The sequence below is a fragment of the Staurois parvus genome, unplaced genomic scaffold, assembly GCF_062004578.1.
Source record: "Staurois parvus isolate SC_StPar_1 unplaced genomic scaffold, SC_StPar_1.0 ptg001418l, whole genome shotgun sequence".
Classification (NCBI taxonomy): Eukaryota; Metazoa; Chordata; class Amphibia; order Anura; family Ranidae; genus Staurois; species Staurois parvus.
This window is the reverse complement of record NW_028319214.1, coordinates 136,415-208,503: the sequence shown is the minus strand read 5'-3', so window position 1 is coordinate 208,503 and position 72,089 is coordinate 136,415. Positions and strand designations below refer to the sequence as shown.

General features: G+C 43.2%; 2 protein-coding genes across 2 annotated transcripts in view; one reads left to right on the top strand and one right to left on the bottom strand.

Moving 5' to 3' along the window:
* The first annotated feature begins 31,225 nt into the window (after positions 1–31,225).
* On the top strand, positions 31,226–46,253 carry LOC149436097 (uncharacterized). The gene is made up of 6 exons (XM_089661970.1): positions 31,226–31,382; positions 40,407–40,528; positions 43,267–43,404; positions 43,484–43,588; positions 43,897–43,969; positions 46,062–46,253. Exons 1-6 carry the CDS (start codon positions 31,334–31,336, stop codon positions 46,151–46,153), a joined length of 579 nt encoding a protein of 192 aa, XP_089518096.1. The 5' UTR covers positions 31,226–31,333; the 3' UTR covers positions 46,154–46,253.
* A 9,687-nt stretch (positions 46,254–55,940) lies between these two features.
* Positions 55,941–72,089, bottom strand: part of LOC149436096 (ceramide transfer protein) — a 139,755-nt gene continuing 123,606 nt past the window's right edge. Inside the window, exons 12-19 of the mRNA XM_089661967.1 lie at positions 71,355–71,420; positions 69,162–69,257; positions 65,962–66,094; positions 65,812–65,882; positions 65,602–65,730; positions 63,538–63,667; positions 62,479–62,616; positions 55,941–61,733 (exon numbers count right to left, since the gene is read on the bottom strand). Coding sequence (XP_089518093.1) covers positions 62,489–62,616; positions 63,538–63,667; positions 65,602–65,730; positions 65,812–65,882; positions 65,962–66,094; positions 69,162–69,257; positions 71,355–71,420 — 753 coding nt within the window. The 3' untranslated portion in view covers positions 55,941–61,733; positions 62,479–62,488. The remainder of the gene's footprint in view (positions 61,734–62,478; positions 62,617–63,537; positions 63,668–65,601; positions 65,731–65,811; positions 65,883–65,961; positions 66,095–69,161; positions 69,258–71,354; positions 71,421–72,089) is intronic.

Below are 72,089 nucleotides of genomic sequence, written 5' to 3'. Positions count from 1 at the left end.
TCTCTCAGGAAGGTATACTCAACCATCTACGCTTCCTTGATTCCTCCCTGCTGTAGGAGTCCCCCTGGATAAGCTCTGATGAACATACCCGACATCAATGCCCCCATCTTTTTCTATGTTGCAGTGTTCAACCCAGGCAATTGGCAGCTCAAACCAAAGCACTGTCATATGGAGTAGGTCAGCAACCAAACAAGGGCTCCAACAGGATAAGCCAAGGAGCATGAATATTATAAAGGAATAATTAATTATTGTGCTGTAAACACCATCATTGCCACCAGTTACCAGCCCATAGGCAGATGTCAGCCCAAGGATCTAACATTCATGTTCAATGTTATGTGTCCTGGAACATTAAGTATCTGCAGCTGCTGGCAAAGGTGGCAGGTTTCTCCCATGCCAGGGGCCAATGGAGATGTGCCAACTGGAAGAATTAGTTTAGAAAGAAAGCTTCAGGGAGTTCTTATTGACTGAAATATTTAATAATTTCTGTTAAAGTGGAGGTGTACCAAGCAGTGAAAACAAGTGTAGTTTTCTAAAAATGTTACTAAATTGCTAAAACTGTGATTACTATTCAAAATAATTGTAGTAATTAAAGAACACCCAACTAGCATTTACAAGAATGCATGTACAGTATTTGTGTAGGATTAAATTTAATTTTGCCATTATAACAGATTAGCCATAGTTCAAAGTTTTAAATTTTACATAACGAGGAACAGAACATGTTGTAAGTAAGAGTCTTAAGGTAGAATGGTAGAGTAACCTGAATGAACTGCACTCTTGTGATCCACAGGAGAAGTGCAGCCAAATAAGATTTGGCTGTACTTCTCCTTTAATGCTACAGCATTCATAGATGTTTTATACATTTGTGTGATTCCAAACTTGTAGCAATAGTTTGATGAAATCCCTTTTTTATATTCCATCCTGACTGTAGTCCTCTGCACAGAAAGCCAGCCCCATAGGGTCTGGGATTATAATTACCATTTCGGTCTTTGTAGATGACACCAAGCTGTGAACTGGAATAACGCCCTTACAGGATGTCTCTAACTTACAAGCCGACCTCAATGCACTGTTTAATTGGACAACTATGTGCAAATGAGGTTTAATATTAATAAATGTAAGGTTATGCACTTGGGGGCTAAGAATATGCATGCATCATACATACTGGGGGGGGGGGGTACAACTGGGGGAATCAATGGTGGAGAAGGATCTGGGGGTTCAGGTAGATCACAAGCTTAATAATGGCATGCAATGCCAAGCTGCGGGTTCTAAAGTGAGCAAAATCCTTTCTTTTATTAAAAGAGGTATAGATTATAGAGAGAGAGAGAGAGATTAACCCTGTACAAATCATTAGTAAGACCTCATCTGGAATATGCAGTTCAGTTTTGGGCACCAATTCACCTAAAGAACATTGGGGAGCTGGAGAAAGTACAGAGAAGGGCGACTAAACTGATAAGAGGCATGGAGGAGATCAGCTATGAGGAAAGATTAGAGGAACTGAATTTATTGTCTCTTGAGAAGAGGAGATTAAGGGGGGATATGATCAACATGTATAAATACATCAGTGGTTCATATAGTGAACTCGGTGTAGAGCTATTCACCCTGAGGTCATCACAGAGGACAAGGGGAACACTTTACATCTGAAGGAAAATAAATTTAATCTCCAAACACGGAAATGTTTCTTCACAGTGAGGGCTGTGAAAATGTGGAATAGACTCCCTCAAGAGTTGGTTCTGACCAGCTCAGTGGATTGCTTTAAAAAAGTAACTGATTGTTCCTCTGTGTCCATGTGCAGAGTGAATTCGTATGCGAGTGGTTTCATAATTATCAAGCAGTTGATGTACTTGGGGGCTCTAATGAGGAAAATTGCAGGGTCTACATCCCTTTAGATGTGATTTCCCTTTGAGAGTATCTCACCAAAAAGGATATGTTTGTTGCAGGGATGCCAAAAATCTGACTTGCATCTTAGTGTAGACTTCTGGGAAAATCAGTGAGCCAATCACACAAGGAGGAAATGACATTTCTGGGGGGGGTGTTCTGTACACCATCTGTGTACGGAACGCCTCCCGGTAGCCATAATGAGCTGTATTTTACAGAAAATGACAGAGTTGCAGATTGAAAAGGAAAGATCATTTTTAATAACATTAAATTACCATATGACATCTCGCAATTGTATATACTATATTATTTGCTATTTTTTTCACACGAAAGTGGAGTTATCCTTCAAATTGATAGTGTGATAGGCATCCACCTTTGCATGTATCTCTACATTGCAGGAACCTAGCACCCTATCACCACGTCTCAGGTATTGTCAGGGCAGGAACGATGGAATGGGCAGGCAGGCCTATGGTACGGTCACGCTGCGACTGACGACAGCCACTACCCACAGACCAGAGTCCCTCAGGGCGCGGAGTCTAAGCCCCAGGCTACCCTTCACCAGGGCCCCTGATGGTGGGGATGGACTTGACGCAGCCTGAGACCAGGTCGCAGCCCCCGAGTGACCCCAGCTGCGATAACGACTGCCGCCAATGGCGTACAGCTGGTGGGAGCTAGATGGGATCACGAGTAGAGTAGTCAGACAAGCCGGGTCAATACAATGGAGCAGACAGTACTAGACGGTAGGCAAAGAAGACTCAGGTCACGGGCCGGGTTCAACAACGGGAGGTCAGATAAAGGGTTAACGCAGAGAGTAGTCTTGTCCAAGCCGAGTCGGTTACCAGGAGAGCAATGGGAACAACACAAGAGCTTGCAACAGGGCAACATACAGGACACAAGTGCAGAGCACACTTGCAGACAGCAGGTTTAAATGTGCTCAACCACACCCTTCTGAGGAGGAGCCGCAGAAGCCTGAAGGCATAAAGGTTCCCACCATGCTTTGCAGAAAACCAAGATGGAGGCCAGCTCATGGAGATGCACAAGCTCTGAAGAAAGGTAGGACCTTGACAGTACCTCCTCCTCAAGGGCCCCTCCCCCTCCGTGGCTCCACAAAAGGTTTCTGAGGAAATCGGGCGTGAAAAGCGCGGAGGAGGGCAGGAGCATGAACATCCGCGGAAGGAACCCAGGAACGTTCCTCGGGACCATAACCACGCAAATGGACCAAAAACTGTACCCGACCGCGGACCAACCGAGAATCCAAGATGCGGCTCACCTCATACTCCTCATGACCGTCGACCCTGATAGGACGAGGACGAGGCAGAGAGGCAGTAAAGCGATTACAGATCAGAGGTTTCAACAGGGATACGTGGAAGACATTGGAGATGTGCATCCCAGGAGGAAGAGCAAGGGCATAGGCAACCGGGTTCACCCTGCGAAGAATGCGGAAAGGACCAACAAAATGGGGGGCCAGCTTTGGTGTGGGCACCCGAAGCTTGAGGTTGCGAGTGGACAACCACACCCGATCTCCGACCTGGTATGAGGGAGCGGGCAACCGTCTACGATCAGCCTGGAGCTTCTGGCGCTGTGCTGAGTCCTTCAAGGACCTCTGAATCTGCCCCCATGAGGAGCGCAGAGCAGCCAGGTGGTTATCCACAGCCGGAATGTCCTGTGGAGAGAACAACTCAGGCAATACAGCGGGTTGGAACCCATAGTTGGCCATGAAGGGGGACATCCCAGAGGAGGAGTTGACAGCCGAGTTCCTCGCAAACTCTGCCCATGGCAGGAGATCGGCCCAGTTGTCCTGATGATCCGATATATAGCAACGAAGGAATTGTTCCAGGGCCTGGTTGGAACGCTCCGCAGCCCCATTGGACTGAGGGTGGTAGGCCGAAGAGAAGGAAAGCTCGATACCCAACTGGGAGCAGAAGGCGCGCCAGAACCTGGACACAAACTGGCTCCCACGGTCCGAGACAATCACCTTGGGCAACCCGTGCAAGCGAAAGATCTCCTTGGCGAAAACCGTAGCCAGTTCCTGTGCAGTCGGCAATTTCTTGAATGGAACGCAATGGCACATCTTAGAAAAACGATCGATCACCATAAGAATGACCGTATGACCTTGAGACGCAGGAAGATCCACAATAAAATCCATTCCCAGGTGTGACCAGGGACGCTCCCCATTGGGAATGGGTTGCAGAAGGCCCAATGGAAGGTGCCGAGGAGATTTATTCTGGGCACAGACCGAACAAGCTGCTACATATGAGGCGATGTCAGAACGGAGAGATGGCCACCAGAATAACCGAGAAACGACCCAGGACAATTGGTTCCTACCAGGATGACCGGCAGTCTTGGCATTATGGTAGGTACGTAGCAAGCGGGTACGCAATCCCTCAGGTACAAAACATCTTCCAGCAGGTCTCTCAGGGGGAGCGTTAGTTTGAGCCGCCAAAATCTGCTCCCCAAGGGGAGAAGTCAGGTTGGTACGAATGGCAGCCAGGATCTGGTTTGGAGGAATGACCGAGGTCGGCTCAGTGTCCTCCCTGGACAGCTCAGAGTATTGCCGCGACAAGGCATCAGCCCTGACATTCTTGGAACCAGGCAAGTAAGAGACCACATAGTTAAAACGTGACAAAAACAGAGCCCACCTGGCCTGACGGGGTGTCAACCTCTTAGCCTCCGAGAGATATGTGAGGTTCTTGTGGTCAGTGAGAACTAGGACCGGGACCACAGAACCCTCAAGCAGGTGCCTCCATTCCTTGAGAGCCAGAATAATGGCCAACAACTCCCTGTCTCCAATCTGGTAGTTGCACTCTGCAGAGGAAAGCTTCTTGGAGTAGAACCCACAAGGAAGTAGGGGTCCCTCGGGTGACCGACGCTGGGACAAGAGGGCGCCTACTCCTGTCTCAGATGCATCAACCTCGAGAACAAAAGGCAACCCAGGATTGGGATGAGACAGAATTGGGGCCGAAGTGAAGGCGGCTTTCAGAGCCTTGAAAGCTGAGATGGCCTCGGGTGACCACTCGTGAGGGTTACTGCCCTTCTTGGTCAGATCTGAGAGAGGCTTTGCCAATGTGGAAAAGTTCCTGATAAACTTCCGATAATAGTTGGCAAATCCCAAAAAGCGCTGAATGGACCGAAGACCACTGGGACGAGGCCACTGCAGAAACGCTGAAACCTTCTCAGGGTCCATAGAAAAACCCATCGGGGAAATGATGTAGCCTAAAAAGGCAACCTGGGATTGGTGAAATTCACACTTCTCGAGCTTACAGAAAAGCTCGTTTTCACGTAACCGTTGCAGCACCCGCTTAACATCCTGGATATGAGTCTCCATAGACGCAGAGTAAACCAGGATGTCGTCCAAGTAAACCACCACGCACTGCTGCAACAAGTCACGTAAGACATCGTTAATAAACTCCTGAAAGACCGCGGGTGCGTTACACAACCCAAAGGGCATATCCAGGTATTCATAGTGGCCGGTTCTGGTGTTGAACGCGGTCTTCCACTCATCGCCCTCCTTGATCCGTACAAGGTTGTAGGCAGCCCTAAGGTCGAGCTTAGTAAAGACCGTTGCTCCCTTGAGGCGGTCAAACAACTCGGTGATCAACGGAATAGGATAAGCATTTTTAATCGTGATCCGATTGAGACCCCTAAAATCAATGCAGGGAGGTGCCCTTCTTTTTCACAAAAAAAAACCCAGCTCCTGCTGGAGACGTAGACTTGCGAATGTGCCCCCGGGAAAGCGCATCCGCAACGTATTCCTCCATGGCCTGATTCTCTGCCACCGAAAGAGGATACACCCTGCCACGCGGAGGAGTAGCACCAGTTTGTAAGGTTATGGCACAATCGTATGGACGATGAGGAGGCAGGGCACCGGCGCGCACCTTGTCAAACACGTCCAGGTACTCCCCATATTCAGTGGGCAGCACAGAGTCCGAGGAGGTGCACAGCACCTTAACCGGACCACGGATGCAACCAGTCCCACACCGTGGTGACCATGAGAGAATCTCGGCCGATCGCCAATCAAAGGTCGGATTGTGCCTCTGAAGCCAGGGATAGCCCAAAACCATGGAGTAGTGCGGGGAAGAAATTACCTGGAAACAGGCCAATTCCCTGTGAACAGCCCCAATAGCTACCTCCACCGGCAGGGTCTCGTGGGTAACCTGCGATGGCTGCAAGGGCCTGCCATCTATCGCCTCGAGAACCAATGGAGTCTCTCGAGCCTGCAGAGGAATGGAGTACTGGGCCACAAACGAACTGTCCATAAACAAACCGCCAGCCCCAGAGTCTACCAGCGCCTGGGCCGTCACCGAGCCTCCTGCCCAAGAGAGGACAACGGTGATAAGCGGTTTATCTTTACGGGAAACCGGGGACGAGGAAACTCCACCCAAGATCTGCCCCCGACAGGATCTCAGGTGCGGGCGTTTCCCGGACGGACCGGACAGGACTGCCGAAAATGCCCCCCGAGTCCACAGTACAGGCAGCGACCCTCCCAACGCCGAGAGGCCCGCTCCCCCTCGGAAAGGCGAGCAAACCCCAGCTGCATGGGCTCACTACCAGACAAACCATCCCCAGGAGGCGTGGGAGGAGAGGGAGGCACGGGTGGGACATAAAACGTAGGCGCCAAACGGTTAGGAGGCCTCCGCAGCCGCTCCTTAAATGAAGGCCTCTCTCTGAGCCTGGTGTCAATCAAGATTAGGAAGGAGATGAGTGCCTCTAACTCCACAGGCAGTTCTTTGGCTGCGATCTCGTCCTTCAACGTATCAGAGAGACCATGAGAGAAAGCAGCCACTAGAGCCTCATTGTTCCAACCCACCTCTGCCGCCAAAGTACGAAATTCGATGGCGTACTCGGCAACGGTTCGTGAACCCTGATGCATGGACATGAGCAATTTGGCAGCAGAAGCAGAGCGAGCGGGTACGTCGAATACCGTACGGAAGGAGGCAACGAAACGGGTAAACACGTGAATCACCGGGTCATTCCTCTCCCATAAGGGACTAGCCCAGGCCAAGGCCCTATCAGAGAGCAGCGAGATTAGGAAGCCCACTTTTGCCCTCTCAGTAGGGAAAGCGTGAGGTATTAATTCAAAGTAAATCCCCACTTGGTTAAGAAAACCACGACACTGACTCGGTTCCCCCCCAAAGCGCTGAGGAAGAGGGGCAGAACCAGTCATACCTCTGGGTACCGCGGGTTCCGCAACAGATGCAGAGGTAGGTGCAACAACCGGAGCAACAGTGGGAGAGTCCACCGGAGTAACAACTGACCTAATAGCCCCAGGGGTAAGGTGCGCTGTGCGTGCAAGCAGAGCCTGCAACGCCTGAGCGAACTGATCCAACAAGCGATCCTGTTGGTCGAGTCTGGCGAGTAACATAGGGATCGAAGGCGTACCCGCACCGTCAGGATTCATGGCACTTGTGTAATGTCAGGGCAGGAACGATGGAATGGGCAGGCAGGCCTATGGTACGGTCACGCTGCGACTGACGACAGCCACTACCCACAGACCAGAGTCCCTCAGGGCGCGGAGTCTAAGCCCCAGGCTACCCTTCACCAGGGCCCCTGATGGTGGGGATGGACTTGACGCAGCCTGAGACCAGGTCGCGGCCCCCGAGTGACCCCAGCTGCGATAACGACTGCCGCCAATGGCGTACAGCTGGTGGGAGCTAGATGGGATCACGAGTAGAGTAGTCAGACAAGCCGGGTCAATACAATGGAGCAGACAGTACTAGACGGTAGGCAAAGAAGACTCAGGTCACGGGCCGGGTTCAACAACGGGAGGTCAGATAAAGGGTTAACGCAGAGAGTAGTCTTGTCCAAGCCGAGTCGGTTACCAGGAGAGCAACAGGAACAACACAAGAGCTTGCAACAGGGCAACATACAGGACACAAGTGCAGAGCACACTTGCAGACAGCAGGTTTAAATGTGCTCAACCACACCCTTCTGAGGAGGAGCCGCAGAAGCCTGAAGGCATAAAGGTTCCCACCATGCTTTGCAGAAAACCAAGATGGAGGCCAGCTCATGGAGATGCACAAGCTCTGAAGAAAGGTAGGACCTTGACAGGTATATAGGGGTTTTGGGTGGCTGTACCACTCAGTGTGTCATTGTCAACATATTGGGAATCAATAGTGAGTGTTATTGTTAATAGTGAGTGTTAATTGTTATTAATTGTGAGAGACCGTACACAGGAGATGAGGATGTGAGTAGTGGTAACTACAAGTACTGTAGGGTAATGTAGGTATTTATGGGGCATACTGTATGGGTGGTTTGAGAATGAATTGTTATGGCCATTTTAATTAAAGCTGCATAAATCTTTGGATCTGCTGAAACTATTCCTTATGTATTTGTTGGGCATTTGAATCACACAGACTTTAAATAGGACATTTGTCAAGCACCCTGCCAACTACCATGTCCTTAAAACAATGTTTCTCAACCTTTTTTCAATCAAAGCACCCTTTACAATTATACACTATTTGAAGATGTAGAAAAGTAAACTGATAGTTTACAATAACCCAGCAGCATCCACACATGTAGGAAACCCAACATTAAAGGTGATTAATTTTTACAAAGTGTTATACCTTTGCACACTGGTACTGATAGTATTCCAGCATTTCTCTTCACCCCAGTGCTGACATTGAGGGGCAGGGAAGGGGCAAACAATGATGTCTTCATGCCTGCAGCAGGCCTACATTATACCCAGGGTTGTAATGCTGCACAATAAAAACCTGAGGCTTTTGTGTACAAACAAAATGTAGGCTTGATCCGCTCGTCGACTTGCGGACAATTCTTGGGCAATTTGGGGCAATTTTTAGGCATTTTGCCAAGGCAATCCTAGAGAATGAAGAAGGAGCCATGGTTGAAAAAGTATGTCTTAAAGTGAGTACTGAGGATCAGCTTCACCCTTCCATGGCTTTCTGGCTTTGAATTTGGATTGTGTAATGTTGATCCAAACATTTTACTGCCAGGGGCCGATAGTGTGGGCTGATTGGGGCCTATAAGGCAGTGACACTAGATTCGCCTATACATGCAGCACCCATGTAGCCTTAGTTCACACCAGATGCAACTACGATGCATGCAACACCACATGTGATTTAAAATGTGTTTTCAGATAAGTTGCAATATCATTTTAGACATCTCCATTCAGTTAACTGCAGGTCAATATGTGCGAAAAGCAGCATATTTTCAAACTACACCACAACTCCAAAGTATGCGAAGGTATATCAATATTGCTCCAAGCCCTTACTGACTTACCCTCACCGCTGAGGGTGCTGGATCCAACTGGTAAGCCCGGCTCTGCTTCTCCATAGCACAGTTCACAATCAAAGTTCACTGTACACTAATGTCAGTATATCCACTTTACTAAAAGATGATCAAGTAACACTCTTGATCTTATATTGTCTTGGTCCATATTGCTGACATGCGTCACCACAGAAGAAGGGGTTTAAAGTACAAGTAAATGCTTAACTTTTAAATTAGAAAAACATCCATCTTGACCTGTTATTCACTGGACAATTAACGATTGTTAAAAACAATGCAACTGAACACTTACATTTAATTCATTTTAATTCATTTTACTGGGGCAGCATCCAACTTCCTATGCGCAGCTCCCCTGAACCTCCAGTTAGGAAGCGCATACTCTGCATGTAAACAAAAGTCTCCTGCTCAGGACTACATGTCCCACCTTTCCTGGCGCAATCATGCATGGAATGATAGGACATGACACCATTGTTACTATCCCTCTGGGCTGCCTGTGCATGCCCAGTGCAGGCAGTCCCTGCAAGTATTCTCTGAACGCCCATGTAATGGTGGCACAGGTGGGAGTCTATAGGACCCTTCAAGGAGCCACTCTTACTACAGAAATCATGGCCAACGATCAGAGGATCGGGTGATAAGGGAGGATAGAAACAAGCTGTATTTAGACAAAGCAGAACTAAATCTCCCATCATCAGCATTTGAATAAGAATAAAATAGGGCTTAATATATTTGATTGTATCTACAATTAAGATTCATCTATTAGGGTGAAACGCATCAGTTATAGACCCAAACAGAGAAAAGCCAATACTCCAACAGAATGACTGTTTACTGTAGTCCCATATCAGCAAAAAAGCACCAATGCTTCAAGAATATGCAGACCATCCTTCTCCAGGTCTGTCATAGTTAAATAGTTATTCTGGCTGAAAAAAGACAAAAGTCCATCCAGTTCAACCATAAAATTTTTTGTTATCCTACCCCCCCAATCACCTCGAGAAAGAGGGTCTTCGTACTCTTGAAACAGTGTGTTTTTTTTTTGCTGATATATATAACACTTTAGTAAACATTCATTCTAGCTATTCTCTTCATTTTGGGTTTGTGTGTTGTCACCCCTAAAAAAGGATTACATGAAGTCAGTGCAGTGTGGTTTGATGCATTTACAGGTGAACCCAGGCAATGAGTATTGTTTGATCACCTTTTAGAAAAGTGAATATACTGACATTAGTGAGTGGTTGTCTCCATCATTAAGCCCCTAATAGGATGAAATGCATTGGAGCTGGAGGTGGACAGTCAGAAAAATATGTTGTGAATCCTCTATTTATTATATCAAACCTGTTTTTACATTGGTGACTGAATAAGTGTGTGGTTATTCATTTCCACATGACAATGGGTGCTTGGTGACTTTGATCATAAATTGTCCCCTTATTGCTTTTGGAAGAACAGGCCCCATAGATCCACAGCAAACTTCATGGAATCATCTGGTGTGAATGAACCTCCATGGGATGTTTCAGTTCTTGTGTCTGTATTAGTGGACCTTTAAACCTCAAGCAAATCTATGTTACATGAAAGGGAAGGAAAACTTGTATGTAAAAGATCTAACAGCTGTCCTGAAAATTAACATTCCAATATATCAAATCATAATTGCCTTTAATGCTCTATTAATGAAACTTTTCATTACAGACGCCATCCTAATTCCTAATAAAAAGGAGCGTGGCAGAGTTTTGCACAGTCTTGCCAGGGATAAGGGATGTATTATGGGATTAGTGGTAAGAGGCTTATTATGACACCTTTTCTGCTACTATCAGCTCTACTGTCCTTAAAAGCCATCAAGGAAACACGCAAGACAAAAAGACATAAAAACAAAATGTGATATTATCAATGGGGCCAGTACTAGCAGTGTTCTGCTGATGATCATTGGACAGCTACTGAACGATGACAGGATCATAGACATGCATGAAGTAACTATTTCTGGATTTTGTGCATACATTTTCACTTAAATCTTTTTATCCTTAAAAAATATCTTCACAATTTTCAGTTCTATTTGTAAATGATGGGGCTTAATTTACAAGCATATTTGCAGCTCAAAGCTGAACCCAAGGTAGGCAAAGGAATGCAGCTCTATATTTAGTAATACATCATTAAGGCAGAACGTTACTCTGCAAATGTAGTTTGTAGTTATGGCATCTCTAAGTAGGAGAAGTTAATTCCACTTTAAATGTATTGATATTTAATTCATACTGATTTTATTGGGGTTGACTTTTAAACAAAGAAGGAAAAAATTTAAGTAATATAATTACACACCTCACAGTAAGGTCTAGAGCAGGGGTCTTCAAACGTTCTAAACAAATGGCCAGTTTATTATTGATATTATTATTATACAGGATTTCTATAGTGCCAACAGTTTTCTCAGCGCTTTACAATATAACGGGAGACAATACAGCAACAATACAGTTCAATACAAGAGGGTTAGGAGGGCCTGATCCTGGGAGCTTACAATCTAAGAGGGAGGGGCTAGTGGTGAGACAATTGCGGCGTCAGACCCCAGCCCTTCTCACCAAACTCGTGACCGAATGACTAGCCAATCTAAAACCGCGCTGTCACGTGCGTAACAATGCCACACCAAGCTGCACCCTGCACAACGATTTTTCATCTAGTGGACCACAGTCGATGTACCTGCAGCTTGGCTGCGATTGTTACTGGGTCAGGTTAATTATGCAATTAGTAATAAAGGAAAAATAAAAAAAGGAGGGGTTCAAAAATCAACTCGCCAGCCAGCTTGCCAACAACCAAATTAACCTGTCTAACAGTATGCATTAAAAACAGGGGTTTAGTTAGCACACATTTGCAAATACATATGTAAGCCACAGAGCCACATCACGGCACCCCGATATTCTGTGGTCCTAACTCTACAAATTTGAGTCCCTATAGTAGAGGCACATGCATTTAAAGGATAGACCAAGGGCAGGTGCACATAAAGGGAGCCCACCCCTCTTAAAGGTACAGGAGTGCAAAGAACACCCAGCATGTAGCACAATGACAGCTAGGGCGCCCAGTGCACTCACTCACCTTAAAAACAACAGTAAAGTAAAACATGGCACCCACCCCAGTCTATGACTGGCTTATGAAGCAAGGACTACATGAACCGGGCAACACATGTCAGTAATAAAAGAAAAATAAAAAAAAGGGGGCCAGCTTGCCAACAACCAAATTACCCTGTTCATGTAGTCCTTGCTTCATAAGCCAGTTATAGACCAGGGCAGGTGCCATGTTTTACTTTAATTATGCAATTAACCCTTCACACTGCCACCACCTCCTTTTTGTACAGAGAAAGAGGAAACTTGGCAATATTAGCAATAACACTATGATGGTTGGATAATCGTCTGTATACCACTGTCACCGCAGGCAGGTTATACAGAGGGTTAAACACACACACAGTAGCGCTCTTCAGAGGCAGGAATTCGTAGTTTGTATCAAAGAGCGTTAGAAACAGTTCAACACTTTCAGAAAGTAAGATTTATTACTAAAAGGTCAAAAGGGTGCAATAAAATATTTACAGAAAAAGATGTAGCCAATATATATATAACTATACAGAGAGCAATAACACAGCAAAGAGATAACGGAAAGGAGTTAAGAGGGATATAGTATTTGCCAAAAAGCGTTCGGTTAAGCAGCTTCAAGTTTTCAGAGCAAAAGGGCGGTTTCTCCCAAAGTTGGTTCCGATGGTAAAGGGAGAATCTTCAACTCTCACACGCCTCAACTCAGCCTAGCTTAGCTTTTTCTAGCAACTCCACAGGGTGTCTCCCTGGAGCAGTAAACCAATCGCCTCATTTGGGGAGGGAGTTGTAGGTGGAGACCTCAGGCTATGACCAAAGCCTGCACAAATTATATTATGGTTCATAATTTACCCTGGATACATACAACATCCTATCCACGAGTATCTTCGGCTGAACGGTTAGATATGAAATATCCGCTTGAATGGTTAAGGAGATGTAATTTTCGGCTCTCCTGTATATGCCAGCTAGGGGGGTGTAATATACCAGGAGAATAATCTTAAATTGAGCCGTCCGAATATGGGCTCCGTGTTTAGGTAATTATGTCCTATGTGAAGATATAAACTTATATGGAAAAGTGAGTTTTTAAATGTAAGTCTGTTTTCACGACCCCTTGGAATGTCTTTTGAACTCAGTGAAGGACTTGGTTTATGGCTTTAAGAGCCCAGATTGCGAAGTTAACAGACATCTAGGCCCCAGCTCGGTTGTGGGATTTATAACCATGACACCCTCCCATGGAGTTTGCTGCCTGTGATCTGCATCAAACAGACCACATGTCACTCAACAGAGAGGGAGGGGGGATGAGGAAAGCTGATTTGGGAGTAGAGATGATTCAGCATGGAAGATTCTTAACAAGATGGATGACCGTGTCCATCTCGGTGTGCACGATTGCTACAAGTGGTATAAAATGTAGTAACTGTGGGGGATGGACTGGTAGGAGGAGTAGAAGATTCCATTATTAGCTAAGGGCAGGATAGGCTTCCCTTATGAGATAGGTTTTCAGAGATCACCTAAATGTGAGCAGATAGTCTGATAAATTGGGGTAGAGAGTTCCAGAGGATGGGGGAAGCTCTGGAGAAGTCCTGGAGACGAGCATGGGAGGAGGAGACAAGGGAGCTAGAGAGCATTCAGATTTTAGAGGGGCCGGACTGTGGCAAGTAGAAGTAGAAAATGTCCCGGCATCGTTAACCATGCCTCATCATTGGTGTCTGCGAGAGGAATATTAGCCCCATTATTGGTGTCTTTAGAAAGAATAGTGCCCCATCTTTGGTATCAGTGGGAAGAATAGTGCCCCATCATTGGTATCATTAGAAAGAATAGTGCACCATCATTGGTGTCAATGAGAGCAATAGTGCCCCATTATTGGTGTCATTAGAAATAATAGTGCACCATCATTGGTGTCAATGGGAGGAATAGTGCCTCATCATTGGTGTCATTAGAGTAAAATGTGCCCCATCGTTGGTGTCATTAGAAAGAATAGTGCACCATCATTGGTGTCAGTGGGAGAAATCATGCGCCATCATTGGTATCCATGGGAGAAATAGTGCCCCATCATTTTTGTCAATGGGAGGAGTAGTGCCCCATTGTTGGTGTCAGTGGCAGAATGTATGCCCCATTGTTAAGGCTGGCCATACATTATATAATTTCCTTACACAATTTCCCTTTAGATTTACCAAAACCATATAATATGAGGTCAACCTAAACAATTTTAATTTGTATGCAATCAGGAAGGTGCTTGCAGTACATAAGTAAGGGACCGCCCGGCGGTACCACTAGCACTCCACTGAATAGGCGTCCCCAGCGCACGGAATCTAAGTCCCAGGGTGCTTGTTCACCAGGGCCCCTGATGGTGGGGATGGACTTGGAGCCCCCCGAGACCAGGTCGTGACTACTGGTTACGTCCGTCAGTGGTAGTGGTATGCGCCAAGGGCTCCCACGGGAAAGAGTCTGATATGAGGAGGTCAGAAGACCCCTCTGCGAGGGATGGATGGATGAGCAAGGTCAGACAGGCCGGGTCGGTAACAGAGAGGACGGTAAGGTACAAGGCAGTGGGCAGAGAATGGTCAAGTCAAATGCCAGGTCAGCAACAGCAGGTCAAATCCAATAGGGGGCATCCAGGAGAGAGGTCAGGCAAGCAAGGGTCAGGACAGGAGAAATTAGCAAGGTCAGGTACAATCCGGGTCAATAACTTACAGGGCACATGTTCGCAGAATCACAGGATGCAGGAAAGACCAGAAGGCACTGAATGACAGCTCAGGGCCATTTAAATATCCCTTCCTGCGCTGCCATTGGTGCCCAGCGGGCGGCCACGGCTTCTACTGCGCATGCGCGAACTCAAACGCCGCGGCCGGCCCGGACCTAGTGCTCGTGTCCCTGCACAGGGCGGTGCACTGCGCCTGCGCCGGGACCATCGCGGCGGGGATCGAGGAGATCCCTGACATTGCCCCCCCCCTACGGGCAACCTCCGGATGCCCACCCGATCTCTCCACCACGGGTGATCGCGAAAAAACCTCCGGACAAGTCTGGGTGCATGGACATTATGGGCTGGTTCCCAAGAATTGTCCTCAGGGCCATAGCCCTTCCATTTGATAAGGAATTGGGTCTGGCCCCCCCTCCTTCGGCACTTCAGGATTGTTTCTACCTCAAATTCTTCTTCTCCTTCGACCGTTATGGCCTCCGGGGGTCTAGATTCTCGTTCAGGGAAGGCATCTGGGATCACCGGCTTCAGCAGGGACACATGGAAGACTGGGTGGATCTTGAGTGTGTCAGGGAGGACGAGTTCGTATGCCACTTCGTTGACCATCCGCTTAATGCAAAAGGGGCCTATAAATTTGGGTCCCAATTTCTTCGAAGGGCAAAGCATCTTTAAATTGGATGTTGCTAACCAAACCTTCTCCCCAGGCCGCAACACCAGATCTCCCCTCCGTTTCCTGTTGAATGCCTTCTTGTAGTCTTCCTGGGCCCGACTGATGGCCTCTTGAAGTTTCTTGTTGTTCGAGGAGAAAAATGTTACTACATCTTGCGTTGCTGGAACTGGGCATTCCGAGACCAAATCCGGGAGGAAGACAGGGTGAAAACCATAGTTGGCAAAGAACAGGGACTGCCCCGTTGCTGACTGGCAAGCGTTGTTGTACACAAATTCCGCCAGGGGTAGAAGTGGCATCCAGTCATCTTAAGTAAAAGATGTGTAGCATCGCAAGTATTGCTCCAGGGTCTGGTTGGTCCTTTCGGTTTGTCCGTTAGTTTGTGGGTGGAACGCAGAGGAGAGGGACAATTTGATGTCCAGGGCTTTGCACAGTGCTCTCCAAAATCTTGATGTAAACTGGACCCCCCGGTCCAAGACAATGTCTTCGGGGACCCCATGCAGCCTCACCCCCTCACGGATGAAGACTCGCGCAGTCTTGGCTGCCGAGGGAGTTTTCTTCAACGGAATGAAGTGGGCCATTTTGGATAAACGGTCCACGACCACAAGGATTGCCGTATGGTCTAGCGATGGCGGAAGCTCGACTATAAAATCTAGCGAGATCTTTTGCCAAGGTCGTTCCGGAATCGGTAAGGGTCGCAGCAGACCCCAAACTTTGTTCCTTGATGGCTTGTTCTTCTGGCAGGTGATACAGGATCTTACATAGCCCTTACAATCTTTAGCCATATCCGGCCACCAGAAGGAGCGTCGGAGAAGTTCCAGGGTCTTTTCTGGGCCAAAGTGCCCCGCCATCGGGTGGTCATGGCAATGCCCCAAGACCAGGGTTCGGGCTTCCTCCGGCACCACAATCCGATCTTCCCTCCATAGGAGTCCCCCCTTGTTCTGGAGGGGCCCTCCGACTGGGGTAGAGACGGTTGTGGACGCTTCCATTATCTTGGAACCAAGATCCGACTGAAGGGCCAAGAAGTTACCCGAGGACAGAATAGCGTCGGGCACTGGGGTCTCTTTGGCGTCCTCGTACATACGTGATAACGCATCTGGCTTTGTGTTCTTTGATCCAGGCCTGTACGTAATGTGGAAGTTAAATCTCAAGAAGAATAACGCCCATCTTGCCTGTCGTGGGTGTAGACGCTTGGCGGTCCTCAGATATTCCAGATTTTTGTGATCAGTAAATATCAAGATGGGGTGCACGGCGCCTTCCAGCAGGTACCTCCATTCCTCTAACGCCGTCTTGATCGCTAGTAGTTCTCGATCACCGATATCATAGTTCTTCTCCGCTGGGGTAAGCTTCCGTGAGAAAAAAGCTACAGGATGGAGCAATTCCTTGGTGCCTTTCCGCTGGGAAAGAATGGAACCTACTGCATTCTCCGATGCATCCACCTCTAAGATGTAGGGCAGGGCAGCGTCTGGGTGACCCAAAATGGGTGCCGAGGTGAACCGCTTCTTCAAGGCTTCAAAAGCTTCCTGAGCCTCTGGTGTCCATCTGAACCGAGTTTCAAGCTTGGTTAGCTGAGTAATGGGGGAGACCAGACCCGAGAAGTTCTTGATGAACTTCCGGTAAAAGTTTGCAAAACCGATAAATCGTTGGACGCCTTTCCTGTCCGTGGGTTCAGGCCAATCCAGTATTGCAGCGACTTTCTGAGGGTCCATCGTGACCCCCGCGGTGGAGATAATCAGGCCCAAGAAAGTAATGCTGGATTGTTCGAAGCAACATTTCTCTGCCTTGGCATACAACCCATGCTGCCGCAATCGCCCCAATACCCTTGCTACATGTATTCTGTGTTCCCCCAAAGAAGGGGAGAAAATCAAAATGTTGTCTAAATAGACGATAACAAAGACGTCCAGGAAGTTCCTAAAAATATCATTCACAAAGTGTTGAAAAGTGGCCGGAGCATTGCACAACCCGAACGGCATGACCAAATATTCAAAGTGGCCGAAGCGGGTGCGGAATGCCGTCTTCCACTCGTCCCCCTCCCTTATGCGAACCAAGTTGTACGCTCCCCTCAAATCCAGCTTTGTAAAAACTACTGCTGCTTTTAAACTTTGGAACAACTCCGGTACCAATGGCAGTGGGTAACGGTTTTTTATTGTGACCCTGTTCAACTCCCAGTAATCGATACACGGCCTTAAGGTTTTGTCCTTTTTTTCGACAAAGAAAATTCCCGCCCCTGCTGGAGAAGTGGAGGGGCGGATGAACCCCTTCTGGAGGCTGTCCTCGATGTATTCCTTCAGGGCCCCCAATTCTAGCTCCGAAAGGGGGAAGATTCGCCCAAAAGGAATCTCTGAGCCGGGTAACAGGTCAACGGGACAGTCATATGGGCGGTGGGGGGGTAGAGTATCGGCTCCCCGTTTGCTGAACACATCCAGAAACTCATGGTAGGCTGCAGGGATTACCTGTTTTAAATCGGCATCCCCCTCAGAGCACAGGAGGAACTGGGGGACCTCCGGGCCCGAAGTGCAGCAGTGTACCCGGCAGTATGGGGAAGAGAACAAGATTACTCCGGTCTCCCAGTCAATTTGGGGGTTATGGGCCCGTAACCATGGGAGCCCCAAAATGACTGGGAAAAGGGGTGAAGCGATAGCATCCAGGCGGAGGAGTTCCTGGTGCTGGCCGGCAATGACAGTGGCGATGGAGGGGGTTTTGCTGGTTCACTACCCCCGATTTTATCCGGGAACCGTCAACCAAAAATATATTGAACCCCTTTTGTTTTAATTGGAGGGGAATACCCTGCTGGTGAGCAAAATTAATGTCCAAGAAGCAGCTGCATGCCCCCGAATCAACTATGGCCGTCACCTCCACGGTCCTTTCTGGAAGCTGAAAGGAAAGGGGCACCACTAAGTACTGGGATGGACTAACATTGCCAATGGACAAGGAAGAAGAAGAGGTGCACTTACTCAGTTTCTGCGGGCAGGATCGTACCATATGACCAGCTTCACCGCAGTAGAGGCACAGGTTCTGGGATCATCTGCGCTGGTGTTCCTCTGGAGACAGTTTAGGCCGTGCCAGGCCGAGCTGCATGGGTTCAGGGATATCTCCAGGTGGCCGGTTCTGGATGTTTGGCCTAGTTGCTTGGCTGGGACCTTGAAATGACCCCCAGGGATTTCCATGACCCTGACCGGACCTCTCAAACCTGCGTTCCCGCAGCCTACGGTCAATCTTAATGGTCAGCGCAATTAAGTCCTCTAGTGTCTCAGGCACCTCTACCCGGGCGAGCTCATCTTTCAGGGCTTCTGATAGGCCTATACGAAACTGATGCAGAAGTGCAAACTCGTTCCAGCGTGTGTCCCCCATCCAACGCCTAAACTCAGATGCGTACTCCTCCGCCGCTCAACGGCCTTGTACAAAGTAGCTTCAGCAGAGGATGCCCGCTGTGGGTCATCGTATAGGACAGCCATTGCGTCAAAAAAATTGTCAACCGAACTTAGGTGAGGGTCATTCTTTCCCTGCAGTCGGTGGGCCCAGTCTTGGGGTTCACCCTGCAGGAGGGAGATGACGAACCCCACCTTCACGGATTCAGTCACAAAGGTCCGTGGTTGTAATTCAAAATAGAGAAGGCAGGACTCACGGAATGACCTGAAGCGTGTGCGGTCCCCGTGGAAACGTTCTGGTAAGGGTACTCGGGGTTCGGCCGCCGGGAGTGGTGCGGAAGCCCCAGAAGCTGGCACAGGGGCTGCTACGGCCGGGGGTGCGGGGACCGCGGCCTGTGGGGCAGGGACGGATATAGTGCAGGTCTGGAACTGGTTCTCAATCTGCAGACATCTGTCCTGCAGGGCCGATACGGCCTGTGTCAAATTAGATAGGTGCCTGCAAATCTCCTCAAGCGGAGAGGGCCCTCCTCTAGACTCAGTCATGGCCTTCTGGTACTGTAAGGGACCGCCCGGCGGTACCACTAGCACTCCACTGAATAGGCGTCCCCAGCGCACGGAATCTAAGTCCCAGGGTGCTTGTTCACCAGGGCCCCTGATGGTGGGGATGGACTTGGAGCCCCCTGAGACTAGGTCGTGACTACTGGGTACGTCCGTCAGTGGTAGTGGTATGCGCCAAGGGCTCCCACGGGAAAGAGTCTGATATGAGGAGGTCAGAAGACCCCTCTGCGAGGGATGGACAGATGGATGAGCAAGGTCAGACGGGCCGGGTCGGTAACAGAGAGGACGGTAAGGTACAAGGCAGCGGGCAGAGAATGGTCGGGTCACAAGCCAGGTCAGCAACAGCAGGTCAAATCCAATAGGGGGCATCCAGGAGAGAGGTCAGGCAAGCAAGGGTCAGGACAGGAGAAATTAGCAAGGTCAGGTACAATCCGGGTCAATAACTTACAGGGCACAGGTTCGCAGAATCACAGGATGCAGGAAAGACCAGAAGGCACTGAATGACAGCTCAGGGCCATTTAAATATCCCACCCTGCACTGCCATTGGTGCCCAGCTGGCGGCCGCGGCTTCTACTGCGCATGCACGAACTCGAACGCCGCGGCCGGCCCGGACCTAGTGCCCGTGTCCCTGCACAGGGCGGTGCACTGCGCCTGCGCCGGGACCATCGCGGCGGGGATCGAGGAGATCCCTGACAACATAGTTTAAGGTAAATCTAAAGGAAATTGAATAAGATAATTGTATGTAGCACCCTCCTGGGTAGGTGCTTGGATTAGATAGAATTAGCTGTGTTTTCTAGGTACATTTAGTGTCACACTGTAGTCTTAGTGACTGTAATTATTGCTAAAGGTAAAAGCATAGTTAACTCACTATACTGTGCTGAGAGAGCTGTGATCACTTAGTTAGGTCTGCTCCATGTGCTCAGATGCTGCCAGTCTGCCTTGCTTCCTCTGTGTCTTGGAAACTTTAGAAGTTTTTGGGTGATAGATATGGAGTTATGCAGATGGTGGCAATAAAATTGATATAGCCTTAGCCTATCCAAGAGTGACTGGTTCTAATGGCATGCTGGGTAACTGTATATATTCAGTGAGCACATGGGGCTCTGGGTTCTTTCCTGTGCAGGACTGATCCAGCACAGGAGAAGAAACATTTCCCTCCCAGGCAGCTACTGCCATGCAGCCTCAGGTGGGCGACCTGAGGGCCTGAATGCTGAGACCCGGGTTCTGCTACGCTGACTGAGGGGCTGTCTGCTGTAGATCTGGTCTGTATCATGGAGGAAGGCGTCCAATCTGCTCTTGGACCCTGTGAGTACAGATATCCCTAAAGGATTTTAGAGACTGTGTGTTGTTTAACACCCTCTGGTGCTAGGAAGTCAGCTGCAGGTTTAGCAAAGGTGCCACCAGCTGGTGTTCTGAAGAGCTTTGTCCAGCTGGCCTACTTTTAAAGGGACATTGCTCTGGGCCAGGGGCGGATTGACCATTTAGAAACTCGGGCACTGCCCGGGGTCAGTAGGGGGCCCCATGAGATGCCCCTGGTACCTTTTTCATAGACTTTGTTGAGTTTGGGCAAGGACACAGGGGCCCCATGATCCCCTATTGCCCGGGGGCCCCATGAGTTGTCAGTCCGCCCCTGCTCTGGGCTCTAAAGAAGTTGCTACTACTACTACTACTACTGCTACTACTGCTACTACTACCACTGTTACTGCTACTACTTTCTACTACTGCCCTAAAGCTGAAGTCCACTGATTGATTCAAGCAAGGACTCCAACATAGCTTATTCTGAAGATTAGATAAAGTACTCAATTTACTTAGTTCCTATTTTTGGAATACCCCATATACTGTATCTCCCTCATCCTTATCCAAGTTCTCCAAAAATAAAAAAACAACACCCCTAGACTGGTTATTGGAGAATCGTGTGAATGAACCTATGTGCCTGGCTGTGGGGCAAAGTAACTGGGGAGAATCTGGACAGTATTCCTGCGGCTCCTACGGGAATAGCGCTACATGCATAAGGTATGGCTAGCTTAAGAGTGTCAATTGTATTTTTTTTTTTTCATGCAGGTTGTGCAAGTACTTGATTTTGACTTGGTATCAGCCTCTTGCTGATCTGTGCTGCAGAGCTCAGACTGGAAGGGGGGGGGGGTAGCAGCACAGGGTGTAAGTTAGTTGTGCTGCAGTGTTCATGCACTAACAAAGGACATGCTGATAGCAGGAGAGAGCAGAATGACAGGGAGATGAGCTCATCAGTGTCCTGTCACAGATGGGAGGAGGAACAAAACCTTTATATTTTATCTAACGTGATACTGAAGTCTTTTTCCAAATTTTAGTTCAAGCAGATCCAGTGGTAGACATTGTGTATAGTCTGCTTCCTTGAATATAAGTATTATTTTAGCTGGCCGATCCCACAGCCACTGCCTCCCCTTTCCTAGGACCATGGACGTGTGCTCCTGGTTGGGGCGTTGTATCTCCATTGACACCCGCAGCCACTGGCATGCACGCCCTGGCTCCTTCCTCCCAGATCGCAGCTGCAAAAAGCTTCAGGAACTAATCGACTACTTATTCTCACCTGCCCTCTGCAACCGGGTAAATTGTGTAGCGGCAGAGACCATAGAGGACCTGGCGGCTGTGAGAAGGACACCATCTAAGTGATTGTGGATAGGAGGGTGAGAAAACAGCATCGGTACTGGGGCAATTTTGCTGTGAACAGGAGCGGACTGACCATTTGGAAACTCGGGCACTGCCCGAGGGCCCGGGGTCAGTAGGGGGCCCCATGAGATGCCCCTGGTACCTTTTTCATAGGCTTTTTTGAGTTTGGGCAAGGAAACAGGGGCCCCATGATCCCCTATTGCCCGGGGGCCCTATGAGTTGTCAGTCCGCCTCTGGCTGTGAATGTATTAAGTCAACTGATGTTTAGCATTTAGTACACCTTTAACTGCAGCACAGAATAATCAGGTCTCATAAACGGCCATATAGAGCTGTGATGTGCGATGGGTAAATCGTAGAATAGAATGGACAGAAAACCTTTGGCAGGTAAAACTACTCCCATATACATGTATTTCATCTGTGTGCAGCAGTTTGCCTGGAATTCAGCCCCTCTGCTGAGAGTTGTGGCGCCACCTGCTGATCAACTTTATTATATTATTATAAAGAGTACCCTTGTGATCTGTTAAATACACCATGGGAAGTAATTTTAGTCATTTCTGCCTAAGTGCAAAAATACATGTTGACAAAAAAAATCAGTGCTGTTCTGGTCTTTTACACATTTCAGGCTCAATGCACAACACTTTTACACCAGGTCAGGAACCATTATTTTAGCCATGTGACTGTAATATCCAGCTCTCATTGCTGTGATAACTGCCATCTTTTTGACAAAAAGTATTCTTATTCTGATGTGCTAGCTTACTGAATTGAGCTTTTCATGGGATATCCTAACCTCCTGCCTCCTCATATGTATATGTGTGGTGGCAGAGAGGATAGACTTTAACGCCCTCACCCTGCACATATGCGTTAGGGTTGCCATCTTATCCCTTTAAACCTGAACGTACAGTCATGGCCGAAATTGTTGGCACCCTTGATATTTCTCCAGGAAATCATGTATTTCTCACGAAACGTATTGCATTAACACATGTTTTGCTATACACATGTTTATTCCCTTTGTGTGTATTGGGACAAAACAAAAAAAGGGAGGAAAGAAAGCAAATTCGACATAATGTCACACAAACCTCCAAAAATGGGCTGGACAAAAGTATTGGCACCCTTTCACAACTGCGGATAAATAAGAATGTTACAAGCATGTGATGCTCCTGTAAACTCACCTGGGGCAAGTAACAGGTGTGGGCAATATAGAAATCACACCTGAAAGCAGATAAAAAGGAGAGACGTTCACTTAACCTTTGCATTGTGTGTCTGTCTGTGCCACACTAAGCATGGACAACAGAAAGAGGAGACGAGAACTGTCTGAGGACCTGAGAACCAAAATTGTGGCAAAATATCAACAATCTCAAGGTTACAAGTCCATCTCCAGAGAACTAGATTTGCCTTTGTCCACAGTGCGCAACATTATCAAGAAGTTTGCAACCCATGGCACTGTAGCTAATCTCCCTGGTCGTGGACGGATGAGGAAAATTGATGAAAGATTGCAACGCAGAATAGTCCGGATGGTGGATAAGCAGCCCCAAACATGTTCCAAAGACATTCAAGCTGTCCTGCAGGCTCAGGGAGCATCAGTGTCAGCGCGAACTATCCGTCGACATTTAAATGAAATGAAACGCTATGGCAGGAGACCCAGGAGGACCCCACTGCTGACACAGAGACATAAAAAAGCAAGACTACAGTTTGCCAAAATGTACTTGAGTAAGCCAAAAGCCTTCTGGGAAAACGTCTTGTGGACAGATGAGACCAAGATAGAGCTTTTCGGTAAAGCACATCATTCTACTGTTTACCGAAAACGGAATGAGGCCTACAAAGAACAAAACACAGTACCTACGGTAAAATATGGTGGAGGTTCAATGATGTTTTGGGGTTGTTTTGCTGCCTCTGGCACTGGGTGCCTTGACTGTGTGCAAGGCATCATGAAATCTGAGGATTACCAAAGGATTTTGGGTCGCACTGTAGGGCCCAGTGTCAGAAAGCTGGGTTTGCGTCCAAGATCCTGGGTCTTCCAGCAGGACAATGACCCCAAACATACGTCAAAAAGCACTCAGAAATGGATGGCAAAGAAGCGCTGGAGAGTTCTGAAGTGGCCAGCAATGAGCCCAGATCTAAATCCCATTGAACACCTGTGGAGAGATCTTAAAATTGCTGTTGGGAAAAGGTGTCCTTCCAATAAGAGAGACCTGGAGCTGTTTGCAAAGGAAGAGTGGTCCAAAATTCCGGGTGAGAGGTGTCAGAAGCTTATTGATGGTTATAGGAAGCGACTGATTTCAGTTATGTTTTCCAAAGGGTGTGCAACCAAATATTAAGTTAAGGGTGCCAATACTTTTGTCCAGCCCATTTTTGGGGTTTTGTGTGACATTATGTCATATTTGCTTTTCTGCCTCTGTTTTATATTTGTTCCAATACATACAAAGGGAATAAACATGTGTATAGCAAAACATGTGTTAATGCAATACCTTTTTTGTGTGAAATACTTGATTTTCAGGAAAAATATCAAGGGTGCCAACAATTTCGGCCATGACTGTATATTAATTACACAGGTTCTGGGGCTGATTTAATGCAGATAAGGCATTAAATCAGTTTAATTACCACCTTAATCAGTCACAGAACCTGTGTAATTAATATGTGTTCGGTTTTAAAGGGATGAGGTGGCAACCCTAACATGCGTCCATGGATGGTCAAGGTTTTGTGTTGCTCACTGCACACTCCCAGCACAGTTACCAAGCTATCATAGACAGCTCTTGGTCTCCAGTCATGACCGGGAGCATGAAGGACAGGTACCTGGTCATGTGACCACTGTGACAGCCAATCCCAGTGGTCATGTGATTGGGAAGTCCATTCCGCCCTTGAGCGTAAAGACCCATTCAAAAAGATGCCAGGGCTGGGCGGAAAGGGGTTGTGAAGTCTAATTATTTCTCCTAGTTCTTATCTTGGGACTACACAATGATTGGTCTCTATGTTGTGGAGGATGGGATTGGGATAGTGTTGAGTAAGAGTCACAGACTGACCATTGATTTACCCATTAAATTACCACTTTTTGCTCCTCAGAGAACAGAATGGGATGCGGTGCTTTGTACCTTTTAATTCATGGAAAGGGCATGTGGTGCAAATGTACAGGAAAAAAAAAAAAATTTAGATAGTGAAACAGGGAAGACCAAGTTAATAAAGGGTTAAATAGGAACTTATATACTTTTTCACATTTTTTTTTACATCATAGACCATTCGTGGATGGCGAGTATACACATAGCACGCTGTGATCTGCTATTGTCTATCACAGCGCTCCTTCAGTGTTACCTATAACGCTGCCACCTCCCCCTCACTCCTCCTCTCTGTTGGGGTCCCTAAAGGTTCTGTCTTCGGGCCCATTCTCTTCACCATCTACACCTCCTCCCTTGGCCAACTGATACACTCTCATGGCTTCAACTACCATCTCTATGCCGACGGCACGCAGATCTATCTCTCTACCCCTCACCTCACCCCTTCAGTCTCCACCCGAATCACTAGCCTACTGAACGACATATCGGATTGGATGTCACTCCACTTCCTCAAATTAAACCTTTCCAAAACCGAGCTCCTAATTTTCCCCCCAAGCCCACACCCCCCCCCCCCCCGACTTCTCCATCACAACCAACAATGCCACCATCAGTCCCACCCCGCAAGCCAGAGTGCTAGGTGTCATCCTAGACTCCAATCTGTCTTTCCAGCCCCAGGTCCATTCGCTGACAAACTCATGTAGACTTCTCCTCCACAACATCTCCAAAACACGTACGTTCCTAATCTCCGGAAACCACTAAGCAACTCATTCACTCCTTTATTATATCATGACTTGACTACTGTAACTCCCTCCTCCAAATCCACATCCCCCAGAGGAAGCTAGGAGTCCCTGTAGCGTAACGCGTAGGGGAGGGGCGGTGACGTTATCACGCATCCACAGAGGAACGGCGAGTATATTTACTGCAAGCAAACACATCAGCCAGGCTGTCTGAAGCACGATCTTGATACATTGTATGCAAAGCGTTATTTACATTTACACAATGTGAGTGGGAGATCAAAGAGCAATAAATCACTTATATCCCGGATAAGACACTATGTTTCTTTTCCGTTCTCTGCATGTTCCGTATATGGAGGAATAAACAAAGCAGCCAGTGAAGAAAGCACAATTGAGAAAGCTGAGCTGAGGAGAGAGGAGAGGAGACGAGGGAGAGGTTCAAGCTGCCAACACAGACTTATCACATTAACTAAATTGAATAACAACACCATCTCAAATTTAAAGATAATAATTGACATTCCCTTTTTTTTTTTTTTTAATGTTTTATTAATTTTTTATTATTTTATTCACATAGAGTTGACATTCCAATTTTTCATTAATTTTTTATTAATATTTGTTATAATCACATATAATTTTTTAATTCATATTTATAAATTAATTTATGTTAATTGTATATTTAAGCACCATAGAAGTAATTAATGATTGGATTATAGGTGGTATATTAAGAAATTCACACAACCAAAAAAGGTTAATCACAAAAGGTTGATAATATTGGAGCGCGGTACAGTATAAGAATTCATAGTTTCCCTCCTCACCGGCTTACCTCACCGCAGGCTATCCCTGCTCCAGTCTATCCTGAATACTGTGGCCAGACTCATCCACCTTATTAACCACTCCATATCCGCCACCCCCCCCCCCCCCCCCACCAATCCCTCCACTGGCTTCTGATTGCCCACCGCATAAAATTCAAAATGCTAACATTGACGTACAAAGCTGTTCACAACACTGCCCCAAACTACACCACCGACCTCATATCCAAATACCACCCAAAACGTACTCTCCGCTCCTCACAAGACCTCCTACTCTCTAGTTCCCTGGTCTCCTCCTCCCATGCCCATCTCCAGGACTTCTCCAGGGCTTCCCCCATCATCTGGAACTCCCTACCCCAATCCATCAGACTATCACCTACTCTCCTCACCTTTAGGCGCACCCTGAAAACCCATCTCTTCAGGGAAGCCTACCCCGCCCTCAGCTAATTGCCCATCTCCTCCACTCTTCTTAGCACTCCATCCCCCACAGCTATTTCCTCCTGTACCACTATCCCCTCCCTCCTAGATTGTAAGCTCCAAGGAGCAGGGCCCTTGAACCCCTTGTGTATTGAATTGTATTGTTACTGTATTGTCTCCCATTGTAATGTACAGCGCTGAGCAAACTGTTGGCGCTATATAAATACTGTATAATAATAATAATATTGATTTTACAAAGCGGTTTTTAATTGTATTGAATGTGAGTGCATTTGGGCACATAATAAAGTAATTTAACCTCAAAAGGATAAGGCACTATCTTTGCATTTCTCTCCCACTGAGGAACATCTAAGGAGGAAAACAAGAGAGTAGCCGCAGGAGAGAGAGATCCCTGTGGGGATAGGAGTACGGGGAGCCAACTGAGAGATATCCACCACTCTTCATATGATGCAACACAGGTTTCAAAAGTTCCATAAGTGAACAAAAAGCGCAGTAAGCCTGTCATAAGCTAATAAAGAGGTGAGCGCATAACTTTATCATACTAAGGAATCACCGTAAGTATTATTTAATTTGACTCACATCACTGGGAGTTGTCACCTTATTTCAAAAGAGACTTTTTTACACTATTCACTATTTATTTTTTAGGAGTCACTATATATTTATTTGATCACATTGTTTTTTGGATTACATTGTTTTTGGATTTGATCATTAGGATGCTTTTGGGACTATTATCAAGATAATGTAGTTTGTTTCCTATGTTTTAGGGATATATTGAGCTGATTTATATTTCACACATTTGACTCTGATTAGGAGTGCAACATTTATTAGTCATTTCTTTGGTACCTATATACACATGATTAGAGGATGTGTTTGATGTCAGAGAACCTATATTAATTACAATTAGTGGCTCAAAAGTAACACTCAATTCTGGGTTATGTAGGTACCCAAATTCAGAGGGCTGACTGGGGGAACCTGGATATCGGATTCCACTATAGTAGGTTAACAGTGGTACCTCTTCAGAAAGGGATTTACCTCAAAGACCTGATTCAGTGGCCAATATTTAGAAAATCCCAAAAGAGAAGGTATAGGGAAAAACAAAAGCAGGGGTTGCTAGAGAGAAATCAGAAATAGAGAAGAAGAGAGGTAGAGCAAGAGTAGCAGGGTCATCGTTCTCTCGGTACTAGGCACTTCAGAATTGCCTCATTGGGAGGCTGGCAGTTCGTTCAGGTAGGCATCAGTGTATACAAAATAGTTCCATTGGGCGCCAAGTGTCCGTACAGGATTCCTCTGTGTTTCGCACTGTGGCCGTAAGTTCCTCCATATCCCGAAGCAGATTGACTCTGAAACCACAGAGCCCTTCAGAGTAGATCAGTGCCCCTCCAATACAGCGGGATACATGCCTTGGCTGCATTAAGGAGCTGGATCATCAGGAAGGATTTTTACTTTTTGATGGGTCACTCCATCAAGTGCAACAAGCAAGCCGCTGGGTTATCGTTCAAATCCACCGCAGTAAGCTGTTTGATGACTTAGGTCACATCACGCCAAAAAGACCGAATTCCCGGACAGGACCAAAAAAATATGGATCCCCCCTGCACACCACATCGCCAGCATGTATCTGGGATCTGCGGAGAGATATGATGGAGTAAGGAGAGCACCCTGTACCATCTGGTGAGAACCTCTAACTAGACTCTTGGACCATCGTGGCTATAGAGTACTTTTGAGCTAAGTGGAGATTTTTTTTCTTCTGATTGGAGTTGAAACTTAAGTCAAGCTCTGATTTCTAAAGGAAGCGAAGCGTATAAACTTCTACAGGGTGTGTGAGGATAGTGTATAGAAGGGAAAGTGAGCGATGAATTGGTTCTCCCTTGTGGCACAGCAGTTCGAATCCAGTTAAAGGGCGATTAATACCTGGGAGATGAGATAGCCGACTTAGGAAGTGCTGCAGTTGAAGTCCAGAGGGGGGTCAACCAATCGAGTATGGTCTGTTGCAGTCAAACGCCCTTCAGATGTTATAAAGTCAGTGAGATGGGAATAGCCTTGGTCAGTGAGATGGTGAAATTGCCCCTCTCAGAGGCCAGGTGTAAAGTCCGCGTTACCCACAATGCGAATCATGGGTGAAGGGAGTGGAGAAGCTGGGGTGGCTCGAAACGTTGCCCTGGAGAGCAGAGCACAGCCATCTAAAGCAGTGTGCTTACAGTGAAGCACAGGGACACAGGACGTAGTGAAACAGCACACAGTTAACCCTTTGATCGCCCTTCATGGTAACCCCTTCCTGCCCAGTGCCATTAGTACAGTGTCAGTGTTTTTTGTAGCACTGTATTGGTGTCACTGAGGATGTCAGTGACACCAAGTCAGTTCCCCCCAGTGTCAGAATGCCCGCCGCAGTCCCGCTATGCCGCTCGCCACCATTACTAGTATAAAAAAAACCCCAGTATCTATACCACCATTTGTAAACGCTATAACTTTCATGTAAACCAATTAATTTACATGTATTTGGATTTTTTTTAGCAAAATGTTGCAGAATACATTTTGGCCTAAATTTATATTTTTTACTGGACATGTTTAATAGCAAAAAGTAAAAAATATTGTTTTTTTCGCAAAATATTAGCTTTTTTTATATAGCGCAAAGAATTAAAAAAACGCAGAGGTGATCAAATACCACCAAAAGAAAACACAATTTGTGGGAAAAAGGACACAAATTTAATTTGGGTGCAGTGTTGCATGACCGCGCAATTGTCAGTTAAAGTAACACAGCGCCGCAACGCAAAAAAATGGCCTGGTCAGGAAGTGGGGGTAAATCCTCAGGAGGGCAAGTGGTTAAAACCGAGCTCATATTATTTACACAGGTTCTGTGGCTAATTAAGTTGGGAATTAAACTCACTTATGCAGGCCATAGACGGTTCGCTTATCAGCTGAATTTTTAACCAAAAAACAAAACATCGTTCTGTTGCCACCAATGATTACGAAAATCAGGCATTTTTCGTAAATTTTCCAGCATGACCAATAAAAGAAACTGGAACTGCAAAAATCGGCTGATGACATTTCCCCACTAAAGGTTTCAAATATTGTCCGATTATTCTTTCAGACGAAAATTCGGCCGATAAACAAACTGTCTATGGCCTGCATTAGTGCCTTATATGCGTTAACCCCTTCGCGCCGGCACCTCCCGTCCCTTTAAGGGTTTCAGAAGGCGGGAGGAGGGCGGGGTTTAGGGTCATGTGGCGCCATCACGGCGGTCACATGATCGGGAAAGGTCCCGATCGAAAGAGATCGGGACCTTTCCTTAAGTACCAAACATATGTGCTGGGAGCATGCAGGGCACACGTTCTCAGCACATATGTTCTTCTTTAATAGAACGCCAGGAGGTCACACATTTGCGTTCGACCAGCGTGAAGAGGTTAAATTAGCCTCAGAATCTGTCATTAACACTTGTTCAGTTTTAAAGGGATGAGCTGGCAACCCTAGATAAGGGTGGATATGATTTAAGTAAAAATAAATACTTTAGAACCAGTTTAAGGTCATCTTTGAGCTCAGAAACAGACAAGAACAAAGATGGAAACACAGTGAAGCCAAGAGAACAAGAACGAGGCTTGGACCGTAGATGCCCTCAGAACGAGGCTTGGACCGTAGATGCCCTCAGAACGAGGCTTGGACCGTAGATGCCCTCAGAACGAGGCTTGGACCGCAGATGCCCTCAGAACGAGGCTTGGATTGCAGATGCCCTCAGAACGAGGCTTGGACCGTAGATGCCCTCAGAACGAGGCTTGGACCGTAGATGCCCTCAGAACGAGGCTTAGACAGTAGATGCCCTCAGAACGAGGCTTGAAACCATATCAAGACTAAAGCTTGGAAGAGAGCGAGAACAGAGCTTGGACCGCAGACACAACCAGAACGAGGCTTGAAACACTGAACTAGCTACAAGAGGAAACGAGGCTTGGAATACTTAAACAAACATAAACAAGGCTTAGAGGACAAACACTACGAGAACGAGGTTTGGATGACAAACACGAGAACGAGGCTTGGACGACAAACACGACGAGAACGAGGCTTGGAACACGGAAGTTGGAAAGCGTGACTACAAGGCCAACAGATACAGAGGAGATGTGATTAAAATTAAATAACTAGATAGAATGTATACATGGGTGGAAAAACATTAGAGCTAAGGAAAAACGGGACGTAGTTATCTTCTCTCCTGGGCTCCGCCCCCGGGTCACATGCTATGCTGACTGATCAGAGGCTGTGGAGGGGGCGGGGCAGGAAGTGGAATAGTAAGTCACATAGAGGAAACTTTATGTTACATTGTAGTGTGTGTGTCGCTGTGTATATCGTGGTGTATGTAGCTATCCTCTGTACACGGTGCTGTGATTGGTCCTTCCTCTTCTACTATGTGTATATCTGTGTCTCCTCTAGGAGCACACATTGTACAGCTGCATATGACTGTACACACCTGTGTGACCTCCTCCTATGTATTCTACACCTTCCCTGCTATGACCTGTGTCCTGTATGGTGTGTACTTTCCTGGCAGGATCGGTGTAGTGATGATGGAGTATTAGCCCTCACAACAGACATGAGGAGTCTTACCATCCAATGCTTCAAGTAGAACTAAAAGGCAAAACTTGTTTTTCATTTTGGATATTATTATTATACAGGATTTATATAGCGCCAACAGTTTGCTCAGCACTTTACAATATAAGGGAGACAGTACAATTACAATACATTTCAGTACAGAAGGAATATGAGGGCCCTGCTCGCGGAGCTTACAATCTAAAGGAAGGGGGAGGTGATACAAAAGGTGATAGCTGTGGGGGATGATCTGGCGGAGGTGATTCAAGTACAGGTCTTAGGTGGAGGTGGGGTAGGCTTCCCTGAAGAAGTGAGTTTTTAAAGTTTGCCTAAAGGCAGACAGGGTGGGGGCTGACCGGACATACTGTGGTAGGGAGTTCCAGAGGATGGGAGAGGCTTTGGAGAAGATCTGGAGGTGAGCATGGGAGGAGGTGATGAGGGAGCTAGAGAGGAGGATATCATGGGAGGAGCAGAGTGGGCGATTTGGATGAGGTTGGTGATGTAGCTAGGGGCAGTGTTGTGGATGGCTTTGTAAGCTGTGGTTAGTAGTCTGAATTTTATACGTTGGGTTAGTGGAAGCCAGTGAAGGGATTGGCAGAGAGGGGCAGCAGTCGCTGATCGGTTGGTAAGGTGTATGAGTCTAGCAGCAGCAGCATTCATAATAGACTGAAGGGGGGATAGCCTGTGTAACGGTAGACCAGTGAGGAGGGAGTTGCAGTAATCAAGGAGGGATATAACCAAGGTGTGGATAAGTTGTTTTGTGGTGTTATTGGTCAGGAAGGGGCGGATTTTGGAAATGTTCCATAGGTTGAGTAAGGGGGGGGGGGGTAGACCCCTGTCAGGTTATTTTGGAGAGATTTCCCTTCTTTTCCTGTCCCATAGCCAAACAGGAAGTGAGGGGAAGTCCCTCCAAAGTGAACAGAACTAGTGTCCTCATTGGAAGATTTCCCTTCTATTCCTCTTCTGTTGACAACTCAAAATTTGGGATTTTCTTTTGCTTTCACTCTAAGTGATAATGGTACACAGGACAAACAGAGAGAGTGAGTCTCCAATGGGGGCACAGAGCAATACAAAATCTGACATGTTCTCATCCCTCTAAACTCTATCCAACCGCAACAAGAAAAAAAAAGTGCTAGCTTTTGTTTATACCTAAAATCACTTCATACCCAAACATTATATATTTTCTGATGGCTAAGGCCCTGGAAAAAAAATGGTGGCAGTTGCATTTTTTTCTGTCACACAATTTTTGCGCAGACATTTATCATACTTACATGAATTTTAGTGCACACAAATACTAAATAATAGATATCAAACATGTCTAGATTTAAAATTACGCATGCCTGTGAAATGGTGACAAGCTGCAGTACCTAGAAATCTCCTTAACCCCTTTGCGCTTGCGCCTCCTGGTCCTTTAACAGTTTCAGAAGTCGGGTGCGGTTTTAGGGTGATGTTACCGCTGTGATTCACGGTCACATGATCGAAAAAGGTCACGATCACAAAGGGAGATCGGGACCTTTCCGTGAGTCACGGACATATGTGAAGGACGCACACTTTTAGCACATATGTATTTTCTAATGGCACGCAAATATACAACCGCTCAGCGTCAAGGCCCAGACGCTGAGAGGCCGCATATTTGCGTGCACTCGGCGTCTAGGGGTTAAGCTATGCTTTAACCATTTGAATACCGGGCAATTTTACACCTTCCTGCCCAGGCCATTTTTCAGGTTTCAGCGCTCTCACACTTTGAATGACAATTGCGCGGTCATACAACATTGTACCCAAACTAAAATTTTATCATTTTCTTCACACAACTAGAGCTTTCTTTTGGTGGTATTTAATCACCGCTGGGGTTTTTATTTTTTGCTGAATTACCAAAAAATGACCAAAAACTTTGAAAAAAAACATGTTTTTCTTTGTTTCTGGTACAAAAGTTTACAAATAAATAATTGTTCTTCATAAATTTAGGCCAAGATGTATTCTGCTACATGTTTTTGGTGAAAATAACCCAAATTAGAATGTATTTTGTAGTTTGTAGGAAAGTTATAGAGTTCACAAACTATGGTATAGATCTGAAAATTGATCAATCCTGAAGTACTGACAGCCAATCTAAATTCTTGAGGTCCAAGAATGTCAGAACAGTACAGATATCCCCCAAATGACCCCTTTTTGCAGAGTAGACAATCCGACGTACTTCATAAGAGGAATGGCCAGTTTTTTTAAGTTGTATTTTTTTTGTCATAATTTTTCGGAAAATGAAAAAATTAAAAAAATTATTTTCACTATTTTATTTTTTACATACTGTCACCAGTGCAGTACAGCATCATCATATAACTGGCATGGCGGTGAACAGGGACACTGACTGTTGACAGTATGAAAAAAAAATATATATATATTTTTTTATTATTATTTTTAATTTTTTATTAAATTTTTTTTTTTTTTAAGATTTTTTTTTCATATTTTACTATGACCAAAGTAGTACAATGTTACCATAGTAACATTGTACTACTTTGGGGAAGTGATCAGTATTTTTTTTTTTTTTTTACAGAATTTGCTTATAGCAAAGAATTACTTTGCTATAAGCAAGCATTTACCTGAATGACATCGATTCATTCAGGTTTTTTTTTTTTTTTGTGCTTAGCTGTGATTTGGCCACAGCTAACCACATGACATGTGCATGTGACCTGCTGTAACCATTCACAGCTAGACACTAGTATACAATGGATGGCATGAATGAAGCCATCCATTGTATACAACTGTCATGTGACCTGCTGTGATTGGTCACAGCAGGTCACATGGTACCGGCAACAGGGGCCGGTACTCAGATCTGTCATCGGCCGTGTCCGAGGTACACGGCCGGTGATAGATCGTGCCGCTGCGCGGCTCTGCAACCGCGCAAACTGCGCCTGTGCGGGAGGACGCCAAATGGCGTACACCCCGGAAAGTGTGATCACCTTCTGGTAGAATCCACACTCACCACAATTGATGGACTCTTAGTTTATATGGCTTAAGAGTCAAATAAACATTTAAGGTGAAGTGTGTTCTCCAGAATAAATCCAAATCAGAGGGAAAATGCTTGCTTTACAATCTCCAGATGACCACCAATGGGACAGATGAAATGCAAAGAAACAATAGGGACACTAATAGTGTAATACTGCAAGACTCTTTAATATAATTAAAACCAAGGGGTATAATGCACTCACATTGGACAAGATAAAAAGAAGCCTTATAGGTATGAACTTTTCCTCATCAGAACTATTGGCACTTTATAAATACTGTATAATAATAATAATAATAATCAGAAAGTGTTTGGACCAACTCAATAAATGGCTCCCACATGAAAGCAAAATAAACTGGCAGCAGTGCGGTATCCACCATAAACCTTTTCTCAAATACCTTTATCCCAATACCCTAATAGTCCTCACTCCAAATATCGTCCAAAAATATGTCCAAAATACATCGTCCAAATATTGCATGAAATATCCAATTCAATTCGCCACTCCAGATCCAAAGTACCTCAAAAAATATAAAACTAGATATAGTGCATTACCCTTACATTTTCAAATATTTAATCAGTGACATGTGATTACATGCAAAACCAATATTCCAGTGAAAAAAATAAATTCTATATATGAATTAATATATTCACACAACACTCTGTGAAATTCAACACAACAAAAAGTGATTATGAGCACATCACAAATAAATCAATGAAAAAAAAATATATATGAAAAAATTATAGTGAACACTCCGTGACTCCCCACACTTGTGAGGTCATATATTATATTCTCCTTGAAATCATAGCAAACCTAACAACCTGTGAAAGTGATATTATTCAGTGGTGCCACACAATAGTGGGATTCAAGGCAATTACCCTCTTGCAGCATAAACCAGCATAGACCAGCACTTCAGGGTTTGTAGTGTCAGCTTCCACCCTGCGGGTATGCCTATTACAGTCTCCCCAATTCCTCGTGCGGGTAGAGAAGAGAACCATCAGTGGAGTGTAAAGGGTAATTAACAAACTTTTATTAAAATCTTACATTGGAAATTAGAAAATCCATCCATCCATCCCAGCAGTTCTTTCAGCTAAACATCCAATAACAAAAATGGCCGCGCCGCTCCTTCCGGATTTGCATCTGACATCACGTCCCTGACGTGTTTCGTCACTTCTGACTTCTTCTCAAGGGATCCTGACGTCTAGGAAGCGGCTCCTCTTATCCTGCTCTGTATTACTGGCAGGAGGCACGAGCCACCATCTTACATTGGGGCAGCCACCGCCAATTTTGGCAAACAAACCTTATTTCAGAGTTCATCCTGATGGCATGATCAATTAAACTAAATTTACAATATCACTATATTATCCATAAAACAACCCTTAAATACAAACAATTACAATACACATACTAACACTCAACTTCATATAAATATTCCAGTGTCTCACAATATAAAATATACATTATGTGTATGCCCTGAGTCTAAATACTACCTTATTAATCCTACCAAACCCTTATTTCTAAAATGTTCCTAGTTAAAACCATCTATACTTTAAATAAAATCAACTAGACTTTTATTAATGTAATTATACATATATATTTCATATACATTATTTTATTATTATACGTCAGTGCCCTCTACTGGTCTCACTGAAATACAGTAACTTAATTTTCAACTAAAATCGAAATAGAGTCAAATTAAAACCACCTTTACATACCATAATACTAAAATATAGTTAAATAATTCCTACACATCTACACTCTTACATAAATCTTCTTTTATATTTTTATATTTAACCTAAATTCATATGATTAATCAATATTTCATTTTTATTATTTCACAATATTATCAACTATTTTCACGTTTTATTAATTTTACATAACATTTTATTAAAATAAATCCTTCAATACTTTCCAAAAACTGAATATTATAGATTCTTATTTTAATACTAGCCTATTACAAATCAGAAATGAAACAATTCAGGTCCAATTCAATGTTTAGGCCTCTAGGCTTCAAAGTATGCAGCTGATAAATCCAGAATGTATTATTGTGCGATAACATCTGTACTCTGTTCCCTCCCCTCCAATGGGCCTCTACAGTGTCAATCCCACAAAATCTCAATTTACTTGGATCTGAATTATGAAATTCTTTGAAATGTCTTATATATTTTATGAAGTACTTTGGATCTGGAGTGGCGAATTGAATTGGATATTTCATGCAATATTTGGACGATGTATTTTGGACATATTTTTGGACAATATTTGGAGTGAGGACTATAAGGGTATTGGGATAAAGGTATTTGAGAAAAGGTTTATGGTGTTTGTACTTTCAAGGGTGAATATGGGTGTAACATGTTACGAAAGGTGAACTTATCATTTACCAGTTGTGTATTGCACCAGAGGCTTCCTGAGGGGATGAAGAGAAGGGAACCACTGCTGCTATTCACCAACTTGTATTACAAACTTTCATGGTTGAAGTCAGGACAACCTGGCATCCTTGCACACAGCTTTGTAAGGGCTCAGTATGCGTTACCATTACAGTTCCAAGCCCTGTAAAAATGATCAGGCGGCTGTAGAGCTTCTGGGATCACTTTTACATAAAAAGCTGATCGCTAGCGCTACAAAACAATACCAGGATCGTGGCTTCAGCTGCAGCCATGGTCCAGGTATAAATGCTTGTTCCCTGGGTCATATATACACTGCTCAAAAAAATTAAAGGAACACTTTTTAATCAGAGTATAGCATCAAGTCAATGAAACTCCTGGGATATTGATCTGGTCAGTTAAGTAGCAGTGGGGGTTCTTAATCAGTTTTAGCTGCTTTGGTGTTAATGACATTAACAACAGGTGCACTACATGGGCAACAATGAGATGATCCCCAAAACAGGAATGGTTTTACAGGTGGAGGGCACTGATATTTTTTTCCCTACTCATCTTTTTCTCTAGTTTTGCATTTGACTAGGTCAATGTCACTACTGGTAACATGAGACAATACCTGGACCCTACAGAGGTTGCACAGGCAGTCCAACTCCTCCAGGATGGCATATCAATACGTGCTATGCCCAGGTTTGCTGTGTCTCCCAGCACAGTCTCACGAGCATGGAGGAGATTCCAGGAGACAGGCAGTTACTCTAGGAGAGCTGGACAGGGCCATAGAAGGTCCTTAAGCCATCAGCAGGACCGGTATTTGCTCCTTTGTGGAAGGAGGAACAGGATGAGCATTGCCAGAGCCCTACAAAATGACCTCCAGCAGGCCACTGGTGTAAATGTCTCTGACCAAACAATCATAAATGGATGTCATGAGGGTGGCCTGACCACCCAACATCCTCTAGTGGGCCCTGTACTTACTGCCTCGCACCATAGAGCTCAATTGGAATTTGCCATTGAACACCAGAATTGGCACGTCCGCCACTGGCGCCCTGCGCTTTTCACAGATGAGAGCAGGTTCACACTGAGCATATGTGACTGACATGAAAGGGTCTAGAGCAGCCGTGAAGAATCTTATGCTGCCTATAACATCGTTCAGCATTTTGGTGGTGGGTCAGTGATGGTCTGGGGAGGCATATCCATGGAGGGACGCACAGACCTCTACAGGCTAGACAATGGCACCCTGACTGCCTAGGTGTTGGGATGAAATCCTTGGACCCATTGTCAGACCCTACGCTGGTGCAGTGGGTCCTGGGTTCCTCCCGCTGCACATCAATTCTTGGCCTCATGTAGCGAGAGTATGCAGGCAATTCCTGAAGGATGAAGGAAATGATACCATTGAATGGCCCCCACACTCGCCTAACCTAAATCCAATAGAACACCTCTGGGATATTATGTTTCGGTCCATCCGATGCCGCCAGCTTGCACCTCAGTCTGTCCAGGAGCTCAGTGATGCCCTGGTCCAGATGTGGGAGGAAATACCCCAGGACACCATCCGTCGTATCATTAGGAGCATGCCCCAATGTTGTCAGGCATGCATACAAGCACATGGGGGCCATACAAACTACTGAGTACCATTTTGAGCTGCTGCAATGAAATTTCACCATAATGCTGCATCATTTTTTCACTTTGATTTTTGGGGTGTCTTTGAATTCAGTCCTCTGTAGGTTGATCATTTTTCTCTTCCATCAAACGATGGGGCATCCTTACATTCCTAACACATTACCCAGTCCATATCAGTATAGATATCCAGCATGAGGTTTTTCCTCCTTGAGATCTAATGTATTTTCAGAGTGTTCTTTTAATTTTTTGAGCAGTGTATATATACAGTAATAGGGATGGTTTAGCGAACTGTTGGCGCTATATAAATCCTGTATTATAATAATAATAATAATATATACAGCCCAGGGCTGCAAAGCAGTTACAGCAGCAAAATAGCACTGTTTTTAGACTCAGAATTCTTGGCAGTTGGCAGAACATTAATCCGATAAAATTATCTCCTTTTCCAGCATTATGTAATGCGGCTATACAGGGTCCCTTTGCAAGGAACAGACATACTGTGAATAGTGATGGCAGATATTGGTGGCATTGTGTGAAGATCTGTACAAACTTTTAACTGTGAAAATGTTTCTCATTCTGCTGAGCTGGTCTTGTGATTTACACATTTGTCACATTGCAAGGATAAGAAGCAGACCCCATTGTTCAGAGTCTGTAGCTACTTATGCCTTCCTTACAGTCACTCATTGATGTGTGAATGAGCATAATCATGCTGCACAGGTCCTATGTGTTCCCTGCCCCCTCTCTAGACTATTTAAACACCTTTGCCACAGCCCCCAGTGCCTGAAATATGGTTTAAATACCTCTCCTTCAGCCCCCACTGCTTGAAATATGGTTTAAACACCCCTCAGTCAGCCCCAGTGCCTGATATATGGATTAAATACCTATCCTTCAGATCAATATAATCAAACCTGAATCTCTTGGACGGTCTTTAGGGAATCACAGGAACTACGGGATCTCATCACAGTGTGAGGCCCTGGCATGTTTGGCCTCTTTATTTGGCTGCGCTCCTTGGGGGTCATCTCCTGCTTGTCCTCCCCTCCCCTTTCCCTCCTATCCCCCCTCTTCTTACATTCTCTATCTCTAACCTGATCCTCCTACGACTTCTTTTGTCCCACTACCTTTATGTTCTTTTCTCTCTTTTTGCTCCATGTCTATGAGTGGCCAAGGACTTATAATATGTGGTCATGGAGTTTATTCCAGTCCCTCCTTTGTATTTTGATTATGTAGATTTATGTAGCGATTTCAGCTGTCGCCCATCTTTACACAGGAGAGGTTTCTGTAGAGACTGTGTATATATTATGTATATACTGCTTTGTTGTATATCTGATCATGGATGCTACTACACATGTGCCTTTTCCTGCCATTGATAACCTTATGGTACTATAATATGTAATGTAGATGACCGGACTGGTTTTCTACTTATTATATACCTTTAGATATTTTTGTGATGAAAATGTTTCTTAATAAAATCAGATTTAACATAAATACTTCTCCTTCAGCCCCCGGTACCTGAAATATGGTCTAATCAGCGATCCTCCAGGCCGCAGTACCTGAAACAGTCATTTAGCAGCACTGAGCAATGCAATGGCTGACAAGTCCAATATTTGTAGTGTTCAGGGGACTGCTGGAAGATGATATAAAAATACATAATAATAAATGTAGTGATTTGTGAATGACAGGAGCTCCCCTTTAAGCAGATGTTTCTGCCTGTTGTCCTCTGTGCTCAGCAGTAATGCCTGACTTTTTCTTCTAGCGATGCCTGGCCAGTCACTGTTGCGGGTCCTGTATGCCAGCCTGGCAGTGAGGTGCGCTGGGACTTTCCGTTCCTCTCTGGCACTGGCCAGTGATCAGAAATGTCAGCAGCATCAGCCACAGGTGAGACCATTCATAATAAATATCCACACTCTGAACTTGCCAAGCCAGCGATATGACAAAATGTCCATCTACTTTATCGATATCTCATTTATTTATTTATCACAGGTGCTTATATAGCGCCGTCAATGTGCACTTTACATATATATTGTACATTCACATCAGTCCCTAACCCTCAAGGAGTGTACAATCTAAGGTCTTTAACTCACCTTCATACATACACATACTAGGGCCAATTTAGACAGGAGCTGATTCACCTACCAGCATGTCTTTGGAGTGTGGAAGGAAACCGGAGTACCTTGAGGAAACCCACACAGGCAGAACATACAAACTCCAGGCAGGTGGTGCTGTGGTTGGGATTCGAACCAATGACCCAAGTACTGCCAGCCGGAAGTTATAACCATTTAGCCACTGTGCTGCCCACACTCATCTGCGTTATGTAACACTGTTATCCTTTAAAACTACATTCCCATAATCCTCTACACACCAGCTAAAATATCAGTCCAGCACTGGCTGCTAAAACAAGAGACAGGGTGGAGAGGGCTGAAGGACTGATACAAATGTCATCTTCAGGCTGAGACGCCATATCACCTCCTGCACCCCCCACACCCCACAGTGACTGAGACACCTGCACTGCATTGAGGAGCGTGGCTAAATCGTGACTTGCCCCTGGTTCATATCTGTGCGGGTGGTGCCACTGCGGATCCACACAAAAATCCGTGAAGCCGCACAGAGGAATGCGGACCCGTGGGCAGGTGCCATTAATTCTAATGGCACGCCGCCCGCACTGGAAATCGCAATTGTACTGGAAACCGAAGTTCCCGTGCGGGCTGCCTTTCCGAAGAAGTGCAGGGACTTCTTCCCTGCATGTCTCGGGGCACTGGAGTCCATTCAAATGAATGGGCTCTCGTGCCCACGCAAAATGCGGCCCGCAGGAACGCAGAGATGTGCACCTAGCCTTAGAACAAAGCCAATTTTTGCATAATATATTTAAAACAAAATGTTTATTGATGGTAGTTGCACATATAACAGCCATAGGCTGACCATACATTATACAATCTGATTGTACAAACTGCTTTAGATCTACCATCAACTATATAGTGCAAAATACACACAAACATGAAAACATGCAGGTGGGTAGGCATGGAAATGCTGGAAACCCAGGGACCATCAGCACAGCAGCAGTAGACCCCATCCCAGGTCTTGGACACTGCTACTGCTGTAGGCACTCCTCCAGAGACCTGGTCTTTAGAGGAGTGCCTACAGTGGTAGCAGTGTCCAGGTCCTGTTATTCACCATGCCGGTGACCAAGACTGGGGTCTACTGATGACCTGCTAATGATCCCTGGGATCTGGGCTTCCATCATTTCCATGCTTACCCACCTGCATATTTCGATATTTGTGAGTGCAATTTTACCTTTCAATAAATTCACGTTTTATTACATATCACTCTATGAAGTTTGTTCTTACTTATTTGAATTTCTACGGAACACCCTCTCCTGGTTTGGCAGCAGCACCTCCATGGTCAGATCAATGGATATTTAAAGTATAGGTTCACCTTTAGTAACATGTTACTCCCATATTCAGGGCAAAACATGTTACTAAAGCACCTGTTGGCACCCTAACCTGATTCCCCATTGTGACGGCGGGCGGGGGATTTTCTCCCTGCACCCCTGTCACATTTCAAATACAGAGTGTCCGTTCGGGGCTCTGTCCACACAGCCATGTCATTCATTCACAGAGTTCTGTGAATGAATGATCTACAACTAGTGCAAAGGCCTGCCTGATTTGACATGAAATAAAAGTATCTGTTAGGTTTTTTCTCATATTACATAGTTTTAGTACCTTTCAAAGAGATTGCACAAGCTCTGTACAATCAGATTGTATTGTGTATGCCCAGCTTTAAATACTCAATTTAGTTATATATGTTTTTTTTAATATTATATATCTATAGTAGGGAGCTGCAAAATTAAGGTATTATTATTAGAAAATATTTCTATAGTGCACATGCTATGGGTTTGAGAGCCCACAGAGGAGGAATCTGTCTCCGATGGTCAATTTGTAGTTTTATCTGTACTGACAAGTTCACTTTAAAGTGTCCCTGTCTTCCCTAAAGAGTCAGTAGGGTTACCCTGAGACCCAAAAACACAGCTTTAATGACTTCTACAGTAAGAGAGGACAGGTTCACTTTAAGCTTTGGCAACCATTAACTGCCTATAGCTGGCTTCAGGCATGGCATTTTTTTTCATTCTTCCAGTAAGCTGAATGCAAAAAATAAAACAAAAAAAAACAGATTCCTCCATCCATACAGGTAGATGAAGGAATGCTCCCTGCCATTGTATTCTGACAGTGGGACCCATCACTGTCAGAATATACTGATCAGCGGCTGCAGCTGTCAATTGAGAAAAGTTTCCAACATTCTTCTTTGATAGATATGGATCAAATGATTGGCTTCTTTTGAGCAGGGATGGCCACACACAGATGAAAATTCCCTGGTGAACCAGCCAAATGTCCATCAGTCTATAGTCACCTGTAGTGAGATTCAGAAAACAGAGTCTTGACTCCCAGTGTCGGCAGGCTCAGAAGACACTGACAGAGGGGAAGGTTGACCACACAACTGCCAGTAAGGAGTACTTTCTCCTTCCTCTGTCGTAGACATTGTACAGACACTAACAGACAATTTAGGTAACACTTGAGCTCACTTTGTCTGATGTCTCCTGTTTTTGCGTTTTCTCTGGTTAGCGACCATATTGCGCCAGTGATGGAATTGGCAGTGATGAGGTGCAGAGATCACAGAAAGCTCAGAGAAATTCAGCCACTATATTTTCCCGGATCATTGACCGCTCCATCCCAGCAGATATCATCTATGAGGATGATCAGGTAACAAAGCACAGACCATCATGGGGGGCCTTAGTAGTACTGCTCCACCCACTAACAACCTGCTTTTTTTTTCTTGCAGTGTTTGGCATTCCGGGATGTGTCCCCGCAGGGTCCTGTGCATTTCCTCGTCATCCCCAGGAAACCGATCGCCAGAATAAGTGAAGTGACAGTTGGTGACACACAGGTAATGCAGAGCCACTGTAGGGGGGGTCAGCACAACCATACCACAGTCAGATCTGATGTCAGAAATGACAGCTGGTATACCACACTGCTTTGGGGCATGCCACAGATAATTGCTGATTTATCAAAACTACCATCGAACTGTCACCTTGTTTCCCCTTCCCAGGGTATAAAAGGTGAATCCTAATTGGTTGACGTGGTGAATGGTCTAGTTCTGCCCCTGGTTACATTCTCCAAGCCATGCTGTGTAGCAGTGATCACAGAGATATGAGCCAGAAAGGAGGCAATTACTGTTCTGTTTTTTCTCTATAGCTCCTGGGTCACCTGCTAGTAACCGCCAGTCACCTAGCACAGAAGGAGGGGCTGACTGAGGGCTACAGGATTGGTGAGTGCTGACTATGGCATGGCAGGAACAAGTTGGAAAGGGATGTGCATACAGATCCCTGTTTATGTAAAGCTATGGGGTGGACAAAATAATGGAAACTTAACAATATATTGCTAGGAAGGTCCTAGTAAGAAATAGCACTATCCTCTCACAGGTCACCATGTAATTTATGCAGAGATGTAGTCACAGGAGTGCCAGCTTCTGTAGAGGAGTTTATTTACTGGAGCTGGTTCACTCAGAACCTCGTGCACCTCTGCATGGAAACAATCAGCTGACAGGTTTTATTGCTAAAGCCTAGTGTTACTAAATCACAACTGTAAAATCAGTCTGTATATGCAGTAAAGCATGCTTGTTATACTCACTGTGGAACCTAAGGGGTTAATCCTCTGCATTGTGTAAAAACACTGTTTGATCCTGACATCTCTGATCCTCCCCTTCTTCCAGTGTCCTCTTATCTCCTGATAAGATATATCGTGTAGAGTCACTCTGCACATGCTCAGTTTGGTGTTTGTTAGAGGTTCCCCCCCCCCCCCCTTGGGAGAGTGCATGTGATCAGTACAGGGCCAATCAGTATTGTCCAGTCAGGGGTTCTGCATCCTCCTAGAGCAAAATGAAAACTCCTCCTACAAGCTTGAACCGGTGCTCTGCTGGACACTGCCAGAAGTCACAAGACTGTGCTAACTGCTGATGAGAAAAAGGTATTTAGCAGTTTATATTTACTAAAATAATTGAATTTCCACGTTCTGTGTACTGTGGGAGACCAGATAGAGTGGACGCAGGCTCCTGGGTTTAGTAACACTTTAACCTAACCAGCTGAGGTTAGAAGCTGATTGGCTACCATGCACAGGTCGCATGAGATTCTGAGTGAACCAGCTTTAGTAAATCTCCCTGAGCCTGGCATCTGCACAAAAAAAGGTGCAGGACCCTTTTTTTGGTCCGCACTAGAATTAGATCGCATGGGTATTCACACCCATGCGATCAAATTCTGCACATCGCACCGTGTTTTGTGAACCGATTTTGAGATATCAATAACTTAACACACACCAGTGGTTCACATGAATGGGGTGCGATTGTGATGCGGTGTGAAATTCGCACAGAAACCGCTGCAAATTCCACACCGCATCAGTGTGAACCCAGGCTCAGGGTTCTTTTGTGGCGTTTGCCTTAAGCTTGTTTCTTAAAGTTGGATGGAGTGAGGAAGTTAGGGGTTAGATCCTCTGAGTTCTGTGTCCTCTGGCTAGGAGGGCAATTCTTTCAAAAGAGACAGAGACAGTAATAAAATGTCTGTCTGTTTAGCAAAGCTGGTGATCTTCACCTCTCAGCTCATGTTTGGTAAGTACCATCATTATATATCACAATCTTCCCCTAGGCCCAGGGAAATAAAAACTGACCCAGTAACACACCATGGTCCTGTAATGCCATATTTATGTGAGTGTGCACCTCCGGGTTTACCTGCTGGAAGCCTCTGATAGGAAGAAACAGCAAACATCCAGGTAACGTGCCTCATTTGCCCATTCTTCCCAAGCATGGATGAAACAGCTTCAAAAGTAAACTTTTCATCAGTAAAGTAGCAGCCAATAAAACCAGTGTGAAACTGTTAGTGGAAAGGCACTCATGGCTGGGCAATTCATAGAACTCCATCCTGATATCCAGCACAGGAACCAGACAATAACCTCTAACACAAGACAAAACAAAATGATCAAATCTAGTTGGAGCTGTGGGAGGAGATGAACTGTCCTCAGTATATTAATTGCTACACAAATATGAGTTCAGGCACTTGGTGTCCAGATGTTCTTTGGCTGCACTGTAGATTCACATTTCAAAATGGCAACAAATATCTTTATTTTAAATATAAAAAGGATGAGAGACTATAGGTGGGATCAGGGTGCTGGCTATGTGGGTAGAGTGCAGGGGAACTTGTTTGTGTTACTCATTTTCAGGTATTTTGGCCACACCCCTAATCCCTTTCCCCATATATGGCACTATCGTAGCTGGTAGTAGTAGACCTTCCACCCATGTTGTCCCAAGTCTCTTTCCTGTCATAGCTCCTATCCAACCCCACCCCTTATGGACTTGTTTGTTTCTCTTGCAGTTATCAATGATGGGAAGCAGGGGTCGCAGTCTGTCTATCACCTTCACGTGCATGTAATTGGCGGACGGCAGATGGGCTGGCCTCCAGGATAACCTCTCTCCAGATCTGGAGGAAGCAGAAGACAAAAGAACGGTGGCTAATTTCTATTCAGATTGAATACAGTGTATGCAACTAATAAACTATATGCAGAAATTATTGTCTGCCTGTCGGTACTCTGCCAGGTGATGGGGACAGGGACACGTAGCCACTGACTCTAGTTAGAACAGATCTCATCTGATGGAGATTGTAGCACCGCATCGCATTTTAAAGATTAGTGTTTTTTTTATTTTTCAGTACAGAAGAAGCTGTACCCAACCAAGAACACATTAATGAACACTGCAAAATGTGCAACAAACAAAAATATGAGCAAAGTATTTCCCAAAACTTTACCTGTACAGTGTACTGTCCGTCATTGATTCAAGATGGTGAAAACTACCCCCAAATCTCACACGCAATTTGTCCTGACAGATCCCTTAGAAAGTGCATATAGAGGCTTGTCTTTAAAGTTTTGGATAGAGTAGAGAAGGGTTAGAAAAAATGCAAAGTTTTTTTTTTTTCTATAGGATAAGTTCACCTTTTAAACACAAAATAAAATGATATTTTTTTTACAGGTGAAAAAAAAAAAGAAAATGTGCATTTATTACTTTTTGTTTCTGGAGCCTGGAAAGCAATGCACCAGCGTTCAGCAGAGCGCTGGTGCCATGCAGGTCTCCTGCAGACCACCCGTTCAATGAGTAAAGAACGGTGCATAATCTCTTTCATTATTGGATTCAAGCCCGGAATCCAAGAGGCAGCCGCCAGCATCGGGACTATGGACAAAACAGGCTCCACTTCCATCCCAGTATACGTGCAGATTGATGAACGCCCAGCACGAGCATGTGTTTCAGTGTCCCCTGCAGGACTAGGTGTATGGCGCCAATGCGTCTGACTGGTAGTGACGTCAACGCTTTTCACTGATGGGCGTAGCTTACTCAGCTTCGTCAGGACCAATAGAATGCATAGCTCGAGACTCCATTTATATCAGGCAGATCTCCATCCATATATGCAAATAAACATCAGGCAAAGCATCTCATTGGAAAAAAGATTTAAAAAAAAAACCTGTCATTATAGAAAAACTTATGAATACCTGGCAATGGTCACAATGGGAAACATAATAATTCTATACCTCAGCAATACCCATAGAGAAAACCGATTTAGAATTACCTTGTTCACAGAGGGGAAAGTACCATATAGTCCAATATAGTTTTATACTTCCCTATTGATGCAAAAACACTTGGAGAGCGAGTTCAACATTTAACCCTTTAGGATATAGAGTATCAAGCTTGTATATCCAATATTTTTCACGTTTTAAAAGCACTTTATCAAAAACACCCCTTCTCTGCGGGAAATTAAGGGCATAGATTCCTTTAACCTTCATACCCTCTAATTTACCTCCATGATACCTTGAGTAGTGTTGAGCTAAATTACTTTCTGGTTCATTGGATTTGATGTCCGTAAGATGTGCTCCTATATGTACTTTAAGTTGCCTTTTAGTTTTACGAATGTACATTTTTTTTTACATGGACAGGTTAACATATATAGTACTCTAGATGCAGAACAGTTTATAAGGCTTTGAATTTTGTATTGGGCCTTATTGTCAGAATCAGAAAATCTATCTGTCCGGTCCACAAATTTACAAATTTGATATCTTCCACAGCAAAACATCCCTTTGGTATGTGAGGTAAGCCAAATGGATTGTTTTAGAGGCTGGTAGTCTGAATGAATAAGTAAATCACCAAGGTTTGGTGCTCTCCTTGCTACCATTTGCAGACGATCTCCTACAATTCTACCCAAATTGGGACACTGTGTAAGAATCTTCCAATGTTTTTCCAAAACCTGTTTAACTTCCTTCCATTGTGCTCCTTATTGGGTTATCATCCTACCTGGTTGGGGAATCTGTTTATCCAAGTTACCTTCCTCTTTAGGGGACAGTAACATTTTCCTATCAACATTATATGCTCGTTTTCTTGCCTTCCTAATCTGAGAATAACCACGCTCACTAAATCTCTTAGAGGTCTTGTGCTTCTAGTTTGAAATCATTAATATTTGAGCAGTTTCTCTGACTCCGCAGAAACTGTCCAATGGGTAGCCCCATAATCAATGAACGTGGATGATGGCTTCTTGCCTCAAGTAATGTATTGGCTGCAGTCTGTTTTCTAAAAGTTTTAGTATCTAATCTACCGTTCTCAAGTCTGATATCAAGGTCCAGGAAGGAGATTTGCCATCTATCATGGACAGACGCAAGTTTAATATTCAGTACATTGTCATTCAACTCTTCCATGAATAGGTTCAACTCCTCCAAGGACCCTCTCCAGACCAGGAACACGTCATCAATGTATCTCAGCCATATCTGTACATGAGTGAGAAACATACGTGACCTATATACAAATTGTTCTTCCCAGTATCCAAGATGTAAACATGCATACGCTGGGGCCCAAGGTGCTCCCATGCTTGTGCCTCTTATCTGTTGATAAAAGCCATTATTAAACTGGAAGAAATTATGATGCAAGGCAAAATCTAATAGATCAATAAAAAACTCATTCTGTCCACCCATCTCTGGATAGAAAATATCTAGAACGTATCAAGCTGATCTCAAACCACATTCATGTGGGATAGACGTATAATGTGAATCAACGTCCACTCCAACCAGAATGGAATTTTCTACAATTTTTAGATCCTGTATCTTAGCTAGTACATCTTTGGTATCTCTTACATAGAATAAATTAGGAACCATATCTTTAAGAAAGAGATCAATATATTTACCTGTTCTCTCAAGATGGCCCTGGATCGCAGAAACTATTGGTCTCCCTGGATCTTTATGAATTTTAGGGATTATATAGAAAGTTGGAAAATTGAATTCCTCAATACTGAGGTATTCATTTTCTTTTTTAGTTAAAAGGCTAGCCACTTTTCCCAAAGATAATGTAAAATAGGTTGATATTTAGTTTGCGGTATGTACTATGATCACTTAGATAACGTTTAACCTCCTTCACATAATTCTGTTCTTTCAGGATTACAACAGTTCCACCCTTGTCACTTTTCTTAATATCCTTAGCTTCCTTTAGTTCCTTGAGTGCTTTTTTTTCTTGGTAAGATCATCACCCAAAGGCATTTTCCACCCAACACATTTTAAGTCTGCGGATACAAGGTCGGGGAAATGCTGCAATCCTTTTATTACTACGTATTTTTGGCATTTTTGTAGATCCAATTATTTATAATTGCATCTAAATGACTAATCTCTTCAAGTTCTTCCTCATCACTAAGTCCTCCCTCTTCTGCCAGGGACATTAGCATTTCCAAAGCCTTACTGTCCTCCATGGGTGTATCTGAATCAGGCTCACAGACCATCCCCGGTCTTTCATGTATCAATCTTAGGTATACTTTCCTCAAAAATAAATTAACATCTTTAAAGACTTCAAATGAAGGACATTCCTTCATTAAGCAACATAATGTGTTCCTGTTTAAGTGGAAACTACGTAAGGTTGATAACTTATAGGGATTACTCCCTGCTATATTCTGACTCCTTGTCCTGCCCTTGTTTTCCTGTTGCCTCCCTTTTATATGTTCCTCTTTTCTTTTCTGAATTCCTTTGCCTATCTGGGATTGATCTCCCAAAGGTAGATCCCCATTCCATTGGTCTAAAAAAGATGCCGATTTGCCTAGGATCTCCGAATCACTTTCACTAGATAAAAGTTATCCAGTAGATCTAGAATAAGAACGGAAAAAAAATCATTTTTTTGAGCGACTTCTCCCTCTTTTTATGGTGAGATCAAATATTTCACCAGTTTCCCAATCTTTCAGATCCCGTTTAAATTTAGTTTATTTTGTTATTCTAAGATTCTTTTGTACTGTCTCAACCTCTTTCCTAGGTTGTTCATTTTGTTTCTCAAAGCTTTCAGTAGTTTTAAATGGATCTAACCCATTTACACTTTCCTTAATAGCGAAGTCAAGTTCCTCCAATTGTAACTTTTCCTCTTCAACAATAAGCTTCATGCCACTAATCCCTTGTTCAATGCACAGGGCCTTCCACTTGCTCAGGAATCTATCATTATGTAAATGCTCAGCAGGTACAACTTTGCTTCTCAAACCTTGAGGAATAATATTTTGTTTGATGTAAGCTTCGAAGAATCAGACATCCCATTTCCGATTCAAATGTCTAATAACTAATTTTTTTTATGTTCTTTAAATCTGGTTTTAATTTCTTCATCCTCAGTTGTTATTTTTGAGCTCTCAGCAAGGAAGGCTCTGTGCATTTCCTGTTCAATCGCCTCACCGGGTATAAACGCCATAGGTAATCTCCACTGTTATCCTTTAACTTGCTGTGTATGTTGTCATTAAGAAGATTCCCCTTTTCTATAAGTCCAGGTTAACCATAATCACTGAGACAAAGTGGTGACAAATCAAACTTTTTGGATTTCCCTTCAGAGATGTGGAAAAAAATCTTCCAATATGGACACCTGTCCGGGGACAACGAAGATGGCAATTCTGATAAGTTTGATGAAATTTCTTGTTATTTTCTGTTGTGGCTCTAAACAGGCAGGAAAGCAAAATCTCCGCAGCAAAACACAGAAAAAAAAACAAAAAAAACTTGATAGGGGTTTTTATTTTTTTATCTAACTTGTCCCTACTATATCTAGAATTAAAAAAAAACAAAAAAAATTAGGCTATACAAACAGTTTAGAGGAAGCGCACGCTAATAAGGATGCTGCCATTAGACATAAAATACTAGTTGCCTGGTTGTTATGCTGATCCTCTAACTTTAGTACTTTGAGGCACTAAACTGAAATAAGGGTGCCACTAAGGCGCTCTGACCTCACATTTTCTGATCTGCATGCTTGTTCTGGGTCAGTCAGGCAGCTAAGAAAACAAGGTTTTGCCCCGTTGTCTTTCCTTCAAGTTATACCCAATGCTTTGAACAGTACCATTTGGAATTGGGCTTTACGGCATAGATAAAAGCTATATCATCTCATCTAATGAGGAAATACTGAAATCTCTAATTACAACTATCTTCTCAAAAGACTCATTTTTAATCACCATGGCACAATTTAATGGCCAGCATCACCTTTAAGGACTGGTTCACACCTATGTGTTTTTAGTGTTTTTTGCAGAAATGCACTACAGTCAATTTATCATGGTTTCCTATGGGACACGGGATCTATGCATTTTCAGTCACTGCATTTTTTTTTCTGCAGCAGATTGCAACATGCATAGGTGTGAACTAGGCCTAAGACCATGGTACAACCATATTTAGGATGTAGCGTGATGCCAAGCACTCAACTCCCTCCCCCAAAATAGATCCCTCTCTGACAGCATGCCAGGGTTCTTCACCCCCACAGTAGCTGTAATGGGGAAAATAAATAAATGCGCCTTTTCCCCTGCAAATATATGTACTTTTTATTTTTGCAAATAGTGGAGTTAGTCTTTAACCACTTGCCGTCCGCCTGCTGTTTATAAACAGCAGGGCGGTGGCACTCCAGGGGCAGGTTGCCGTTCATAAACGGCACCCGCCTTTTCTAGCTGTGCGTGCTCCCGGGAGCAAGCAGCACTGCGATCCGGTGCCCGCTGTGTCCTCCGAACAAAGTGAAACACCGAACGTCGTACGGGACCTCTGTACGAGGTCCCGATTATGTGATCACGGATTGGCCAATCAGTGATCACATGCAAAGTAGTAAGCAAGATGTCACTTGTGACATCATTGCTTACTACATGTGAAATCTGTGAATGATCACAGAGGTCACATGGTACAAGGCTATTCACAACAGCCTTGTACCATGTGACAAGGTGTGACCAATCACAGCTCACTCAGTATTTCTCAATGGCTGCAAGAATGCAGACAGAGAGAAAGAGAAATGATTGCTTTTACATCCTATATGGGTGTAAAAGCAATCACTGTAAATAAAAAAAAAAATATCTTCATCACCCCCCACAAGTAGTACAGTGTCACCATGGTGACACTGTACTGCTAGGGTGACCATATGTAAAAAAAAAACAAACGAAAAAACCCCCCATAAATATAAAAAAATAAAATAAAAATGTAAAAAAAAAATTTAAAAATTATAATTTCTGGTTATAAACTAAATTTGGCTTATTTTTTTTTTTTACTAAAAATATAACGGAATACATTTTGATGAAAGATTTATTTGCAAACTTTTATAAGAAAAACACCTTTTTTCAAAATTTTTGGACTTTTTCATTTACATAGCAAAAAAAATAAAAATCCCAGCGGTGAATAAATACCACCAAAATAAAGCTTTATCTGTCTCAAAAAAATGGTAAAAAATTCATATGGGTACAGTGTTGCATGACTGCGCAATTGTTATTCAAAGTGTGATAGCACTGAAAGCTGAAAATTGCCCTGGACAGGAAGGGGGTAAAAGTGTCCGGACAGGAAGTGGTTAAGCAGAATATTGATACCAAAGTGGCTGTGGCTACATGCCATCAACACAATGGAAAATGTTAATGAATGTTTAGAAGTCTTATGCAGGCCACAGACCGAGAAAAACGGCCATTTTTTTTAAATTTTTTTTTAGAAAAACGAAAAATCGGTCGTTCAATCAGCCGACGTTACCACCATTGGTAAAAAAAAAAAGTCGACTGATTTTCATCCTGTCTACAGCCGGCAATTAATAGAATAGCGGTGTCCCTGCAGAGAGCTCTGCTATATTTGACATTTAAAAGAAGAAATAGAATATGAATAAGAAAAAGTTGCAACATTGTATCTATGTGTATCCATTTCGGATACAGATGGTTCTATTTGGATACAAATAGATACAATGTTGCAACCCTTATACTTTTAAATGTCAAATATCATAGCGGAGCTCTCTGCAGGGACACCGCTAATAGATTTGACATTTCTAAGTATTGCGGTTGCAAACATTGTATCTATTTGTATGGATACAAATAGATACAGATGTTCTTTTTCTTTGGTCACGGCTCATACGCATTTTTTTAATCGGGAAAAAGATCGGACGATTTGCACATCATTGCACATCATTGCCGTGAAAATCTGCCGATTAAACGATTAAAAAAAATGTGTCAAAATCAAGAAAACCGGCCGACCAATTCGGCTACTACCGATCCGAAAATCGGCCAAATATTTTTTTGGACAAATTTTCGACCAGTTTTCTCCCCGTCTATGGCCTGCATTACAGCAAAAAAAGACAGAGTGGGCTATTGAGTCTGCTTGTCTATTTTTCTTTACACATTTTGGCTGTTTTTTTTTTTTATTTTAAGCCTTTCCCCTAGGAAGACCTAGCTTTTTCCAAATGCCCATTGTTTTCTCCCATATTTTCTTTTTTTCCCTAAGCTTCTACATATTAAATTCTTGCAGTTCCTTCTAATATAATTTTAGGCTCTCAGAACTTTCACCATTTGTGTTGCCCATCTTCTCAATATCTTTTATAATTTCCCCAGAACTGTGTATAGTAGTCTAAGTGAGGTTTTAAAAAACCAGAATGTTTGATTTAACTGTAAAATCCTTTAAGTACAGCACAGGACACAGGCCTTCCTAATTATTACAGTTGGATGTTACATTTCAGTAAATGGACACACTCAGAATAAGGAAGGGCTGAACTTATCCCCCCCCCCCCCCCCGTCCCATGCCAGCAGGCTCCCAGTATAGTGGCAAGTAGTAGGAGAACTAATACAGAGAAATGGGATCTGTGTGTCCTGTGATGTATTTTAAATAAGGATTTTACAGGCAAGTAAAAAAACCCTGGTTTCTTTATTGTACATCCCAACACATGGCTTCCTAACCATTACTGTTGAGACATCCTTAAGTAGTACTATGAGGGGTGGGAACAGGCCAGGCTGCATGAAGGACCTAATGCCCGAATCCTGCATCAGCTGATGCTTGAAGATCCATGTTATAGAACATTGTAAAGCTATATATTGAAGATTATCTATCTGCATTACAGACCTAAGCAGCTGAGCATTGATGTTCAATTCCTAAGAAGCACTACTGCCACTCTTAGAATGCACTCCTACCATAAAAGTGTTTAAAGCCTGCAAGGGGAAATTTTTTGTCTACCGGGCACTTTTACCCCTTTTTCCTGCCCAGGCCAATTTTCAGCTTTCAGCGCTGTTGCACTTTGAATGGCAATTGTGCAGTCATGCAACACTGTACCCATATGAAATTATTTCTTTTTTCCACACAAATAGAGCTTTTGGTGGTATTTAATCACCACTGGGTTTTTTTATTTTTTGCACTATAAACAAAAAAAGGTTTTTCTTTGTTTTGATTATAAAATTTTGCAAACAAGTAATTTTTCTCCTTTACTGATGTGCATTAAGGCTGCACTGATAATCAGTGCCCTGATTATCAGTGTAGATGTCTCTGAAAGTTGGTGGTTATTGGCACTACTTGCCTCATGCTGTGACAGCATGAGGAAAGTACTGCCAATAATCGGCAAGTGTATTTACATGGTGATCAGCTGTGATTGGACACAGCTGAACACATAGTAAAGGGTCAATCACAGCGATCTTTTACCATGTCATGTGATCAGCTGTATTCCAAAAGACAACAATCACAGAGCACTGGGTGCATGTTCTGGGGGGATGTCATATGATGCCCTCCCAGAACTAGACGACTGCGCTGTAGCCGTCATTCGGCTATAGTGCAGTCAAGAAGTGGTTAAAAAGTGCAAGTAAAAAAAAAAAAAAATGTACATTTATCTTTTTTTTATAAACCAGGTGGAACATGTAACCTGTTCCCCCAGGGTGAACTTATCCTTTAGGCCTGAGTAACCCTGCCCGATTCTAGCAATAGTAGAATGATAGGATGCCTGACCCCTCTGGTTAGATAAGCCTAAAGCCCTATGCAAGGACAATGTTGCTAAGAGATATGTCCTTATACTGTAGCTCAAATTACATCTAAACACTTATTTTTTTGGGTTGGGAAATAAAAGACAGCAAGATTATGTCCTTATTAATGTGAAATGACAAAAGAACTTTAGGCAAAAAATCCCGACTAGACCTTAGGACAACCTTATCCTTGTGTAGGATCATGAATTTCATTTTAAAAGCCAATGCTGGTGATTGATACTCTTCAGGCTGAAGTAATAGCCACCTGAAAACTAAGATAAAAGAGATGCTACCATTGCTAAGGTCCAAAAAAGAGAACGTTGGAGAGCTGATATTAGGTTCATGCATGAGAATGCACAGGAAAACACTTAGAATGTTTAGGGGGCTCCATGATCCCTGGCCAGTGAGACCTTTGGGACTCATTTCTGGAAGTGGTAGTTTCAAATTCTCCTTCACACCATCGGTTATTGTGGCCATCAATGCCTTTTGGGCTGCCTCATCATGTCTCCTCTACTTCATGTCTCCTCTACTTCATGTCTCCTCTACTTCATGTCTCCTCTACTTCATGTCTCCTCTACTTCATGTCTCCTCTACTTCATGTCTCCTCTACTTCATGTCTCCTCTACTTCATGTCTCCTCTACTTCAGTATTGTACAACGTCTTCATTTTTTGTGATCCTACAAAATGAAAATATATAAACGAGGTTGGGTGTCCTTTAACCAATTTAGTAATTTCCTCTTTTTAACCTTCTTTTCAAGCTACACCTCTTTCCTTCACCCTGTGTATTTACGCTTTTTCTGTCTTCAGGCCAGTCCTGTAATGCACAGGTTTCTCTCTCGGTTTCTTCTCTCAGTGGGTTGGTGGTCCTCATGGATACAGAGAGTGGCACAGATGTGGCCACATCCACTCTGCTTTCTGCCTTATTACACTGAGTGCAGGGCCCAAGGTTGAGCAGTGAAGTAGTACACAACTGGCAAATTCAGGAGACATACACAGGTCTTTAGTGTAATACATTTATTTACAGAATAGCAAAAGTACATCACATTTAGTGCAAATGCAACTAATGATATTAAGATTATAAGTTTGTAAACTTCCCATAAGCCTCCGTATTATAAAGCTTTCAATTTCAGCACTTCAAAATGTTGGACATGTTTGTGACCCCGATACATTGTGGGTAAATTCATCGCAGAATTCTCCATCTGAGAGTTCTCATATTACAAACTTGCATTCATGATGATGACTACCAAAAACAAATGATCATGTTCAACACTCATCTGCATCTATGGTTTTCTGTTCCCAGTGAGCGGCTTTTACATTGTGGAATAAATCCAGACATTATGGTCTACTTATGAACACTGGAACAAAGGAAAAATGGGATAGCTGTCCAAACCAACCAATCAAGCTTTAGAGGAACCATCCACCCAAATGTAATGGTATAGCTGTGGGTGGGTCAAGTCTCTTATTCACTGGTTTGTTAGATCACTCAGAGGCTCAGGAATGTTAATGCTCCACCCACTAAAAGTCACGACTAATGGTCTTAATTCTTATCACTGGTTCTCATTTCACATTGTGGAGAATGCAGCTTAAATTTGAAAAATGGTAGCAGGAATGAAGTCTGAGAGATGCAAGAGGGGGATTTTACCTACCATTCAGCTTGTATAAAAGTCCTTTGTACATCTACCTTTAAAAAGAGACTATTTTCCCTAAACCCTTCTCCAGGGGATGGAAAATCAAAACGCCTGTCTTTTCCAGCCTCCAAAAAGTCAACACTTGCAGGAATGGCAAATGCCATTGTTCCAGTGTCTTCTATTTCAAGGAGAAGTGCTTTACATTTTTTTCAGAGGAAGCAAGAGTCACTTTAACAAGCAACCTTAGTTGGAGCCTTGCCCAAGAACACACAGAATTCGAGGCTAAAAATCACGTATGAAATTGAAATGCCTATAGCATTACTTTGTGTTTCAGATATGTTTTAGATCAGGGACTAGCAATTTCTGAAGCTCTACAAATATTTTTTGGTGGGGATGGGGGCTCCAGACCTTGTCATAGAGCTTTTCCAGACACCTGCTAAACCCCTTAACCCTAGAAACACTTAGAACATGTTTATCAAAATTACTGCAAACACACTGTACTAGATAATTTGCTATTAACGTGAAGAACGTTGGCTTTGAAAAGCTCTGGAAAGTCAAAGTGAACACTTGTTCTTTACACCCATTTGACTGAGGCCTCTGAAGCATCCTTCAGCCCGTTTGTTAAACACGTCTTAATGAGAGGGCTGCCTACCCCTTCACACAAATAGTGGCATCAGCAGGCTTTTATTACATTTCAAGACATGACAAAGCATACTGAAAGTCTGCTAGCAGCTTGTTTAACACGACAGCCAGCCCAAAAAAGATCTGAGTTAAACCCCCTCCAAACTAGAGCTGGAGGTTTGTGTTACAGGCTTATAGACTGAAGGCTTTCAGAAAGGCAAATGCTTTCTAAAAGCTTTCTGTACACATTGCATTTATACAAAGCTGGGGCTGTTATGTACAAAGCCTAACAGAAAATATTTTGGGGGGATTGACCCTGAAGCTTTCATCAACATGAACTCTGGCTGGACTTAACTGGTCCCCTTTTCATTGCTCTAGAAGTCATAAAACAGCACCACCATGTTTAATACAGTTGCAGAGAAGAAAAACACTGATGCACCCCATAGGTGGCTTCTGGTTATCTGCTCATTACCATGTAGGCACTTCTCCTGGTCCTAAACAGAGCTCTGTAGTGGTAAGGCAATGCAGGAGGTTTATGTGCGTAATTAGGAACGGACCGGTAAAAACAGGTAATAACTATGAAGATTCCATGGATCCCCACAGGAGACAGCTGTAGGTAGTTATTTTCCATTTTGTACACAAAATCCCCAATATATACAGCAGTACTTGTATGGTTATCCTAGCCTAGTTTATAAAAGTTAACATAACCGTTAGGTATGTGACACCAATATATATATACTGTAAATCTTTGACAACAAAAGCACAAGACTGACTGCTAGAACAGAAACAGAACAGAGAACCCATCCAGGAATCCCACTTCCATCCACACTCATTAACGAGTGAGAAATGCAAGATGGACGGCAACAGTAATTAATGTAATTTTTTCCTGGATTGGGTACGAATCTTTTCATAAACTGCAAGTATTCTACAATAACCTGGTCAGAGGAAATTGTTGATTCATTGCTAAAAAGATTTTATTCAACCAAATTGTATAGATTCACAGATCCATGACAACATTTTAATTATTATCCAGTTTAAAGAGGCTCTCCAAGAAGCAGTTAAAACCTTTTCCACTTAAAGCGCAACTGCAGGCTAACTGCTAATCACACAGCTGAAATGCATACATGAATGGTTCTTGTTCAAGTTTTCTCTTCAGCTAGTCTTGTGACATTTACACACTGCACAGCCAGACAGACAGGGGAAGACACAAATTTCCCTGGACCAGCTTTCGGGTCATTGTCCAGTGAATGGGCTGATAGAGAGGTGACCTGGAAAGCTGAATAGGAAATTGTGGTGTCACCTGATTGGCCTTACCATGTGACAAATGTGTATGAATGAATTACACAACTGGCTGAACAGAACTAAACATCCTTTGGAAGGCAATGATGTTGACATTGTCAACTATGTATTTTGAAAATCTGCTTTAGCCACATAGGAAGGGTGTTCAGTAACTACAGCCCTCACCTCAAACTTCCAGAAGAGAACTGATGGCTATATGAAGTCTGATCTCTTATTTGCATTGCTAAGCAAAGTCCTACTTACCTAATCCTAACACAGAACACGTATCTATAGTAAAATCTCTCCCCCATAAACCACAGCGGCCAATTTCAGTCAGACTTCACAAAGCCATTGTCCACCACAGAACTTACCTGAACAGTGGTCAAGTGAAAAATGTTAACTTTGGAGATTACAAAAAAAAAAAAACGACAAAAAAAGACACAGAATTGGGCAGAACGAATGAGTAAAACCATGTTCTAGCATCCGTTCACATTCAGTGGCCATGAGGTAGTCATGACCATCTGCAATGACACTCAGGAGGAAGCTAGTTTGGGACACATACAAGACGAGGAACACTGCAACAGAACAACTAGTCATCCACTTTTCCATTACAGCAAGATTGTCATTAAACAGGATTTCACAATCAAACTCACCAACTGGATGCTTTTTCAGCTCTCCCCTTTAAATGGCCACATCACCCAAAATAGTCATCTCAAATATAGATTTATGCATGTTGGGATTCATATAATATATATTTACATAGACATTTTATATGATAAACATCTTTTTTGCTAAAAATTTCCAGAAACATTTACATATATGGATTTCAGTTTGATACAATGAGGAACCTCTTTCCTATAGATCTACTAAATGATCGTGTAGAGAAACATACCGGGTCTAAAATGAGAGATGAAATGAAATTGTGCTAACAGCCAGCTAATGGACATACAATGTTACAAAATCAATGTTCAGGGAACCTGGATATTAATGAATGATGGAATGAACTTTATGATAGGTTTAGTGGTCTTTTAGATTTTAGACTTTCTAAATCTTTGTACTAGCAAAGTAACTATACCAAGAATCTAACAGATACAAGTGTATTAAAAGAAAAATCCAGTAAAACCAGCTTTGTGCAGAAGTGCATTTTATAGGTGTGTACCTCTGACCCCATTCTGGAATTTGGTTTGTGAGACTGGTTCTAGACAATGCGGGAGTCTGCCCATATATGTGTCAGGGGTGTAAAATTTAAATGCTGACAAGTATGGTACATTTTCTGATAGGGGTTGATTCTCTAAAACTGGGGAGTGCAAAATCTGGTGCAGTTCTGTATAGAAACTAATCAGCTTCCAGATTTGTTTTCCACAGATTAATTGAACAAGCTGAAGTTAAAAACTGACTGGCTACCATGCAAAGCTGCACCAGCTTTTGCAAATTTAAGCCCACAAAGTCTAAAATCAGGAATGTGTTCGCTTTGCTGCACCCCAGGTAGCAGACTGGTTTCACTGGAGTGCTCCTTTACCTATGGACTAAAGTCCATCTTAAAGCCCAATTGAAGTCTTACAACTTTTAATATTTTTATTCCTGTACTCCTGCATGTTATAATTTGACTGCTTCTTGCTAGGAAATGCCCTAACATACCTTTTACTGATTACACTGATTATATGGATTCCTGTCTTTCCCTTCAGTGGTTTGTGCTGGCAGAGCAGAGTACCAATCACACCCCCCTCAAGACAAGTGTTCTCACTCAGACTTGTGCTGCAGAGAAGGAGAGGGAAGTCTGTCTGACCAGCTTTGTGTGAATTAACAAAAGCAGCGGGTCACTTCTGGTGCCTATTGGACTGCACAATAATATTTATACCCTCTGTGGAGCTGCTGTAACAGAGAAAAAAAAACCATGCGAGACTGGAAATTGTCAATACAATCCCTATCTGTTTCCATTACTTCAATTGGGTTTTAATTAAGGTATTTTTTAGTCACCCTATGCACATTTTAGGCAGCAATAATGCAAGCTAAATTGACCTTCAGCCTACCCATTCAGAAAAAGCGCCCGTCCTTTGTGCTATATACCTCAGACAGGGTCACAGGTCCTGAATGAACTGCCAGAATGCACATCATGACCAGCCCCACTGTGTAGAGCAGAAATATACTGTAGAGTCAAACTAATTAAGGGAAGAAAAAAAAAAAAGAAAGCTCAAATCACACCACAGCAAAACGCATATCTGTTCAACCCATTCACACATTAAAGTGTATAAGGTGTGCATACCGAGTGGAAGAAGCCATTTTGCTGGATAGGCCAATTTCTCGGACAAAGCAGGAAATCATTTCACCAGGCATCAGTGAATTAATACAGGGAACATTGATTTAACCCACAAAATGGCTTTCTACTCTCTATTTATGGCTGACAGATACACTTTAAGGATTGCACATTCTAAAAACCGCCAAAAGACTGGCCTAGCCAGGACGCGGTTCACGTCAAGCAGATAACCATGTGCTCAAGAAATCATCTTGAAATTTCTGGATCAAGTTACAGAACACAATTTTTGCTTTAAAGATATTAACACAACTAAAAATACAAATAGAAATATATAGATTTCTTGGAGAAAAAAAATAAAGCTTTCTTAGATATTAGAGAACTCCTTCAGACTTTACAGTCTTCATTGGAGATTCACGAAGAAAGGCAAAGCCATAGATTATAAGAGCCCTCAGTTATTACAGTGAAGAATTACAGAACCGTCACCACAGCTAGCAACAGGCTAGCTGAGAATGAAGAAAAAAATTACAGAAAGCAAAACTCAAAATCTCTCTCACCTTTCCAAAAATCTCCCTCACCTTTCCAAGCATTGTTTTCTAACAACCTTAAAACGCCCCATGTGTTTAGTTGCACAGCTATTCGCATAAACACGAGACATTATGGCTTTGTTAGGTTTACAGGCCTATGGTATGTAAGCAGTTTCCGGTTGTAGAAATTTAAAGCCTCAGTCCTTAAAGAATTAGTTTTCCATGACCCTTCGAAGCAAGCAAGCAAAACAGAAAAGAATAAGAACGGAGGAGACAGACATGTACTTCAGTACGTGGTTATAATTTACATAAAGATTCTGCAAGAAGGCCTAGCAGGAGATGGCTAGTGTTCAGTCTTGTGATACACTGGTTTTCCTCAGGACAATGCTTTCCATTGGGGAAAAAGGCAAAAGATCCCGGGTTCCATCTTGAGGTGTATTTTACCATCTTGTCCAATGTGGAATGTTCTTACTGCCTCTACTTTTCTCTAGAATTAAAAATAAACACGATCAGTGAATGTTTAAAAGGATTCTCTCTCCGCCAGTTACCAAACACCTGCAAATCACATTTAGGAAGGGGATCGTGTTATGCGCACCAAACCTAGACAGTCCCTGGTACCCTAGTATTTCTCTTCCACTGATGTAACGCCACAGAAGGGGAGTGAAAACAATGAAAATACGTTCAGTTAAGGAGAAAAGCAGCTTAAGTATCTAAAGCTGAAGCTTGGTTTTTTTTTTGCAGTTTGCAGGATGGGTACAGGGTTGGACCCTCTGTTATGTTTTTATTGTTGCCTGTGCCCCACTAGGGAGAGCCACTCTTCTTCGCATGGTGACTGTCATGTGAGCTAAAGAGAACTCTGAAATTTTGTGTTTTCCCTATTGAAAGAATCTCCCTGTACTCCAGTTGTGGTGACATTTGTCTGATGACAAATAAGTAGGGGTTGCCCTCTTATTTTCAAGGGCATTACTTCTGTTTCCACAGGACTGGAATTGAAAGATACATAGTTGACAGTTTCAACACTTCTATTTAGCATACTCAAAACAAAGTTCCGTCTTTACATTTTACCCAACAAAATAATGGCATTGTGCGTTTCCTGCCAAACTTTTCTACTTTATAGTGCATATAGTAAGGAAGGAGCACTCTATGCCCCTCTTCCTTCCAGCTGATAAAAATGATCTTTACTAGATTTATAAAGAATCAAATATTTGGATAAAACCAGATTATCTTCTCACCTGGCAAATATTAGAAAATAATTGGTTTGCCTGAGGTTTTCTCCTGCACGTATGTAGTAAACCTTTTAAGAAATTTGGGGTATTCACGCTTCGCCACTGCTCTTAGAACTGATGCAGGAGCCCATCCTCCAGGATTCACTGAAAAAGAAAGCAGGTTGGTATATTACTACACTCAAATAACTATGTGGACAATATGCCAAGCCCAAATCATGATCTCAAACATTTATACCGGTCATCTGTACAGAGAATTATTCAGCTATTTTGCCTAACAAGGACTTTCATTGCAGGATCACCAGAAAGCTGCAGGTTTAGGCACATTGAAAGTGACATTTGAAAGTAAATTTTTTTGTTTAAGCTTTTAGGAGATTTAGTTTAATTTACATAAATAGAAGGGTGGGGATCCTATTGGAGCAGCTCTGAAGTGGGAATATGTTCCATGGGGCCAGAAGTAAAAAAATAATCAGACACTGTGTGCCATCATATGTTTAGCACTACATGGTCAAGTTCAGATTTCTAGTAATCTGGAAATGCAGATTTTTGCTTTGCATGTATTAATCATATAGTATCCTCATCAAAATCAAAGCTACATGAACTCCTGTAGAAGTTTAGCTCTCCTGGCAGCAGAAAAGTGTGTAACAGCAGTACCACCTTTCGCACTTGGACTTTATTCATTTGACTGGCCAGAGTATTTTCCATGGATGTCAAACACCCAATTGCTAAAACACGGCAACTGTTTAGGCACATTTTTGCTGTGTGCAGCGTTTTTTGGCCAAACCCTCCTCTCCTGAACGTGATTCTTCTGCATTCAGGAGAGGAATGTTTGACTGCCCCTAAACTCTGCTGCTTCTAAATTCTGATAAAAGCCTATATGTACATTAACACATAGGCTTTTATTGAGTTGAGATCAGGGGCTTTGGCAAAAAAAATGCCAAAAGCAGCAGTGTGCATGAGGTGGAGTGTCAGGGGCTGCAACTGTCAAAATATTTAGGACTGGTTGTCCTATTCAGAAAGCTTTCATTACTTTGAGAAGTTCTAGAACACAGAAGAATAAAGCCTTACCATTTGCAACATATGTAATCTTGCATTGAATGTTGTCTCTACTGATTTCTTTGTTGCCTTCTGGTGGACTGACTAGTGTTTGACAGATCATGGCAATGTTGATTTTGGCACGGACACACCTGTTATTGAGCTAACGGAGAAAACACAAATGTAAACTGGTCGGCTCATAATGATAGGCTAATAAGTGTCAGGCCAAAAGTGACCCATTCACTGAACAAAAGTATTCCGAGAGTTGATGGAAGGGGTTTCTTAAGTCTGCTATGTACCTTTTAAGATATGCAAAAGAAAGCCAAATTCATATTTTCACTACCGTGGACACAATACACAGCAACATACACTGCAGTACTTGGTAATGGATGTGTTACACAGTGGCAGAGCTGGGCCCCACACAGCTTAAAAACGGCACTGCTATCAATTAGAGGCAAGGCTCCGAAAGAAAAAGAAAAAAAAAACAATACCTCATTTTTCATATGCATGAAAAACTTGTGTGTGTTACCGCAAGAGAATATAAAATACTGTTATTGATAGCTAGTAGTAGTTTGTCACCTTCAGCTGGACTTGTTCTGTAATACTGAAAATGTTTCAATGCCCATGCAAGCATGTTCTCCAATTCTAACAAGTGTTAGAAACATACCTCAGCAGTTCTAGCCTCAGATAAGTTTCACCAGCACAGGAGAAGTCCAGCTAAATGTAACTACAAGTATCTATACATTTTTCATTGAATGAAGGTTATGGCTTTTTATAGAATTTCTAGGTCTGTGACATAGCTAAAATCCTGTACGAGTCAAAATTAGGGTGGTTGCAAACCTTAGACAAGAAATATGAACAAAGCCAATCTTTCTATACTGTGTACTTGTCTCAATCCCCAAAACACTGAGTGAGATTTCTTTCTGCTGCCTCCTTCCTCTTATCTGCATGACCCACTTGTGATAGCTTTTCCAGACACCAAAACATAGTTTGTGACAGGAGGGGAGAGCTCCAGCACACAGCATGTGATTGAGAGCCACAGCTGTGTATGTTCCCATTTACTACAAGGAAGTGGGTGTGTCCCTTCCCTCAAATCAGGGCTCAAGAGCTCTCCTCACTAAGCTCTGCAAGACTTCAGATCCCCACTCCCTGCTTTTCAGAGCTGAGAGATGCTGTGTAAAGTGTGTATTTTGGAACTCTACAGAGGAGAGTTGACTGCAGATAAACAGGTACAGCTTTTGTAGGCCAATTGGTTTCTTAGTGAAATGACTAGTCTCACGTGATACACAAACTATATAAGGGTTTTCAACCACTGTATACTTTGGCTTGAAGGTGGGGAAGATTAAGAACATCTGGCAGGTTTTTATCATTGTCTATGTCACTAATGAAGAGATTCACTCTCTATGGCCTGCTGACCACTTTCACCAGAACTAAAAGTAGGGGAAAACCCAAAAAGTTTGAGATGTCAGAAGGTTAAGAAAAGAAAGGATTGTTCTTAGAGATTTCCTCTTCCTTTATGTCTATTGGACAGGAACAGTTATTCTCCGTTGCCCCCCCAAGGAGTGTCGGGAAGGGCACTTTTTTTTTTTTTTTGCTGTGGTTTAACATTCAATTACAGGTCTCCTTCCTATGCTGTAACTGGACTGTACAAGAAGTCACACTCTAATAAGCTCACCTCTTTCAAGCTCCTTTTTGTGCTGCTTCTCCCTACCCCTCTTTGTGCTCTGTTATACAAGGACTACAAGAGGCTTATACCAAGCCAAACTAATGTACTTGCACAGATAAATACAGCTCTGTAACCACTAAATATATTTTTTAAATCCAAGCAAATGTCTTTTATATCTGGCTGGAGTTCAGCCCTAACTATTCCTAACTACCTAAAACTATTCAAGTTTTGAATTTAGATGTACTTTAACAGTACTTATTGTCTGAATATGCAACATCTGTTAAGAGATCCTTTGCCCTTGTGTGCTTATGTGTGATTTAGGTCCACTATGGGAGTGCAGTCTTACTCTATGAAGACTAAATGACTTAATGTGCACTGACTCCCCATAGACGTCCGCTTAGCCACCAATACTCCATAACCAGTATACTCACCGGAGCACTGTCATGATCTACAGAGAAATTGCACACAATCCAAGTATCTGTTTCATTTTCACTAGCAGCTGGAATCATTCTGATAGCAGATAAATACAAGACATCCCGTTGGGAAGCCGGCCACACCCTCTGCAATCAAAAGCCATCATTAATTGGGACAAATGTAAAGAAGCATCAGAGAGCAGAAAGTGTTCAGTGAAAGCATCATACCTTGTGCGTCTGATAGATGATGACTGCATTAGGAGATAATTTCTCAACCACATGGAAGTTTTCAATAGTAGCTGTTGAAAATATAAACAAAGTTAATATATACATAAAAACTAGGAAAAATTAAATTTAACCGTAGAAGCTGCTGCTTACTTTCCCAGTCATTGCGCACATCGACATTCCAGAAGTGTTGGCAGACTTCGTGCCCAGTAACGCCTTTCACAGAATGGGTGGCCTTTAGTGGGTCGAGGACTATGCCATTCTCTTCCACTTCTCTTCTATAAACCTATGACCAAGTTGATTTAGGTTATAAAATATAGAAGAAAATATAGGTTTCAGATTAGGCTATTCTTATTGTTAAATGTCAGTACTGGAGAATGTCTATGACAAACATGTTATAAGTGACATGATGAACCGAGCTAAGGAAATAAAATATACCTTCTAAAGTTACACATGTGTATTTACTGATATATTATTTCAATCTAATTATAAAACAATACATTTCTCCTCTGGAACACAATCTCCCTTCTGAGGTGCTAGGAAACAATAGGACCTTAGTTACCTGGAAAAAAATAGTATATTTGCTCTTAATCCCTACATAAATTTCAAGTAGCAGCACCAGCTGCTACAACAACTGCATAAAACCCATTGGGAATCGGTTACTCTGCATTCAGCAGTTTCATTTTATCTTTTTATCTGTAACAAGCAGGGCGGACTGACCATTTGGAAACTCAGGGACAGCCCAGGGCCCGGGGTCAGTAGGGGGCCCCCATGAGATGCCCCTGGTACCTTTTTCAAAGGCTTTTTTGAGTTTGGGCAAGGACACAGGGGCCCCATGTTCCCCTATTGCCCGGGGGCCCTATGAGTTTTCAGTCCGCCCCTGGTAACAAGTGTCAGTGAGTGTTGTTTCTCAATGCTGCTTTCCCTTCTTTAAGTGTATCGAGACCCAAGAACCAAAATTTGAAAAATTGCCACTTACCAGTCCATAGGTCCGGTGACTGCATTAGTTTTTTTTTTTTTTTTAATAGGCTTTTACCTTTTATGTTAATCTGGTGCTTCTTCACTCCCACACTTTTTAACTTAGGGTGAGAACGGACACCCACTGTACTATATTTATGAAGGAGAAGTGTTGTTGCTCTAGGACAGGACTACAGAATTTCTCCATTAAACTCTTCTCCATAACAAAAGGGATTGAATTCTGTAGCGGACAAAGATAGCTGGGTATTGTGGTAACTGATAACATTCATCAGAAGCAGCAAGCCTAGGATTTCTGCTCACTAAATTTCTGACAGGATCAACAGATATTTTTCAGCAATTATCAGGCAAATCTATCAAAAAGTTGTCATATATATGATTTTATTACACACATACAGTTTATATACTCTTTAAAGATGAACACTAGGTTGCTGTACTTCAAGTGGATATACCAGTTACGTTTTTTTTTTGTTTTTATTTTGTTTTTTTTTTTTCTTTAGAGCCAGTGGTCTTATACAAGCAATCTGAGTGGCTAACTAGCTGCTCGACTGCTTGTACAAGCAGCGGGAGCAGGATTTCTCCCCCTCGGGATCTCCTGTCCTATCAGGAAACTCGAGTGACCACTCGGCACGTCCTCCAGCTGGCCAGACAGCCAAAATCACTGTTGATCGGCTCTCAGTTATAGTAAACCAGAAGCTATGACCTGACATTACTTCTGGTTTTATACAGTGGATATATTCTCATGTGTTTGTGACTCTTGTATAAGGGTCCATATGTTCTGGTAAGAGTCCTACCATTTTCTGGAGGTGAAGCACTAATCATATTGAAGACACATGGTGATCTACTGCATGGTTACATATACTGGGACTATTTTCACATTTGGGCGGATTTATATTATCACTTATATGGTTGCCTTAGTTGCGACATTTGAGCTCTGCAATTTATTTATAATATTTGTACACAATTAACCCGATTGTCTTGCCAGCAGCTTTTTTCATTTATTCACTATTTGAACAGCTTTTTAGGTTTCTTTTATAACTTCTGGTTTACTCAGGTTTACTCAACTAAAAATGGTACCATTTAAAAAAAAAAAAACAAAAAAACAAAAAACAAAAAACAAAAAAAACATTCAAAACACTGATCTTGGGGTTTTGAATGCTTTTGAGTGCAGAGGAAGTATTTGGGGTCTTATACATCCCAGATCCCTTCGTAAAGAGTACCTGTCACGTGTCTCTTGTTGTCACAAGAAATGTTTACATTCCTTGTGACAGCAATAACCGTGGACAAAAAAAAGTTATAGAGAGTGTAAACAAAAAACAAAAAAATAAATAGATAAAAAAAGTAAAGCCCCCCGTGCTCATGTGCAAAGGCAACTGCATGCAGCGGTCACGCATGCAAATAGCGATCCTCCCACACACGAGGTATCACCGCGAACGTCAGATCATGGGCAGGAATTCTAGCACTAGACCTCTGTAAATTAAAGTGCTAACCTGTAAAGGCTTTTAAAGCATTCACTATGAAAAGTAAAATTTACGTTGTTTGTTGCCGTTGCATGGGTGTGTGCGAGTTTAAAGCTTGACAGGTTTGGTATCTATTTACTCCACATAACATTTTATACAAAAAAATGGGTTATGTATTGTGTATTTTTGCACTAAAATACTAAAAAAGGGTATATTTTCCCCAAAAAATTGCTTTGAAAAACTGCTGTGCAAATACTGTGTGACATAAAAATGCAAAACACACCAATTTATTCTCTAGGGTCTCTGCTTAAATAAAAAATATTTTATAGTTTTATATTAGATATATATATATATATATATATATATCTCTATCTATCTGAAGTGGATAAAAACCACGGGCTAAGTTCAGTAGAGCAAGAGGTTTGGCAGCTAAACTTATAAACAAATCTTGCCTTTCCTATTAAATTCAGGATTGGCCCTGCCCTACAATCGCCAGCCAAATCTATCTCTCCATTGGTCAGTGAATATACCTATCAAATTATAGGAGACAGGCACAAGTGCAAGTTTTGACAGGGAGTGTCGAGATTCACATTCATTAGCTGCTTTGGTTTTTAATCTAGTAAAAGGTTTGGATATTGAGGTTTACACTGAAAATACCCTCTGCTTATGGATTTATGTTTGGCCGTAAAGGTGGGCTTGTGTGCCTGGTACCATGCGTTAAAAAAAACCAAACTGCCCTTTATACTAGCAGCTGGGCATAAACAGATAAACAGACTCAAAAGTAAATGAAAAAAAAAAATTGAGCTGTGAAAGGTGGAATAAAAACCACAGAGGATTTCAAGAGGGCAAGACTTACACAAGCCCTGAAAAGACCAGCTTACATCTTTAAAAAACTATTGCACAAAAGGCAACCATTACCTTCATTTCTCCTTCTTCTACAACAAGCTGCCAGTTGGCATCTCCACCTACATCTTGTAGTGAATACGTTAGGTGGTTTTGTACCATCTCTTCCACCTGCAAAATACATTCAAGATGATTTACGATTCAAACCATGACAAAATTTTAATTTATAAAATTGGATGGGGAAAGTACAGAACTTCAGTCAGGTTATTTCTTTGTGACTTTACTCTAGTCATCTCTCCTAGCATTTTATCTCTGGGACAACAGGGCAAGAAATGAGAATAAGGGTCACTAGGACAGGAATGCAAAGAAATCATTACAGTGATTCTAACCCCCCCCCAAAACCAAAACCTGGTGGAGCAGCTCCACTGTAGTGATTGTGTTGCCCACTTATCTGACCTGCAGGAACACCAACATCTTTAATAAAACTTTCCTACCTGGAAACACAGCCTCATTTCCATTTCTGAAATTGAACTGAAACTGTCTGGGACATTACCAATTCCACCCGTGTCTGTCCACTAAACTACTAAAGCTCCAGGATCTGGAACAAGTGGCCTGTGCAGTGCAGGATCATCTCCTGCTCCAGCTAGGAACGATGAGCAATGGCTCCTGCCATCTCAGGCTGTTGCTCTCACAGGCCTGACACCTCACATCCTACCAGCCACCGAGCTTCTCACAGCGCTGCTAGTGTCCTTTCCCTTAGGATGCTTTCTTTTTACTCCACTGTCTGGGTAGGCAACTAAGGCTGTTGTGGATTTGTTTTGGGGAAGGAGGTATATGAGGTTTGGGACATGGAGTTGGTGGTAGAGGGAGCTTGTGTCCTGACAGCCATGTAGCACTCATTTACCCTTGGGTTCTCCCCAATGCTGACATGAACATGAATTTTAAGCTGCTCATCTGGGAAAGGGTAGTGGAGTTGGGAATATTAGTCTTAAAACTCTGTGTAATGGTAGCCTTAAAGAAAAAAAAAAAAAAAACAACACACACACCACACTTCAGAACTACCACTGCATGGCTGGGTATAATCCCTCCGTGGAAATGGAAAACATTACAAATGTATGTAAATATATGCTCTGTTGGTAAAATTTTTTAGAAGGTTGTAATGTTAATTTCAATTACAGCCATTTGCAACTGTGTGTAATTACAGATGTTGAACATAATATCTGGTCCTTTTGGAAATGTCAACAGCCGCATTTGAGGTTTATCTATAAAGTCACTGTTCTAACCCTTTTTCACCCTATGAATTTATTTTGGACAGTTGTAGAGGGTTCCCCATCATTTCCTATCCCTCAGATTCCTTTACACTGTACAGAAAAGTAAAAATCTTCTCAAGGACAGCAGTAAAAACCTGAAACTGTAATCCTTCCCCAGATAAAACAATAATTTTGGCTGGAGATAGACTTTAAAAGAAACAAACCACAACACAGAACAAAAAAAAAAAAAAATATGTTTAAGATGTGACTACATAAACATTTTAGAAGATCCAAGAACAGGATTAGTGGTTCATGTCAAAACTATTTTTTTCTTGGCCTATTCTCATTAGATGCTCTGTGGTAAAATGCATAATAAAAAACATTTAGTTTTTCCAATGGATAATTATCACCTTACTCCATATAGCTAAAGTCTCTCCCCACCAGCTCTGGCTGTGATGACCGTTCCCACAAAGCAGCTCTTCTTACTAATCACTTATCGGTCTTGTTGCCCCCCCACAACCTCGGTAATATAATTTACTGTAGTAGAGTAGAAGTACAGCAACAAAGGGCCCAACCACATTCCAGCACTGAAGAGCGGAGGAGCAGATTTCCAGCTTTCAAGGGGCCACGAAGAAGGGGAAGCATTAGCATTCACTATAATGTTCGCACTATATTTTTAAACAGCTGGAGGATATAATTATCAATATCACTAGAGTCTCTGTCCGGAGTCTCACTACCAAGTCTCTGACCGCTTCATAAAATGTATCCATCAGGTTTATACCCAAACCACAAACATTCTTTTGTGAACAAAGTTACATACACTTGTAAGTATTACAGTTAGAACAGCAGGACACAACAGTCTCAGTGCTTTAGTTAGTTAATTTTATCTTAGATGCAATTTCATTTTATAGCATTCAGAAAATGCACAAAGGTCTGTCTGGTTATAAAGCAAATGAAATAAAAAGAGCCAGAAAGAGTCAGAAAATCAAACTGTCCCACTTGTGTAATATTGCAGTACCTGGCTCTCAAATCTGTGTTCACTAGAAGCACTGACTAAATCAGCTGGAGAGGAATGACAGAGGGACTGCCCGACAGATGGCAAAAGATAAAAAGAAAAAAAACAAAACAAAAAAAAACACAGGTGAAGATAAGCCAAAATGCACAAAAAAAAGAAAAAAAAGAAAACAGTAAGTCATTGCAAAAGAAAAAGCTGATAATTCCAATTTGTCTTTATTTGTGGAATGAAAGTCTCTCCAGCTGGTTATACCAGATCGTCATATATGCCGATCAGCCATAACATTATTTATACACACCTAATATTGAGTAGGTCCCCCTTTTGCCTTCAAAACAGCCCTGACCCGTCGTGGCATGGATACCACTAGACTATGAGGGTATGCTGTAATATCTGGCACAAGACATCAGTAGCAGATCCTAAGTCACATTGCCTCTACCCACTTACCTTCATCCCATAGCGTGTCCTGGTTCTACCTCTTCCTCAGGTACGTGACACGCATTCAGCCATTCAAAACATGATTCATCAGACCAGGCCACCTTTTCCATTGCTCCGTGGTCCAGTTCTGATTCTCAGGTGTAGGAGCTTTTGGCTGCGGACAAGGTCAGCATGGATACCCAGACTGGATTGCCGCTATGCGGCCCCATAATCAACAAACTCTGGTGTACTGTGTGTTCTGATACCTTTCTATTGAAACCAGAATGAACTTTTCAGCAATTTGAGCTATCCTCAAAGCTCTTC

Bases quoted from the DNA above. Each gene is read 5' to 3' on its own strand.
- LOC149436097 (XM_089661970.1), top strand. From the start codon at position 31,334: ATGCTGACTGATCAGAGGCTGTGGAGGGGGCGGGGCAGGAAGTGGAAT. The intron at 43,405-43,483 runs GTAACAAAGCAC...TTTTTCTTGCAG, and splicing joins TCATCTATGAGGATGATCAG to TGTTTGGCATTCCGGGATGT. The intron at 43,970-46,061 runs GTGAGTGCTGAC...TTTCTCTTGCAG, and splicing joins GACTGAGGGCTACAGGATTG to TTATCAATGATGGGAAGCAG.